The following is a 72089-nucleotide window of genomic DNA, read 5'->3' on the forward strand; positions in this document are numbered from 1 at the left end:
GACTAGAGCTTTCCATGCAAATTTAAATGTTGTCTTCAAAATTAATTCACACCTTTCATTTGAAAAACAATTGCCATGGTAACACCCTTCCCCCTGCACACCTCTGTTAAAATGTTGATTTTAGTCCTTATAATTTGTGTGCCCCATTGGTTCGGGTGTGTTTGATTATTAATTATATCTTCTGTTGTCATATTTTGATGCCCCATTGCCTTATTGTGTTTTAAATAATTGCAATTAAATAAAAGTGTTTTTTGTATTGTATTTAGGGCATTATGTCCCTCTTTTGTGTCCACACATAGCGCGGCCTTATTCAGCTTGCTTAAAATTGTTTTTTGGGTTCCTGGGGTTCTTTCCCTGGGTGGCGTTGTTGACCTCCTGTCTCTTATATTTTTTTGTATTAAAAACTATATCCACGTGCCACACATGGCTAAGGATTCACTTTGTGAAAAAAGTTGATTTTTTACTTACATCTGCTACCATGGAAATCACCAATTGCTGGCATACATACACAAGAACGGGGAAAATATGCAAACTCCACAGAGAAAGGCCCGGAATCTACTAAGCCATTGTGCTGCCCCCTGTGTAATTATATTGTTATATATATTTTTATCTAGCATGTTGATTCTGTAGTCTATTCAGTTATTCAGTAGGACCTCTGCCTGCAGACTTTAAAAAAAAGGTGGAAACAATCATTTTCTGTGGAGCCTAAAGATTTCACTAACATTTAAACACCTTTACCGAAATGTGCACAGGCGATTTTGATTTTTGTTTTTACTCTTATAACTTCAGTAGTGGAAAGTCGGTCAGTGGAAAGTCAGTCAGTCAGGAGAAACATATTTAATGTCAGGCTCTGCTGTGAATCATGTTTCCACCACAGACTGTGTGTGGTCTACTGAACTTTTACAGAGAATTCATTTTTTAAATGATTCTTTATTATAGCAAAGTCAGAATAAAGACTGTGCTGTGCATCTATACTGGAGTTTAAACACTGTTTTCTGCTATCTAACAGGGCACTATTTCATTACACACCACCTAAGAGAGGGCCCTGACAGTTTGGCAACCCCACATTAGCTTTAAACATTTAAAATCTCTGTTTTGTCATATAAAAACCCAAACCTGCAAAAACTAAAATATGTCCCAAACTGTTAAAAGCTAAAATTAAAGACTCTGCATGTCACATTATGTAGAAATATTTTAGTTTGCAGACAAGAGACAAAGCAGGATAATGTTGATGATAGAACAAGGATTTCTCAATCTTTAGGAGACACAGTAATTCAGATGAGGAAAGAACCAGGTAAATATTGATCTTTTTTTGCTATATAGTATGTGAAAACCAGGCGAGAAATACTCGGATATCTTACTACTTCTGTAGTATGCACAAGATGGACACTTTGCTATCACATGAGGCCACTGGAGAGGAGTCGTCATATCTGAAAATGGCAGAAAGCGCCGACACGGCTCTTTTCAAGTATACAGTGGGTACGGAAAGTATTCAGACCCCTTTAAATTTTTCACTCTTTGTGCCAAAATCAAAAAAGTTCATTTTATTTCTCATTAATGTACACTCAGCACCCCATCTTGACAGAAAAAAACTGAAACGTAGAAATTTTTGCAAATTTATTAAAAAAGAAAAACTGAAATATCACATGGTCATAAGTATTCAGACCCTTTGCAGTGACACTCATATTTAACTCACATGCTGTCCATTTCTTCTGATCCTCCTTGAGATGGTTCTGCTCCTTCATTGGAGTCCAGCTGTGTTTAATTAAACTGATTGGACTTGATTAGGAAAGGCACACACCTGTCTATATAAGACCTTACAGCTCACAGTGCATGTCAGAGCAAATGAGAATCACAAGGTCGAAGGAACCACCCAAGGAGCTCAGAGACAGAATTGTGGCAAGGCACAGATCTGGCCAAGGTTACAAAAGAATTTCTGCAGCACTCAAGGTTCCTAAGAGCACAGTGGCCTCCATAATCCTCAAATGAAAAAAGTTTGGGACGACCAGAACTCTTCATAGACCTGGCCGTCCAGCCAAACTGAGCAATCGTGGGAGAAGAGCCTTGGTGAGAGAGGTAAAGAAGAACCCAAAGATCACTGTGGCTGAGCTCCAGAGATGCAGTAGGGAGATGGGAGAAAGTTCCACAAAGTCAACTATCACTGCAGCCCTCCACCAGTCGGGGCTTTATGGCAGAGTGGCCCGACGGAAGCCTCTACTCAGTGCAAGACACATGAAAGACCGCATAGAGTTTGCCAAAAAACACATGAAGGACTCCCAGACTATGAGAAATAAGATTCTCTGGTCTGATGAGACCAAGATTGAACTTTTTGGCGTTAATTGTAAGCGGTATGTGTGGAGAAAACCAGGCACTGCTCATCGCCTGCCTAGTACAATCCCTACAGTGAAACATGGTGGTGGGAGCATCATGTTGTGGGGGTGTTTTTCAGCTGCAGGGACAGGACAACTGGTTGCAATTGAAGGAAAGATAAATGTGGCCAAGTACAGAGATATCCTGGAAGAAAACCTCTTCCAGAGTGCTCAGGACCTCAGACTGGGCCGAAGGTTCACCTTTCAACAGGACAATGACCCTAAGCACACAGCTAAAATAACAAAGGAGTGGCTTCGGAACAACTCTGTGACCGTTCTCTTCTGTGACCTGAAAATGGCTGTCCACCAACGTTCACCATCCAACCTGACAGAACTGGAGAGGGTCTGCAAGGAAGAATGGCAGAGGATCCCCAAATCCAGGTGTGAAAAACTTCATGGCTGTACTAGCTCAAAAGGGTGCTTCTACTCAATACTGAGCATAGGGTCTGAATACTTATGACCATGTGATATTTCAGTTTTTCTTTTTTAATAAATTTGCAAAAACTTCTACGTTTCAGTTTTTTTCTGTCAAGATGGGGTGCTGAGTGTACATTAATGAGAAATAAAATGAACTTTTTTGATTTTGGCAAATGGCTGCAAAGAGTGAACAATTTAAAGGGGTCTGAATACTTTCCGTACCCACTGTACTTCAGGGAAAAAATGTTGTTTGTCGTGAATAAATTACACTTGTTTAACATAATCTAAATAAATGACTGACTAATTGAAAGTTTAAACAGCGTAAATTGATGAGATAATTTTGTGAATCGACTGTAAAAAGATGTTTCATCATTATATTTGAGCAGATCAAGCCAACGTCAATGCTAGACATCAGCTTGTTAGCACTGCTTGTTTAATGGAGACGTTCATTGTTAAGCAATTTAATGAGATTAGAACATTTAATGGAATTAAAACATTGCAGCTATACGTGCAGTAGAGTGAACTCTTTAAATATTTGTACTGGACTGACTGCTGAGACTGAGCTAATTAGCCAAATGAGGGAACTACACCGGAAAACAACAGAAGATAAACTAGAAAATTGCATTTCCTGTGTGTGAATGCTGAAAGTGGAATGAAGCTGCCCAACAATGCTGAAAATGGCTGAGAATTTAAATATAAGCTGAAGGCTGAAATACAATGCTGAAGAATCCTGGAAGCTGAAATGTAAAACTGGAGATGGAAGCTTAACTTGTTTAGCTAAAAAAACTATTCAACATGAATAGGTTGGAAAGAGAATCATATGATGTAGAAATTTCTAAAGAAAGAATTGTTAAACTAATATAAAAGAAGATAGTGTAGTCAAGGAAGGAAAAGGAGGATTTAAATATAATACGAGTTAAAGAAAAAAAAAGAAGAATGAAACAGCAAAAAAGGGAACTTGTAGAAAGACTGTCTAGACAGAAAGAATGTATAGTTTAAAAACCGATAAATATTGCTGAAAAATACAGAAGGTAAAGGCTGCGTAGGCAAATGAGGAATATTTGAAGGACAGTTTTCTTAGAGAAAGAAAATAAGATGGAAGGAAAGACTGAAAAAAGGGAAGAAATGAAGCAATGAAGCAGTATGAATAAAGAATAAACAGATGTGCAGTGAGAAAAAGGCTGAAAGGGAAAAATGTGCTGGAAAAGAGCAAATATTAGCATTTCTTAGCTTCTATTTTGAAACCATGAAATAAAAATGCTTTTATTTTCAAAAGGCAGCCTACTGCAGGAGACCCATGTAACCATGAGTTAAGATCTGAAGTTAAGAACTTAAATTTTGTTAATATGTTATTCTTTGTAACACTTACATTAACTTCCTGTAAATAACTGTAGACTTTTATTGTGGAAGTCCAACCATGTCCTCCTGAAGAAGACCCCATGCCTGACATTTAAAATGGCCTCAGTTGGTGCCTAAAGTTGTATGCCAATTACAAAAGTCTATTTTAATGTCACATTACTGTTTCAGGGCTTTTATATTGAACGAATGCTATAAAACAGCTTTTATTTTGAAAGGACAAATTGCTGCAGCAGACTACTGGGACCTTATATTAGAATCTGGACTTTATTTTGAATATTCCTTATGCTTTACAAAACTATAATATCTTCCTACAAATAACTGTAGACTTTTATTGTGAAAGTCTGAACATGGTCTGTTGGGAGAAGACACCAAGGCTGACATTTAAAATGGCCTCAATTGGTGCCTGAAGCTGTATGCCAATTCCAAAAGTCCATTTTAAGGTTATGTTGCTGTTTCGGGGCTTTTATTTTGAAAGAATGCTATACAAATGCTTTTATTTTGAAAGGAGAGAGTGTTGCAGGAGACTCACATCATCACAGATTACAATCCAATTTCATTTTCAATATTCATTATACTTTACAAAGATGTAATAACTTCTTACAAATAACTGTAGTCTTTTATTGTGAAATGTCAGACATGGCCTCCTGGGAGAATACACCATGGCTGATATTAAAAACACCCTAAGTCAGTGCCTAAAGCTGTAGGCCAATAGCCAAAGTCTATTTTAAGCTCATATTAGTGTTTGTTGGTTTTTATTTTTAGTTCTAATATACACTTATGTGCAACTTAGACACATCATCAGTGATGTATCCTGGGGTCACTGGGTGTTTCAGGTCTTGCAACATCAGACACCCTCACCCAGGTGACCCAGATGGGGTTGCATTGGGTCCTCCATCCCCTGCTTTGACATTCACCTGCCAGCTCCTCATACTTGGACCTCTTCCTCTCGAAGGCCTCCTCCATCCGGTCTTCCCAGGGAACAGTCAGCTCCAGCAGGACCACTTGTTGTTTATGACACCAGGACCATGTCTGGCCTGAGAGAGGTCACTGGGATGTTCTCCGGGAATTTGAGCTGCCAGTCCTGAGCTGTGTGCCAGCAGCCCCCCTGCTTTACTCAGGCACTTCTGTGGCTTCTCCCCAGCCCTAACAAAGGCGATGGACTGCCTTGTTGGTTGTTGGTATTTACTGGTGGAGATCCCTGTGCTGATGGTCTCCGCAATGACCCACAGCACTTGGTCATGGCACCAGCAGTAACGCCGGTCTCCTAGTGCCCTTGGGCAGCAGCTCAAGATGTGCTCCAGCGATCCTCGTCCCTGGCAAAGAGGGTCACAGTGGAGTCTCAGCCAAGCCCCAGCGGAAGAGGTTGGATGGGCTTGATAGGACATCGTACACCGACTGAATGACTTAATCTGGTGTGGCTCAGATCTCCATAGCTCTCTCCGGTCAGCTACCGTTTCCTATCGGGTCCACGCCCACTGCTGCCGCATCCCTACTGTCCTACCTACCTACTTCCTCCACCTTTGCTCGGACCTCCTCCTGGATCAGCTGACGCCTTTCCTTTTCCTGTGACTTGTAGTGGGGTCTTGTGTTGCTCCCAAGACCTGCCTGTCCGGATGCCGCTGTTCCCACCAGCTCTCTATGTCGTGACCGTGACTCAGCCTCAACTGCCCCATGAGCCTTCCACTTCCTGCCGGTTCTTACTTCTATGCCAGTTGAGGAGACCTTGATGTCACTGGAGTCCCTATACAGCAGCACCTCTCTTGCTCGGGTAACCATAAACTCCTCTGTCAGACCATTGAAGGGCAGCTTCAGCTTGTTGTTCCTCCCGTACAAGGCGGTGCTGCTGAGGCTTCACGGTAGGCCCAACCACTTCTGCAGGAAACAGCTGACCTTCCTCTCGAAGCACTCGACGGTGGTCATTGGCACGTCATAGACCAGCAGTGGCCAGAGGAGTTGTGGCAAAATGCCATGTTGGTAGATCCAGGGTTTAAACTTGCCTGGTAGCCCTGACTTATCCACTGCTGTCCAGGCTCTTAACTGGTTTCTCTCCCACAGATAGAATCTGGATGCCTCCTAGTGAGAAACGAAACTGGTCTGTCACCTTCCCCTTCTTCACAACCAGGGACCTGGACTTGGCTGTCTTGAAGTTCATCCGGGCCCAGTTAATGAGATGAGATGCAGGATCTATCAACAGCCCGGGACTGATGTTGTAGTCACTGTCAGATCATCCATAAATGCTCTGATAGGGGGCTGCCGCATACCTGAGTTGGTGAGTGGGCCTCTACACTCCACCTCTGCTGACTTCACCAGCATATTCATGGCCAAGGTGAACAATATCACAGAAATAGTGCATCCAGTGATAATGCCCTTCTCAAGCTGATGAAAATTGGATGTTCCTGTTCCGGATGTGACTCTCAAACTGAAGCAGCTATAATAGTCCAGTATGAGGTCCTTAATCTTGCCTGGAACGTGGTACCAGTCAAGCGAGGTTTCCATCAACTTGTGTGGAATGGACCTGTAGGCATTGGCCAGATCCAGCCAAAGGACTGCCAGGACTCCTTTGCCTTCACGTGCCTCCCAGATCAGCTGGGTGATGACTCCTGTATGCTCGAGCGGTTGTGGCCTAATGGATGGGGAGTTGGACTTGTAACCTGAAAATTGCAGGTTTGAGTCTCAGGTCCGGCGGGGCAATTGTCGGTGGCACGTAGTGAAAAGCCAGCGCCCCGTCCCCCTTCAATACCACGACTGAGGTGAGACCCTTGAGCAAGGCACTGGACCCCCAACTGTGCCAACTGCATTGGCCGCCCACTGCCCCCGGGTGTGTGTGTTCACTTGCTGTGGGATTGGGTTAAAAAGCAGAGCACAAATTCTGAGTATCGGTCACCATGCTTGGCCAGTTAAGTCACTGTCACTTTCATTTTCGATACATCCTGGAACCTTTGCAACTCCCCACTTCTGCACGGAGGTGTCTATGTAGGTGATCCTCAGGAGGAACTCCGTCATGCACCGGGCAAAGATACTAAAAAAATATCTTGCCCTCGACACTGAGGAGTGAGATGATCCTAAACTGCTCGATGGTGCTTGGCCTCTCCTCCTTTGGAATCCAGACACCCTCTGCGTGTCTCCACTGCTGTGACACCTTCCCCCTTCTCCAGATGACTCTCAGGACCGACCATAGCCACTTCAAGAGTCTGGGGCATCTCTTGTAGACAACATATGGCACTCTACTGGGGCCTGGTACTGAGCTGGTTCTAGCAGCTTTCACAACCTCCTCAACTTCTTTCAAAATTGGCTCCTTGGTGTTAAATGCCGAGGTGGGTTCTGGCGGAGTTATCAAGGTCCTACATGGCCCAAGATCTTCCGCTCTTGCACTATCACTGTAGGTGGCACTGAGGTACTTATTAACCTCATCTTTGGTGCAGGCAAGGTGGCCACTTATTTTCTGCCTGAGGATCTTCTTGGTAAAAAAGTGGCAAGGAAGCAAAGAAGTTGACAAAGTTGAAGGAAAAGGAAGGAAAGTGAAGTTGAAAGTAAAGAAAAAAGGCAAAAAGTAGCATGTAAGATCCCATGATAGGACCTACGGTTTTTCCACCAGGTGGCCAAAACCACAGAGAGTGACTGCTCAATCTCTCATTCACTCCCATTATAAAGGAGGTCCAGGAATCCTGGTAAAAAACACAAATGAAGGCTGTTTCTAACTCACCAGCAATCCTTCATTTTTTGGAATATCGTCACAAAAAATGGATCAGTGTCTTTGTTGAAGACTCCTGGCCCTGTGAGTGAACAAATTATTTTGATAGGTCTTATAGTTTTTCTGTATTCCTCCATTTTGTGAGATGAAGTTTTCTCAGCTTCTGCATTCTGCGTGTGTAAAGTGCTGTGTCACTGTCACTCCCCCTCAGACTCTCGGCTTAGGTCACCATAGCAACAGCTCACAAAGTGTTGAGTTCGCATATAACTTATCCAGGTCCGTTTGATGAGGAAGTACACAAAGACGTGTGGAGTGGTTCAGCTGATTATAGGTTTTATTTAAAACTATACAGTGCGCTCTGGAGATCAACCCTCATGGGACACACGAAGAGATCTGAACTATAGGGGAAAACTATAGGATAGATATAGCTGATGGCCACCGCCCCACATACCAGTACTTTTCCACAAAAGGAATTCGGACCATTACCTTATATGGTGTTGTTATTCCCTTTTGTCTCCCCTCATAGTAAAGACATAGTGAAGAGCGGTGACCCTGTCACGTGTCTAAACATATAGGATTACACTACACTGCAATACTAGTCACAGAGTGTGTCTGCATTCCCACAACAGACATAAAATCTGGAGGGAAGGTGTTGTAAAGTGCCATCTTAAATACAAGTCCCTGTGATGGCAAATGATTTTCAGGTGTGCCTCATTACCTTGTTGCCTCAGCAGAACACATACACACACAAGGAGTGAGACATGGGAGGGGTAACAAATCTCTAGAACTGCATTCTTTCACCTGCGCAACATTTCCAAAATTAGGAACATCCTGTCTCAAAATGATGCAGAAAAACTAGTCCATGCATTTGTTACCTCAAGGCTAGATTACTGTAACTCATTACTATCTGGATGTCCCAATATCTCCATAAAAAGCCTCCAATTAATCCAGAATGCCGCAGCCAGAGTCCTGACAGGAACTAGCAGGAGAGATCATATTTCTTCTATATTGGCTTCTCTTCATTGGCTCCCTGTAAAATATAGAATAGAATTTAAAATCCTTCTTCTCACATACAAATCCCTTCATAATCAAGCTCCTTCATACCTCAAAGACCTCATAGTACCATATTATCCCAATAGACCACTTCGCTCTCAGGGTGAAGGTCTACTTGTGGTTCCCAGAGTTTCCAAAAGCAGAATGGGAGGCAGAGCCTTTAGTTATCAAGCTCCTCTCCTATGGAACCAGCTCCCAGCCTGGGTTCAGGAGGCAGATACTCTCTATACTTTTAAGGCTAGACTTAAAACCTTCTTCTTTGACAAAGCATATAGTTAGGGCTGGCTTCAGGCAACCCTGAACCATCCCTTAGTTATGCTGCTATAGGCCTAGACTGCCCGATTGCCCGAGGACCATCGGTGCACTGAGCTCCCCTACCCTTCTTCTACCGCTTATCCGGGGCCGGGTCGCGGGGGCAATAGCCGAAGCAGGAATACCCAGACTTCCTTCTCCCTGGACACTTCCTCCAGCTCTTCCGGGTGGACACCGAGGCGTTCCCAGGCCAGCCGGGAGACATAGTCCCTCCAGCGTGTCCTGGGTCTTCCCAAGGGCCTCCTCTCGGTGGGACATGCCCGGAACACCTCCCCAGGAAGGCGCCCAGGAGGCATCCGAAACAGATGCCCGAGCCACCTCAACTGACTCCTCTCGATGTGGAGGAGCAGCGGCTCTACTCCGAACTCCTCCCGGGTGACCGAGCTCCTCACCCTATCTCTAAGGGAGCGCCCGGCCACCCTGCGGAGGAAGCTCATTTCAGCCGCTTGTATCCGCGATCTTGTTCTTTCGGTCATGACCCAAAGCTCATGACCATAGGTGAGAGTAGGAACGTAGATTGACCGGTAAATCGAGAGCTTCGCCTTCCGGCTCAGCTCCTTCTTCACCACAACGGACCGGTACACCGACCGCATTACTGCTGCCGATGCCCCGATCCGTCTGTCAATCTCGTGAACAAGACCCCGAGATACTTAAACCCCTCCGCCTGAGGCAGGATCTCTCCCCTGGCCTGGAGATGGCAAGCCACCTTTTTCCGGTTGAGTACCATGGCCTCAGACTTGGAGGTGCTGATTCTCATCCCAGCCACTTTACACTCGGTTGCAAAGATCCTGGCTCGATGGAGCCAACAGGACAACATCATCTGCAAAAAGCAGAGATGAAATCCTGTGGTCCCCGAACTTGACTCCCTCCGACCCATGGCTGCGCCTAGAAATTCTGTCCATAAAAGTAATGAACAGAACCGGTGACAAAGGGCAGCCCTGCCGGAGTCCAACGTGCACTGGGAACAGGTCTGAATTACTACCGGCAATGCGAACCAAGCTCCTGCTCCGTTTGTACAGAGACCGGATAGCCCTCAGCAAAGGGCCCCGGACCCCATACTCCTGGAGCACCTCCCACAGGATGTCACAAGGGACCCGGTCGAATGCCTTCTCCAAGTCCACAAAACACTTGTGGACTGGTTGGGCAAACTCCCATGAACCCTCGAGCACCCTCGAGAGTGTGTAGAGCTGGTCCAGTGTTCCACGCCCAGGACGGAAACCGCATTGTTCCTCCTGGATCCGAGGTTCGACCACCAGCCACATCCTCCTCTCCAGCACCCTGGCATAGACCTTCCCCGGGAGGCTGAGGAGTGTGATCCCTCTGTAGTTGAAACACACCCTCCGGTTCCCCTTCTTAAAAAGAGGAACCACCCGAACGCCACGCGATGTTGCGTGTCAGCCATGACAGCCTAACAACATCCAGAGACTTGAGGTACTCGGGACGGACCTCATCCACCCCCGGTGCTTTGCCACCGAGGAGCTACCGAACTACCTCAGTGACTTCGGCTTGGGTGATGGATGGATCAGCCTCCGAATCCCCAGCCCCTGCTTCCCTTATGGAAGACGTGTTGACGGGATTGAGGAGATCCTCGAAGTATTCCTTCCACTGTCCGACAATATCCCCCAGTCGAGGTCAGCAGCTCACCACTTCCACTGTAAACAGCGTTGGTAGAGCACTGCTTCCCCCTCCTGAGGCGCGGACGGTTTGCCAGAATTTCTTCGGGGCTGACAGGTAGTCCTTCTCCATGGCCTCACCGAACTCCTCCCATACCCGAGTTTTTGCCGCCGTCACCGCCTGGGCTGCAACACGCTTGGCCCTGCGGTACCTGTCAGCTGCTTCAGAAGTCCCACAAGCCAACCAAGCTCGGTAGGACTCCTTCTTCAGCTTGACGGCATCCCTTACTTCCGGTGTCTACCACCGGGTTCGGGGATTGCTGCCACGACAGGCACCCGAAACCTTACGGCCAGAGCTCCTAGCCGCCGCGTCGACAATGGAGGTGGAAAACATGGTCCATTCGGACACAATGTCCCCAGCCTCCCCCGGGATCTGGTAGAAGCTCTCTCGGAGGTGTGAGTTAAAGACCCCTCTGACAGTGGGTTCGGCCAGACATTCCCAACAGACCCTCATAGTATGTTTGGGCCTGCCAAGTCTGTCCCGCTTCCTCCTCCGCCAGCGGCTCCAACTCACCACCAGGTGGTGATCAGTTAACAGCTCTGTCCCTCTCTTCACCCGAGTGTCCAAGACATACGGCCGAAGGTCAGATGACACGACTACAAAGTCGATCATTGACCTCCGGCCTAGGGTGTCCTGGTGCCATGTGCACTGATGGACACCCTTATGCTTGAACATGGTGTTCGTTATGGACAAACTGTGACAAGCACAGAAGACCAGCAACAGAACACCACTCGGGTTCGTATCAGGGAGGCCGTTCCTCCCAATCACGCCCCTCCAGGTTTCACTGTCGCTGCCCACGTGAGCGTTGAAGTCCCCCAACAGAATTATGGAGTCCCCGGTAGGAGCACCTTTCAGCACCCCCCCGAGGGTCTCGAAAAAGGCCGGGTACTCTGCACTGTTGTTCGGCTCCAACACGTGGTGGGTGAGCTGGGGAGCTATGAGCAAGCCCACAGCAGCTCGCCGCCGCTCACCGCGAGCAACTCCAGAGTAGAAGAGAGTCCAGCCCCTCTCAAGGAGCTGGGTTCCAGAGCCCAGGCTGTGCATGGAGGTGAGCCCAACTATCTCTAGTCGGTACCGCTCGACCTCCTGCACATGCTCAGGCTCTTTCCCCCCCAGAGAGGTGACATTCCATGTCCCTAGAGCCAGTTTCAGTATCCAGGGATCGGGTTGCTGAGGTCCCCGTCCTCGACCACTGCCCGATCCACTATGCACCGGCCCATTACGGATCCTCCTGCGGGTGGTGGGTCCACAGAAGGTCGGCCCCACGTTGCTCTTTCGGGCTTTGCACGGCTGGGCCCCATGGGGGGAGACCCAGCCACCAGGCGCTTGCCTACGAGCCGAACCTGAGGCCTGGCTCCAGGGTGGGGTCCCGGCTTCGCCATGCCGGGTGACTTCACGGTCCTCAATTGTCGCACCATAAGGGGTCACTGAACCGCTCTTAGTCTGGTCCGTCACCTAGGACCTGTTTGCCTTGGGAGACCCTGCCAGGGGCATATAGCCCCGGACAACATAGTTCCTAGGATCATAGGGGCACTCAAACCCCTCCACCACGATAAGGTGGTGGTTCAAGGCTTTCTTAATACAGTTTCTCCTTTGTTGCTGTACATACACTGCCACATCCACAGAGTCACTCACTTTAAAGCCTCCAGCTGTTCGTAGCAGCAACCAGGTAAGAAGTTAACCAACCCAGGTGCTTTCTGGACATTGAACTTTCACTACCTCTTTGACAAAGTCAATGCTACAGGCAATTACAAGCCATGCTTAGAATCAGTTATGTGTCATGAATGTTTAACGTAATGACTATAATGGTGCGTGTTTAGCTTTCTGTTTTCAATAGTATTGTAGTTGAGAAAACTCTATATCTTAATGGCTTGGTCTCTGATTCTCACATGTTGTTACATGTCTGTCTAAATTCTGTCCTGAGGTATGTATTCACTGTATAATCCATTTTCCCTGAGGATATACCCCCGTTTCATGCCGATGCTGTCATGCTATCATGCTGTCATATTTTTGTGTGCAAAAATACTCTGAAGATCATTTGTCAGCTAAAATGTTCCTCTAGATGCTTACTAAGGTTGTAGTGAGAAGGTCACTAGCTATTTAATTTAATTTAGGATTTTCACCCAGAATTGAAATTCGAGTGTGAATATCGCTCCACGTCATTATCTACCAGCAAACAAGAGACTTGAAACTTTTCTGGGAGAGGACTGTACAATTTTAAATTTACAGTGAACCCTGGGTAAAACCCCAGGTTGGATGAGTAAGTCTATTTTAGTGTGTGCATATCAGTAGTAAATAAAGAAAAAAAACATCTTTTTTGGCAGTGTTGTTTTTTATTTATTTCCCTTTGTCCACTTTTATGTTGCAGATATTTAATAACAATAACTAATGAAGTTATGCCATTACATGTGATATGTGCACTGCTGCCATTTGTCCATCTACTGGACTGTTTCTGTTCTGCTGTCTCTAAAAATAATGAAGTTAAGAGTGAGCCTTATTACCAGAGCAGGACTCATGCTGAAATCAAACTTACACTGTCAATGTTAGAGCGCTACACTTTGTACCTTCACCATCTGTCATGATCAGCAGTTTGACTTCCAGCTCCATGCTTTTTACGTTGAAGGGTCAAACAGGATCCACCTCCTTTCCACCATCTATGCTTGATATAATTACATGATTGAATTCACCTGTGCTCTTTTCCCCAGTTTTCAGATAAATACCATCTGCCATAGACAAACCGCCAGGTTGTCTGCCACTTTCTGTTGCCTTCTCGCTGCCAAGGCCCAAGCTACTTCTGGTTTTTCACTACCACGATCTACGCCGCGTTATGGAACTCATTCAGAAAACCACGGATCACTGACGAAGATTTCTCATCACGCCAAGTTAAGTATTTCTCACTTTGTTTCTTGAATGACACTTTTCCCAGTTTTTGCTCAAGAGGGGATTACAGAGAAGCTAACTCTGACCTAGTTTTATTTAATGAACCGACAAAGGAGTTAAGTGAATCCAGGAGGGTTTTAGAAGTTTTGATTCGTGGCGTTTAAGACTGTGAGCTGGTTACCGATCCCCACTGTGGCCAACCCTCAGCTAAGAACCCTTTTCTTTGTCACTCATGTTTTTTTTTCCCGGAGGAATGAGGGAGTTCCTGTTTTAGAGGAAGAAATTTTTTCATTGTAATGTTTTCGAGTGTCTGATCCCTGTCTCCTCTGAGTATTAACCTAGATTATCCGGACCTCTGACCAGGGAATTCAGTATCGTCAGATTCAGCTCTGTGAAAACCATTTCCCCTACCTTCCATCAAGGCTCCACATCGACTCCAACATAAAAAAGGCCCAGCAGAGGTTGTACTTCCTGGGCCAGCTGAAGAAGTTCAACCTTCCACAGACGCTGCTGACCCAGTTCTACTCGAGTCTGCCCTATGCTCCTCCATCACTGTCTGGTTTAGCTCCTCCTCTAAATCAGACATCCAAAGGCTCCAGAGGACAGTTTGGACCGCTGAGAAGGTCATCGGTGTTACCCTACCGACCCTCCAAGACCTGTTCACCTCCAGAGTGAGAAAAAGAGCTCAGAAAATCACTCTGGATTCCACCCACCCGAGCCACCACCTCTTCCAGCTCTTACCCTCTGGCCGGCACTTCAGAGCTTCAAACATCAAGACAGCCTGGCACAAAGGAAGCTTCTTCCCTCAGGCCATCCAACTCTTAAACCCATAGCTCTCCACCATTCCTTTCCACCACCTGTACTATGACACTGGCACCTTTTTGCTCTTTGCACACCAATTAGTTCCCCTTTCATCCTGTTTTTCAGGTTATCTGTGCATTTTTCTTTTAGTTTTTTGTAGCATTTCTGTAGCATTTATGTTTACTGTTTGACCCTTTGTAGCATTTGTATTTATGTCTGTTTGCACTGGAGTACCCCCCCCCCCCCCGTACCTAAACAAATTCCTTGTGTGTGTGCACACACACTTGGCAATAAAGCTCATTCTGATTCTGATTCTGATTTCATTAATAAAATTATTTTGCTACATGAGTTACCAGAGTGGGCGAGTTATTGGTCCTCTGTTTCCTCAGCACATGACACCATCCTTTTCTGATTGCCGGAGAGAATAGCTGCTGTTTTTTACAAATGACACAGGATGATTGAAAAGGTAGGCTATAAAATAGTAATTCATGAGAGTCGATTTAAAATAGTGCAGTGTTACACTGTTAAACCTCCTTTCTCCCCTCTCTGTGGTCAGCTATATTGTTTTGATGCAGCCCAGTTGACAATATTTTTGCTGATAAAATGAAAGACAACATATGGTTGTGACAGCAGCTGTGATATTTCAGATTTGAAATGAGTGTGTAGTGACTGTCAAAGAAACAAACGAACTCAAATGTGACTAAACTAAGCTCATAATATAATAAATAAACAATCACTATACTACAGCCAAATAATCACTACAATCTGCACCATCTGGTTGTGGTTTACACAGTCGAACAAATTCATTGTCCATACAAAGAAGTGCAGTTCTGGTGTTTTATTCCATTTTTGTCAGGCAAATAACAAAAAATCCAGCTTTAAGTCTACTTGCTGCCACTCCTGCTCTGACACAAGACTGTAGGCCCACCCAGGTTCATGCTGGTCTACCTGTGCTTCCCGTTTTTATAAACAGGTGCCAGTGGTCTTACCCAACCCAAATGGTATGAAAAGAAATATTACAGAACTAATCTAAAGTGATAAACTCTAAACAAACAAACATAAACCAAAAAAATTACTATGAAAAGTTGTTAGAGAAATTAAAAATGTTTACCTTCTTGTGACCTAATCCACCTTTCTTTAGTATAACTGAAACACTTCTGAATAGGGCCTATTGTGTATTGTGGAAATATAATTTTTGCTCTTTGTGAGCACAGTTTGCTCTAACCTTGACTATTTGATAAGGGCACAGATGTCTCTCTGTGGGAAATTACAAGCAAGCAGCCAGTGACTCTCATGCTGTACCAAGGTGCTGTGTGACTGTTATTACTTGCAAGTAAAAACTTCTATGTTCTCTGAGTCTGTTTGTTAAAGAGTTTACCTAACAAACTTGGGGGCTCATCTGCGATCGCAATATCTCCTCTTCCTTCCAGGTTTGGACTACAAACCGTGCACGGGGGAGTCTAAGACTCGTGACTGAAAGTCCTCAAGAACAGTTTGGAGCATTGTGAGGCTGGGATCTGCTAGAAAGGAGAGGAGGGACGCAATTGAATTTTGAAAAGAGAGACCAGAGACTGAGTGGAGTCTCAGTGGGTCTAATTTAAACAAAACCATCACCTCAGTAGAGTCTCAGGGAATTAGGGCCCAAATAAAGCTGTGACTGGTCTATGGGAGACCCAAAGTAAATTAACCCTGCGGTCTGTGGGAGACCTGAAACAAAAAGAACCCCAGTGCAGCATCAAAAGTGCTTTTGAGCATGAGGCCAAGAGAGAGTATTGGTACCAAGGATAAAAAAACATAAAAACAAAAAAAATCGAAAAAAATTAAATTAATTACAAAAAAAGGAGATGGAGCCTATTAAAACAATAAGTGTATGATGATATAATAATAATAAATAAATAGCAGTGAGAAAAACAATAGTAACTGAATATAAAGAAATAAAATGGGTAATAAGAATAATAAATTAGAAGAACTAGTCACCGGTGACCCAAAATTGATGCATGAAAAGGATCTTAAAAACATAGAAAAATTAGAAAAATGAGCACAAGAATGGTTAAAGGAGGCAGAGAGTAGATGGAGAGGGAGAGAGAGAAAGGAAGGAGAAGAGAGACAGACGCAAATGGAAATTTACACATGATCAAACAATGTCATGCTGTAGACCACCTCCTCATCCTAACAATCCACCACCGGCTCGGCCTCCTCCATACGCCCAGGGAGAAGAGGGTGCTGTTGGTGGAGCAATATTACCTCCCACAACACCTTCTGATCTTGTGCCTCAGCCTCAATCCCCTTATGCAAAAGATAGTGAGGAAGTGCTGGTTTATTTTAGCAGAGTGAAGTGGAGGAGGTCTCGCCATAATTTACCGCAAGAAGTGGATTCAATTCAATTCAATTTTATTTCTATAGCGCCAAATCACAATACAAATCATCTCAAGGCACTTTACAAAAACTAAAACTAAAAACCCAACAATTCCCTTATGAGCAAGTACTTGGCGACAGTGGAGAGGAAAAAACTCCCTTTAACAGAAGAAAAAAAAACCTCCAGCAGAACCGGGCTCAGTTTGGGTGGCCATCTGCCTCGACCGGTTGGGGTGAGTGGATAGAGCAGAGAGAAAAGAACAGCAACAATAAACAACAAATAGACACTGCAAGTTGGTGGGGCCAGTAACTGCACATCAGCGATAAACAGCTCCAGGACCAGGGACACCTGCAGAAGGTACAGAGAGAACAGAGAGAGAGGGAGAGAGCACAAACTAGGGGAGAGAGAGAGCACAAGGTTAGTAACATTCAATGGTGGAATATACATGAGGTGGGAGAGAAGGGGGGGGGTTAGGGTAGGGGAGCTCAGTGCACCGATGGTCCTCGGGCAGTCTAGGCCTAAAGCAGCATAACTAACTAAGGGATGGTTCAGGGTTGCCTGAAGCCAGCCCTAACTATATGCTTTGTCAAAGAGGAAGGTTTTAAGTCTAGCCTTAAAAGTACAGAGAGTGTCTGCCTCCTGAACCCAGGCTGAGAGCTGGTTCCACAGGAGAGGAGCTTGATAGCTAAAGGCTCTGCCTCCCATTCTGCTTTTGAGAACTCTGGGAACCACAAGTAGGCCTGCACTCTGAGAGCGAAGTGGTCTATTGGGATAATATGGTACTATGAGGTCTTTAAGGTATGAAGGAGCTTGATTATGAAGGGATTTGTATGTGAGAAGAAGGATTTTAAATTCTATTCTATATTTTACAGGGAGCCAATGAAGAGAAGCCAATATGAAATATGATCTCTCTTGCTAGTTCCTGTCAGGACTCTGGCTGCGGCATTCTGGATTAATTGGAGGCTTTTTATTAAGATATTAGGACATCCAGATAGTAATGAGTTACAGTAATCTAGCCTTGAGGAAACAAATGCATGGACTAGTTTTTCTGCATCATTTTGAGACAGGATGTTCCTAATTTTGGAAATGTTGCGCAGGTGAAAGAATGCAGTTCTAGAAATTTGTTTTATGTGTGAGTTAAAGGACATGTCCTGGTCAAAAATAACTCCAAGGTTTTTTACAGTAGTGCTGGAGGCCAGGGCTATGCCATCTAGAGTAGCTATAATTTTAGAAAAGTTATTTCTGAGATTTTTAGGCCCAAATATAATGACTTCTGTTTTCTCCGAGTTTAAAAGTAAAAAGTTACTGGTCATCCAGGCCTTTATGTCAGTTAGACAGGCTTGAAGTCTGGTTAACTGGTTTGTGTTAACAGGTTTAATAGATAGATATAACTGAGTGTCATCCGCATAGCAGTGGTAATTAATAGAGTGCTTCCTAATGATATATCCTAAAGGAAGCATGTACAGGGTGAACAGAATCGGTCCTAGCACAGAACCTTGTGGAACTCCATAACTAACTTTTGTTCGTGTGGAAGGTTCATCATGGACATGAACAAACTGGAGTCTGTCCGATGAATAGGATTGGAACCACTTTAACGCTGTTCCTCTGATACCAATCAAATGCTCCAGTCTCTGTAATAAGATGTTGTGGTCAATGGTGTCGAATGCTGCACTAAGGTCTAGGAGGACAAGTATAGAAACAAGTCCATTATCTGAGGCTAAGAGAAGATCGTTGGTAACTTTCAACAGTGCTGTTTCTGTACTATGATGTGCTCTAAATCCTGATTGGAAATCTTCAAATAGTTCATTCCTGTGTAAGTGGTCTGATAGCTGCTTAGCAACAGCTTTTTCTAGGATTTTAGAAATAAATGGCAGGTTGGATATTGGTCTATAATTAGCCAAGACTCCTGGATCAAGACTAGGCTTTTTGAGTAAAGGTTTGATTACTGCAGTCTTAAAGGCCTGTGGTACGTAGCCTGATACTAGAGATAAATTTACCAAGTCCAATAAAGATGAGTTCATTAATGGCAGGGTGCCTTTAAGCAGTCTAGTCGGGATGGGGTCCAAGAGACACGTTGATGATTTCGATGAAGCAACTACTGATGTAAATTCAGAGAGATCTATAGGAGAGAAGCAGTCTAAACATAACTGAGGTCCTACAGATGATTCAAGAGCTACTGTAGTAAAAGATTCATTTATTGCAGGTATAGGAAGCATCTGCTGAATTTTATCTCTAATTGTTGTGATTTTATTTGTAAAGAAACTCATAAATTCATCACTGCTGAGAGCTAAGGGAACACTGGGCTCAACGGAGCTGTGATTTTTTGTCAGCCTGGCTACAGTGCTGATAAGAAACCTGGGATTGTTCTTATTTCACTCTATTAGTGATGAATAGTATGCAGTTCTGGCTTTACGGAGGGCTTTTTTATATGTTAGTAGACTGTTTTTCCAGGCTAGAAAAATTTCCTCTAAGTTTGTGGAACGCCACTTCCTTTCCAGCCTTCGTGATGCCTGCTTTAAGGTACGAACATGTAAATTATACCATGGGGCTAGTCTTCTCTGAATCACTAACTTCTTTTTCAGAGGGGCTACAGAATCAAGCGTTTCACGCAGTGAGGTTACAGCGCTGTCAACAACATGATCAATTTGGTAGGGAGTAGGATTAAGGCAGCTGCCCTCCACTATGTTTATACTTGGCATAGATGCAAATAAAGATGGAATCATTTTCTTAAATTTATTAACAGCGTTGTCGGATAAACATCTGCTGTAGTGGAATTTTCTTCCAGACGCTGCATGATCCATCATTTTAAATTCGAAAGTTATTAAAGAATGATCTGACAAAACAGGATTTGGGGGAAAAATTATTAGATGTTCAATTTCGATGCCATAGGTCAGAACAAGATCAAGGGTGTGATTAAAACAGTGGGTGGGTTTATTAACGTTTTGAATGAAACCAATTGAATCTAATATAGAATTAAATGCAATGCTGATGCTGTTATTTTCAACATCTACATGAATGTTAAAATCTCCCACTATAATGACTTTATCTGATCTAAGCACTAAATCAGACAGGAAGTCAGGGAATTCAGTTAAAAACTCTGAGTAAGGAACAGGTGGACGGTACAAAATGACAAGTAGAACTGGTTTTTGTGTTTTCCAGTTTGTATGTGAGAGACTAAGAGTGAGGCTCTCAAATGAGTTATAACTGTTCTGAGGATGAAAGTTTAATAATAAGTTTGACTGGAAGATTGCAGCTACTCCTCCACCTCGACCTGTGCTTCGAGGAACATGATAATTTTTATGACTGAGGGGGGTTGATTCATTCAGACTGACATATTCATCCTGCTGTAACCAGGTTTCAGTAAGATAAAGTAGGTAAATTTGGTGATCAGTTATCAAATCATTTACTAACAGAGATTTAGAAGAAAGGGACCTAATATTTAATAATCCACATTTGACAGTTCTGTTTTTCTGTTCAATAAGAGGAGTGGTCTTAATTTTTATTAAGTTTTTATGAATAACTCCTCTTCTGTTAACTTCTGATTTATTTGATTTATATGTTCGAGGGGCAGACACAGTCTCTATGTGGTTTGAAGGGGGCGGCGGCTCTAAGGAAACTGCATAGAAGCGTTTTAGACTGAGTCTCTGCATCCCGGTCCCCACCCTGGATTGTCAGGCTTTAGGTCGGCTAATAAACTCGGCCAAATTCCTAGAGATGAGAGCTGCACCATTCAAAGTGGGATGGATGCCATCTCTCGCTATCAGACCGGGTTTTCCCCCAGAAAGTGGAAAGTCCTGCCAGTGTCCGTTCCTGTAGGCAGGAACGGACACTGGCAGCCACTCCCACCATCATTGCAACAGTTTACCGTCCCCCTAAACCACACAATGACTTCTTAAATGACTTTACTGCCTTACTCGCTCATCTCTCCACTCTCTCACATAATGTAATATTGCTGGGGGACTTCAACATACACATTGCTGGGGGACTTCAACATACACATGGACAATACTAATCTTCCTCTCACTAGAGTCTTTTCTTCATGCCTCAAAAGCTTTGGATTCCATCAATACTGTGATCTCCCCACTCATATTAAAGGACATATTCTCAACTTAATCTGCTGCTCTGGTCTAACCCCCTCCACCTGCACAGCTGATGAACTCTACCTGACAGATCATTTCCTTGTCTCATTCAATGCAACACTCTCTGTCTCCATAACCAAGCTACCTCGCCTCATCTCATTTCAAAATATTAAGGACATTAACATTGATACCCTTGTTTCCTGTATTGACAATATTGTGATCCCTGACAACTTATCCTCCCCAGATCATTTGGTTTCTCTATATAATAATGATTTACGCAATATTCTCAATTCTCTTGCTCCTGTGAAAACTCAGTCTGTCAACTTCTCTCATTCTGCTCCCTGGTATACCCCCGATACCAGTTGTCACTGAAGGCAAAAGGTCAACAACTTGAGCTACTCTGTCGGTCCAAATCTGGTCTCACTATTCATAAGGAAGTGTACAAATTTCACATACTTCACTATAAGGACTCCATTAATCAAACCAAATCCACTTACTACTCTGGTTTAATTTGCTCCAACGAAGGTAACTCCAAGGCACTGTTTTCACTGTTCAACAAAATTCTTCAACCCCCTGACTCCTGAAATCCTGCATCTCCTCTCTGCTCCCACTCATATCTGCCATCAACCATTCCTCTCTCACCACTGGAATTGTTCCCTCACATTTCAAATCTGCAGCTGTCACTCCAATTCTGAAAAAACCCATCTCTAATCTACCTTTCATTTCCAAAATACTAGAAAAAATAGTCGCCACTCAACTCCACTCCCATTTAACTCAAAACAACCTCAATGAACAATTTCAGTCCGGTTTCCAGCCCCATCACAGTACAGAAACAGCTCTCAATCACAAACGACCTCCTCATGGCAGCTGATTCTGGTTTAGTCCACTATCCTCATTCTCCTTGATCTGAGTGCAGCCTTCGATACTATTTCTCACTCCATCCTTCTCAACAGATTATCTTCTATCGGCATCACGCACACCCTCCTCGACTGGTTTCACTCATATCTTTCAGGTCGCACTCAGTTCATTTAACTCATAACTTTCAGATCCCAGCCCTCCCCCATCACCACAGGTGTTCCCCGGTGCTCAGTCCTGGGGCCCGTTCTCTTCATCATCTACCTCCTCCCACTTAGTAATATTCTCCGCAAATTCAAAATCCATTTCCACTGCTTCGCGGATGACACCCATCTCTACCTATCCAACTGCCTATCTGAAATAAAATGCTGGTTCGCTTCAAACTTCCTAAAATTAAATAGTGATAAGACTGTTCTTGTTGGTACTAAATCTACACTTTCTAAAGTTGACAGCTTTTCCCTCAATATCGACAGGTCCTCAGTTTCCCCCTGGTCAGATGCAAAACCTTGAGTCAAAAAGGTCAGATGCAAAACACACACTGAACAGCAGAAAAAGCTGCAATATTAACATCTGACTGAAGCTAACATTTTGAGCCATGAAGGAGTAACTTAAATTATGCTTTAAGAAAAAAAAAGCTAAAGTAACATTGCTGGTGCAAGGCCTGAAAATAAAATTCCTTTGTGGTGCAAAAGCTTGTAAATGAATTCTTAGCTAAGTTTTCACCTCCTGCAGTAAGTCAAATACTTTTGTACGTAGATAATATTTTGATATGCTCTGAAACACAAGAACAATGTAAAACAGACACCATAGTTCTGCTTAGGTTTCTAGCAGTATAGGGACACAAAGTGAGTAAGAACAAACTATAGCTGTGGAAAAAGGAAGTTAAATATCTTGGTAAATATCTAATACGTAGGTTTCTGTCTGGGTCTGACTCTACTTCTGTCACGTCCTGGCTCAAAGGACACGACAAAAGAATCAATGAAACCAAGATTCTTCTAAAAGTTTAATGAAACGTGAGCAACCAATGTCCAGGGGTATGCCAAAGGCATCAAATAACAGATCAAAAATACAAGTAGCTTGCTAATCGAAACACAATCCAGTCCAAGCTCAAAACAAAAGTCTCACCTACATCAATAATCATGTTCTATCAGATTCGTTCTGGAAGGTGTATCCCCAAACAATGAAGGAAAGCTTTTAATTAGTTCTACCAACTCAACTTGCTTGTCGTCAGACAAATGAGACAGCAACACATTTAGATTTTTCAGCGATTCAGAATTATTCAGCGGACCACGCAATACAGAATCATCTACCACTACTACTTCCTCCCCCCCAGAAAACTGTTGCTGCACTCCTCCACTCACGGCACAAACAGCACAAGCCACAGAGCTGGATTACAACTGCTGCAAAGACCCCACCGAACCAGATCGTGAATAATACGGTTTTAATAAATTAACATGGCACAGTTGATTGGTTTTCCTACGGTCAGGAGTAGCAATAAGATAATTCTGATCCGGAAGCTGACAAACTACCGTGTATGGACCAACAAATTTAGCCTGGAAGGGTGACCTTTCAGTTGGCAACAAAGCTAAAACCTGGTCACCTTCACAGAACTGCCGCAATTCAGACTCACGGTCATTTTGGCCTGACTTTTCTGAAGCTTCCGCTTTGCAAGCTGACTAGCCAAATAAAGTCATTTAAAACCTTTTACCCCCATCTCGATTTCAGAGTGGGGGTAAAAGGTCAGGTTCCTTCTCGAACAATTTACAACATCTTCCTCATCTAAATCCACTGACATAGTCAATTAAATTTTGTGGAGGATCTTCACCTTTCCATTTGTCACACAAAAGTGTAAGTGGCCCACGCACTTTGTAACCAAATACCAACTCATTTGGGCTGAAACCAAGACTTTCCTGACAAACCTCCCTTGCCGACAACAATAGCCATGGCAAACCCTCTTCCCAGTCTTCATCCATCTCATTACAAAATGAACGTAACAGTGACTTCAGAGTCTGATGAAATCTCTCCAAAGCCCCTTGGCTCTGAGGATGGTAAGCAGACGACCTAACATGTCGAATGTTCAATTGCTTAAGCACCTGTGCAAACACACGCGAAGAAAAGTTGGATCCTTGATCACTTTGAATTATCTTAGGAATTCCAAACACAGAGATAAACTGAGATAAGGATTTCATCACTGCTCTGGCTGTAATAGAACGCAAAGGATAGGCAGCAGGATACCGAGTAACCCGACACATCACCGTCAACAGATAGTTGGAACCCGATTTGGACTTCGGTAACGGATCGACACAATCTATTATCAGATGTTCAAATGGGTTAGTAATTGCAGGAATCGGATAAAGTGGAGCAGGCTTAATGGCCTGATTCGGTTTACCCGTCATCTGGCATGTATGACACATTTTAGTAAATGCAGCCACATCACGCTTCAAACGCGGCCAAAAAAAATGACGTAAAATATGAGTGTATGTTTTCTTAACGCCAAAATGCCCCGTTTAACAGTACCGCCAGGAAGAGAGACAAAACCATCTGAAATAAATGCTTCAAAACCAGCAAGCGCAGTACTGCAAGAATTATCCTTATGAGAAATTGGTAATAAATTTCTAGCAGGAGTGATCAAAGCAAGCAACGTAATTACTGCGGTTACCTTTGTTTTTTTAATAAAGGACAGTCAGCTTTCCAATGGCCTACGTTATGACAATAATTACAAGTGAGGTTAGGACTCATAAAATGAGAGCTGCGACCCCGCGAAGTCACCGCACCGAGAGCTGTAACTGCATGAGTATCTGGTTTAACCTTAGCATTCCTTGAATATTGGTTTTTAAAGGTATATCTATGAGCCAATACATACTCATCTGCTAATATCGCAGCCTCAGAGGCCGTCTTTACCCCACGCTCTGTCACATGAGTAGCAATAACAGGAGGGAGAGAATTCTTAAATTGTTCCAGCACCATTAAGTCAAAAAGACCTGAAAATGAACTCACATCCAAAGACAAACACCACCTGCTGAAATGCTTCAACAAATCCCTTGCAAACTCAACATGAGACTGATTATCGGTTTTATGCCACGATCGAAAGCGCTGCCGGTAGGCCTCAGGCACCAACTCATCTTTAACAACAGAATACTTTTGACTTGTCTTGTGTACTAAGAGATGAAAAAGCTTCCTGAGCTTTACCGGTAAATACAGCTTGTAACATGACAATACGATCAGACTCCGGCCAATTTCGAGAGTTTGCTACCCGCTCAAACAAAGAAAAGAAAGTATCTGGATCTCTTTCATCAAACTGAGGAACCAATCGTAAATTACTTACCACATCAAATATTTTAGAGTTACTGGGCCTGTCACCCGGTGGCACTTCTATGTCCCCATGTTCTAACAATTTTCCTGTTTTTATTAGATCCAGATGATACTGTTCCAATTCCAGCTTATTCTTTTCCAGTGAATATTTCAATCTTTCACGCTCCATGTTTAATTTGTCTCTTTCCATTTCACGCTCCATATTTAATTTGTCTCTTTCCATTTCTTTCCATTGCATTTTCACTGCAAAGGGTCTGAATACTTATGACCATGTGATATTTCAGTTTTTCTTTTTTAATAAATTTGCAAAAATTTCTACATTTCTGTTTTTTTCTGTCAAGATGGGGTGCTGAGTGTACATTAATGAGAAATAAAATGAACTTTTTTGATTTTGGCAAATGGCTGCAATGACACAAAGAGTGAAAAATTTAAAAGGGGTCTGAATACTTTCCGTACCCACTGTAAAGACATGCAGAACAGTGTACCTTAGAAATGAAAAGACTCATGAGTAACAACAAAAACAAAGAGACGAGTGTAAATTAAATGACAATAATGTTTGAAGATGTAGTGTGTTACCTAAAAGTTTATTTAGATATGCAGCTGTACTGACGCATGCTAATGTGCATACGTCAGCAGGAGGGATGGTAGGATTAGTAAACAAAGTGTTTACAACATACAGCTTTACAAACTACTCTAAAAAAAATTGTCAACAATGTGAAGTATGTGCAAAAAGTAATCCACAGGGACAGATTGTGACAAGAAATAGTGGAAAGTTTCCACAACCTGAATATCCTTTCAACACATTTGCATAGATTTTATTGAACTGAATAACTGTGAGGGAAAGAAATACTGTTTAGTGATCATTGATACATTAACCAAATGGACTGAAGTGTTTCCAGCAAAGCATCCTGATCCACTAACAATAGCTTAAACACCGACTACTATTATTATTCCCAGATTTGGAATTCCAGAGAAAATCTATTGTAATAATAGAAAAATACATATTTTGTAAATCAAGTAATTAAACATCTTACTGCAGTGTTATCATCTTCCTGAGTTAAAACAATTCATTGAGGAGGATGCTCACATGACTGAGACCATTGCTGATTACATGGCAAAAATGTTGACTACTAAAAATGCACAGCAGGAGGGACCTGAGACTGAACCTGAAATCAGGAGTCTAGGTCTTTGTAAAAATCATCAAGATGGTAGTATTGGTATTCTCTGTGCTGGGAAGGACCTTACCAAGTACTGCTGGGAAGGACCTTACCAAGTACTGCTGGGAAGGACCTTACCAAGTACTGCTGTCCACATCCATGGTTGTGAGAATTGCTGAAAGACCTTCCTGGATTTATTTAACACACTGTAAAGAGGTAAAGTACTGTTGGAGTAATTCTGTCAAAACCACTCACTCTAAACTCCAACTAAACCTGTGGTGAAGTCTGGCTACAAAAGGTGGTTGTCATGAACCGGGGTTATAATAAAAGTTTTGCACCAATAATGCCCCCACTCTGGTACTCACAATGCAAACAAGGGCTTCATTCAAACAAAAGGCAAAAACAGGGAAAGGTCCAGGCAGGAAACTCAAAGACATGAAACGTGAACACAGGACACAGCATGAACATGAGCACAGAGGATAAGAACATGGACACAGGGGACAAGGCATGAGGGTCTGGGTCACACACACATGGGGAGACTCACCAGACCACAGAGAAACAGGAACAAGAGTTACAGGGACAAGACACGTCCACATAGACAAAAAAAAAAACAAGAACGCAAGACAAGGGCAAGGGGTTCAGGAAAACAAACGCAGGGGAAAATGACTACTTAACTTGACTTACAGAGAAGGCAGACCATGAACAAAAATCCAAAAGGAAATCCAGGTATGGGAAAAACAAAAGACAAAAAACAAAACTGGAAAAACTTGGTGATCAAAAGACAGTTCTTGGCAGTACTGAGCAGAAATGAGAGCAGATAACCTGGCAGCGACTGTGGCAGAGAAGGGAGTATATAAACCAAGGGAGCAGATTAAAACAATTGACTAATTGGGGCAAAGTAAAGAGAAACAGAACAAAACACATCAGATCCTAAAAGGTCCTTCAAAATAAAAGTCCAAAACAGGAAGTGAAAACACGGAGCATGACAGGGGTAGGACCAATAGGGACCACTCATCCCAAACCAGTGAAGAAATCAACCACACCCAGGAGAATTAGGTGAGTGAGAAGTAGTAACCTGGGGAGAAGACTGTTCAGAAGTACATTTTGCCATGGAGAGTCCAATATATCGACCCTGGCAGCCCTTTAGACTATTTTGTGGGGTGAGACTGACAATAAGCATATTGACTGTCATATCGCTGACCACAGATATGTCGATTTTGTTTCTCTTGAGAAGGGTTTGCAACAGCCGGAGAATGCTACGAACTCCACTGAGATAAGACCTGGTATCGTTTCCTCCCTTGAGAAGGAATTGCGACAGCTAGGTAATATCATGAACAACACCAAAACAGAACCTAGGACAAAGAGAGCTAATGATGTGCCCACTTTTATCTTTTGGGCCAATGAGACTCAAACTGTCCAGTTTGATTTTTGTAAAGTAGTTAACTGTGGTAATGTGTGACAGAAAGAGTTAACAGGGGCAGACAAGTATATTTGTGATACTGAAGTATGTAGAAACACTGATAAGACTTATTTCACACAATGATCCAACGGGTTTGAAGTACACAGCACATCTGTTTGCTTCCACCTGCCCTCCAGCCAGTAAACAATGTCTTTGCATTATTTGATGCCACTTATTCCTGCTTTTACGCTTACCTTTCTTTACACCTTATACCTACTCTACTCTACTTCAGGGAGAAAGATCGGGGATCTCCACCGGTGCAATTCTACTACAAATGTAACCACTCCTGGGGCAGGCTATGATCCTTCACTGGCCATGTTACTGCACGAGCTGACCTGTGGTGGTATTGTAGGGGAAACAAATTGAGACCAGTGCTCCCACCTGATTGGCAGGGAACCTGTGTTCTTATACAATTGGTGATGACATTTTATGTGTTACCTCTGTCAGGTTCTTCCCTAAACAGCCCACACCATGTGAAAAGAGACACTGCAGCAGCCGGCAGTTTTGATAACAGAGTGTACACTGATGTCATCGGACTGCCCAGGGGAGTTCCTGATAAGTACAAAGCTAGAAACCAAGTTGCAGCAGGGTTTGAATCGTTCCTGTTTTGGTGGTAAACCATTTATAAAAATGTTGATTGGATAAATTATTTTTATTACAACCAGCAGAGATTCATTAACTACACTAGAAATGCTGTCAGAGGCTTAGCAGAGCAGTTAGGTACAACTAGTCTTATGACCTGACAGAACCGGATGGCATTAGACATGTTGGCTAAGGAGGGAGGTGTTTGTAAAATGTTTGGATCTGCCTGTTGTACCTTTATTCCTAACAGCACTTCCCCAGATGGATCTGTCACTCAAGTTTTACAAGGACTGCAAGCTTTATCTGAGGAGCTCGCTGAGAATGCTGGTATTGACAACCCCTTCACTTCTTGGCTGGAGGGAGTGTTTGGTAAATGGAGCATTCTGTTTCAGTCCATACTCATCGCAATGGCTGTGATGACTGCTATTTTGGTTACCTGTGGTTGCCGTTTCATTCCATGTATTACAGGCCTTTGTCAATGCCTTATTGATACAGCAATTAACAAACAAATGTATCAGTCCATTTCACAAGCTGACCAGGACCCTGAAACTCCTCCAGAGCAATTGAAAGAAAACATGACAGTGACCTTCACCGACTGATAAATTTGTCTCAACTTCTGGACTGTAAGGCACAATGTCGCCAACACTGAAAATTCTTACAGAAAGTGATGTTGTAATGATGACTGTTGCCCATAAAGACCATTTATTTTTCCATGTTATATTTCAGTATGTTAATCAGCTTAGATTTGTGATTGTGATCTTGTTTGTTTAATCATATTTGTTATGATAGTACATGACCTGTTTTTTTCCCATAATAGTAGTAATTCTGATCTTACTGTGTTTTACCAGAATAATTATCATTAGTGATGTTCTAAACATTTTCATATAGTAGCTGTAGAAAATGAAAGAAAATGAGTACAGAAAGATACAGAAAATGAGTAGAAAATGCATAGCATTTTCATATGCTAAGCATAAACAGGAGGGATGTGTTAGAGAAATTAAAATGTTTACCCTCAAGTGACCTGATCCACCTTACTTTAGTATAACTGAGACATTTTCTGAATAGGACCTGTTGTGTATTGTGGAAATATAATTTTCGCTCTCAGTGAGAACAGTTTGCGCTAACCTTGACTATTTGATAAGGGCCCAGATGTCTTTCTGTGGGAAATTACCTCCCTTATGTGTTACCATGAAAACTGATGTGTTGGGCTGCAAGCAGCCAGTGACCCTCATACTGTACCAAGGTGTTGTGTGAGTGCTACTTCTTGCAAGTAAAAATTCTAAAATACTGAAGTTCGTCCTCCGAGTCTATTTGTTAAAGAATTTACCAAAAAAAAGTAAACATTAGTAAATATAGTCTAAACAACAGAAAATAAGAAAATTTCTAATTGGAAATAAGAAAATTAGTGCCAGAAATGGTATCTGCGATCAAGACAATATCTCCAGGAGAGATGTTTCTTCTTGGCTTCATCCATTTTTGTTGCTGTTGCATAAGGGTTAAGTACTCAGAAATCCATCTTTTCCAAAATAGCTCAGCCATTAATTGTACTTGTCTCCACCTTTTCTTCTGGTTCAAATCTTGTTTTTCAAAGAATCCTGGTGGCACGACAGGCTTGCCCTTTGAGATTAGGTGTGTGATCACTTGGATCATCTGAGACTTGTGTGATGAGTCTGTCATTCAAAATAGCTTCAACTGGCCCACTATCATCCACAGTCTGCTGTTTAAGAACTGAGGGGAGAACACTTCTGAATGAACAAACATGGTCAACAGATGTTGCCATACACCACCTTGATGGGTTGCAGGTGAAAACGCCAATTTATGCCATCCTGGACCAAAACTCTTCGAATTTTGTCCTTGTTCTAAGTAATCAAGCTTTCTCTTAATTCTCTGTTGACTCCAACAAAATTTGTGCCATTATCTGACCTGATGGATTCAATACATTGAATTTTCTAATTTCATTAAACTGTTTAACAATGAAGGTCTCCGTTAAAAAAGCTGTTAGCAAGCTGGTGTACAGCATTGACGTTAGCTTGATCTGCTCAAAAATAATTAAACATCTTTTTACAGCAGATTCACAAAATCATCTCATTGATTTACATTGTTTAAACTTTCAATTAGTCAGCCGTTTATTTACATTATTTTAAACAAGTGCAATTTAACCATGACGAACATTTTTCCCTGGGGTACACTTGTAAACAACCACGTCGATGCTCTCCGCCATTTTCCAGCATATGCCGTCTCCTCTCCCGTGGCCTCATGGTATAGCAAAGTGTCCATCATATACAGTGGGGCAAAAAGTATTTACTCAGCCACCAATTGTGCAAGTTCTCCCACTTAAAAAGATGAGAGAGGCCTATAATTTTCATCATAGGTATACCTCAACTATGAGAGACAAAATGAGAAAAAAATCCAGAAAATCACAGTCTGATTTTGAAAGAATTTATTTGCAAATTATGGTGGAAAATAAGCATTTGGTCAATGACAAAAGTTCATCTCAATACTTTGTTATATACCCTTTGTTGGCAATGACAGAGATCAAACGTTTTCTGTAAGTCTTCACAAGGTTTTCACACACTGTTGCTGGTATTTTGGCCCATTCCTCCATGCAGATCTCCTCTAGAGCAGTCATGTTTTGGGGCTGTCGCTGGGCAACATGGACTTTCAACTCCCTCCAAAGATTTTCTATGGGGTTGAGATCTGGAGACTGGCTAGGCCACTCCAGGACCTTGAAATGCTTCTTACAAAGCCACTCCTTCGTTACCCGGGCGGTGTGTTTGGGATCATTGTCATGCTGAAAGACCCAGCCACATTTCATCTTCAATGTCCTTGCTGATGGAAGGAGGTTTTCACTCAGAATCTGACGATACATGGCCCCATTCATTCTTTCCTTTACATGAGTCAGTCGTCCTGGTCCCTTTGCAGAAAAACAGCCCCAAAGCATGATGTTTCCACCCCCATGCTTCACAGTAGGTATGGTGTTCTTTGGATGCAACTAAGCATTCTTTCTCCTCCAAACACTACGAGTAGAGTTTTTACTAAAAAGTTCTATTTTGGTTTCATCTGACCATATGACATTCTCCCAATCCTCTTCTGGATCATCCAAATACTCTCTAGCAAACTTCAGACGGGCCTGGACATGTACTGGCTTAAGCAGGGGGACACGTCTGGCACTGCAGGATTTGAGTCCCTGGCAGCGTAGTGTGTTACTGATGGTAGCCTTTGTTACTTTGGTCCCAGTTCTCTGCAGGTCATTCACTAGGTCCCCCCGTGTGGTTCTGGGATTTTTGCTCACCGTTCTTGTGATCATTTTGATCCCATGGGGTGAGATCTTGCATGGAGCCCCAGATCGAGGGAGATTATCAGTGGTCTTGTATGTCTTCCATTTTCTAATAATTGCTCCCACAGTTGATTTCTTCACACCAAGCTGCTTACCTATTGCAGATTCAGTCTTCCCAACCTGGTGCAGGTCTACAATTTTGTTTCTGGTGTCCTTTGACAGCTCTCTGGTTTTGGCCATAGTGGAGTTTGGAGTGTGACTGTTTGAGGTTGTGGACAGGTGTCTTTTACACTGATAACGAGTTCAAACAGGTGCCATTAATACAGGTAATGAGTGGAGGACAGAGGAGCCTCTTACAGAAGAAGTTACAGGTCTGTGAGAGCCAGAAATCTTGCTTGTTTGATGGTGACCAAATACTTATTTTCCACCATAATTTGCAAATAAATTCTTTAAAAATCAGACAATGTGATTTTCTGGATTTTTTTTCTCATTTTGTCTCTCATAGTTGAGGTATACCTGTGATGAAAATTACAGGCCTCTCTCATCTTTTTAAGTGGGAGAACTTGCACAATTGGTGGCTGACTAAATACTTTTTTGCCCCACTGTACATACAATAGAATTCGGGCGGAAGTAGTAAGTCATCTGGATACTTCTCGCATACTGTTTTTCGCATACTACCAATTGGAACACACTACTCGCCTCGCATACTAGTTTTTGCATACTATACTGTATAGTAGGCAAGTATGTGATTTCAGACACAACCTGGGACACGCTTGTAAACTAAACCTGCACTGATACGAACCTGCATCCAACGTGTATGCCAACTGCACGGTTGGTCAGGCAAGTGAAAATACCTCCATATCTCTCAAGGAGTCTCCCGCTTCTTTTGACATCTATGGGCCCAAAATAATCTACTCCAACGTCTGTACATGGACCTGTATCTGTCATAACTCTTTCCTGAGATAAATCAGCCATTTTCTGTTCCACAAGCTTTCCTTTGTTTCATGTGAAAACAACACATTTAGATAGGATTCTTCTGCCAAATGAATTAGTGTTTATTATCCAGTAATTTTGACCCAGTTTGGACAACATATGATTCATTCCTGCATGCCCTAGTTGCCCCAGGCACGGAATTAATGTAGCCACAAGCATGTCCTTATGTAAGATAACCGGGTGCTTGCTTTCAGTTGGTAATGCTGCTTTTTTCAGATAACTACCCACTCTGAGGACTGTTGTCTGGATCCAATCTGTAGAAGCAACTCTTGTTGGGGATGTTCTTAGTAATGCTGATTTTAGATTCGGTCTTCTCATGTTGTACAAACTGAATAATAGACTGCTCTGGTTTAGCCAGATGTTAAATGTTGTCCTTTTAACTTGCTTTTAAAATGCTGCACTTTTCGAGCCACTTCTTTTTGGTCTTCACCTAATCCTCTGACCGGTGGTAATATGTCAAAAAAATTTTCTGAAACAGCAATATAAGAAGCTCTTTTACTTTAACCCTCTGGGGTTGACGAACGCGCCGGCGCGTTTTGACGCATCTTTTTCTGATAAGGCCGAAACAAACTTAAATTACTCCGTCAATTCTGATTGTACAGATAAAAGAAGTATATCATTCAAATCTGTAAAGGGTCTAGTTTTAGTGGTATACCATCATAATAACAACAAAACGTTGTGCTTTTTTTAAATAAAGAAAGCCGACAGGGTGCGCTCTCGGACTTTTCTGTCTCTGCCATTTCTCTTCACAGACGCGTAAATAAAACAACCAGAATCTCAGTGAATACTTGCCTCATAAAAATAAGAATTATATGGCTAGAAAGCTTGAAATGTTTTCTTTTGAGTGAAACAATTCAAGTCGAAAACAAATCATCACTTTTGATTTAATCCGTATGAACGTAAGGAGAAGTCTGTTTTTTCCTGTCTCACCTCATTACAGGTAATGCGGTCCCGCCTTGTACACTGTCCACTGTTCACATGTAAATAATCTCAGGTGAACCAGGTAAATATGTGCACGCCCCCGAGAAATGACACAAAATATCAAACTTCATCATAGAATTTACTCACTTTTTCGGCGCGTTTGGATGATGGCACATTACGCACGTGATGAAGCGCTTCTTGTATTGCACACAGAGACAAATAGTTTAGCTTGTCCTCAGAGTAAAAACACTGATTTTAACTCAAATGAGGATCGTTTGGCTCCTCATTGTTTTGTATTGTGCTGCACTAATCCGTCCCATCTACATTGATTGAAAGGCTCATTATGCACGTCTTTGTCTGGTCATTCAGTGCGTCTTTTGTGTTCTCAGGTAAATCACATGACTATTCATCCTCAGACACGCCCTCTTGCATATGGCCTTTCTGGACAAAAAGTGTCTTAGAAAATTTAAATCAGTGTATTGTTTACTGTGAATGTGTGAACAAGATGACATTCACAGCACTCTGAAGTAAACACTTTAGCCTACAACATGCTGGTCTCCAAAGTCTTGTGAACCAATGTTCTGTTTGTGTTTTATGGTCTTATTTCACTGAGTAAAAAATTGTAGTTTTTCACTAACCATGCATAACCACTTTTTTCTCAAAAACACAATACTGTATAAACTTGCTGCTCACATATTATTGTAGCCAATTTTGTGCTGATTACAGTGTTATTAGACTTTAGACATTAATATGTTTAAAAAACACTGAAAAAAGCACAAATGTCAGGACATGTCAAAATTTGTCCAGGCCCCAAAAACCCCCTCAGACCCCAGAGGGTTAAAAGTCAGGCCACAGATGTTTTCAGCTTCACCCAGGAAGAAAAGTAGGAGATGAGGGTTTTTCACTTCCTTGACAATGACACTCTCTGTCACATCCCTGTTTACTTCAGGGTCACAAACAGAAATTGGACCACCTCAGACCCCAGAGGGTTAAGTAAGATCCGTGCGTGTTCGATCGGCGGAGTATTTAACTCTCGGGTCGTGGTGGACCCCACCAGTCTTCGACGGGGGGCTGGATAAAACTGCGTTGAAAGACCCGGGAGCTGGGGAGACCCCGAAACAGGAATTAATAAAAGTCTGTGCGTGTTCGATCGGCAGACACAGTGTGAGTGTAAATCTCAGCTGTGTACGATCGGGAGATATTCGTATGAATGTGAAATTGTGTGAAAGGCAATTAATATTGCATTATTCGATGTAGTTATTGTTATTAGACAAAGGGTCTGAAAGTGTGTCGAACGATATGAATATTATGTGATTTGTGGGGGAATAAGATGTATAAATTTTTATAAGGTGTATAAGTATAATATCTGTTATAACATAGTTGATATTTAGTATCATACTTACGTCTATATTCCTGAGTGAGGAGGTAAGTATGAACAGGAAGTGTCTCTGAGAGGGACCCTGATAAACTGAGCAGAGAACCAGGAAGTAGAGGTGAAGTGATTCAGAGGCTGCTCCTCCCACTATTTGGCTCCCTCTAGTGGGGCCAAGCAGAATTACAGGAGAAGCTGCTGACACCCGCAGGAGGCGGGAGGTACTGCAACAGGAATTGGAGAATTGCTCCATCATGGTGGAGGAAACACCGAATTACAACTAAATACAAATAAATAAAGAAAAGATCAAAATGGATGGAGAATTTGATCATGAGATGAATAATGACAGATGGGGCCCACCAGAAAAATGGGTCAATCTGGGGATTCAAGTTGAATCTATTTTAAAGGCAGGAAGACTAACATGTAGGAAAAAGGATCCCTAGGCAGAGATGGACAAGTATAAGGAGATGCTGATGCAGCTCATAAAGGATAAAGGTAAGACACCAATGGATCATACTGCCCTCATCCCATGGTTATGGGCGAGGGCAGAACAGCACAGGCGTTGTGCCGAGGAGGCTAAGAAGGATGCTGACAAGGCCTCTACTTTTAACCAGAGTAAATTGAGACAGAGAGCAACAGAAGAGGAAACTGAAGCACACCGATGGACCAATCTAGCCCTCTGGTGGCAGGGGAGTTAACACATGCAGTGGAAACAGAAGTGAAGCAGTCACCACTGCCTTATTCTGCGAGTAGGCAGACTGCACCCCCTCCAGCAGGACTATATCCGGTGATGGACATCTCCAAGGGAGAATTACAGGTGTCGGATATGCCTCCTGTGCCCAGAACCTCCTCCCCGGATCACCGGGATGGGGACTGCAGAGGAGGGGAACAGCCCCCTCGTGACAAGAAGTCTGCCTATGATAGCGGAAAGGTCACCCATTCCAGGATCGGGCCAGACGTGAACAGCACTCCACACAACCTATACCGCAGCTACAGGTAGAGAAGCCTGCACGAAGAGAGAGAGACAGAGGCGAGCGAGAAGTGCAGTTAAGGTTCACACCACAGGAGGGTTCTCGACCCCATGGGTCTATACTATTATGGGCGGAAGGAAAATGGAGACCTGAGGAGGAACCTCTGGATACAGATGAACATGACACGCTGTCTTGGTCTCCATACAGGGAGTGTGAGTCTCCAGGACAAGAGAACAGAAGAAACCGGTAAGGACAGGCAAGGAATGGCGACCACAGCGCTCTCCTCCGCCGAGCCAGACACTAACAGTAAGATCTGAGGAAGAGGAAGACTGGGATGTGGAGAACGGAGGACCGAGCTGTGCGGGAACGAGGTCCCAAAATGATGTGTTGATGTTCCCCTTGATGGCCACCGGAGGTGGGTTTAAATACCGGCCCTACGGTTTGGGGGATGTGCAGGCTTTGGTGGACCAACTTCTCCCAGTAGCAGAGGGGGGAGGCCTGTGGCTCGCTAAATTGGACTCGCTGACCGCAGGACAGAGACTAGCTATTGGGGATTTTAGAGCCGTGATTCAGAGATGCCTGACCAGCATGGATGCAAGAGATATAGAGAATGCTGCGGGCACCCTCCGCAGACCAGATGAGGAGCCGTTCGCCCGGTGGGCTGGTGACCTGAGCAAGGCAATCCGCAAGAAATATCCGCTGCCAAATTCAGCAGCGGTCCCAAAGGTGACTTGGAACATTAAAGACAACCCCAGAGACTTCTTAGACCAGAGTAAAGAGTTGTGGATCTGACAGACAGGGTGTCATCCAGGTAAACCGGGTCCCCAAAGGGAGTGGTACCGACAGGCGGTATTGGAGGGGGTCCCAGAAAAGGTCAAAACGGCCATGATTGATAATCCAGATTTGCAGGGGGCTGATTCAGTGGTGTGGGAGAGACATTTGGTGCATCATCTCACCCGTGTCCAGCAGCAGATGCTGAAGGAAGGAGAGCAAAATCAGGAGCTCCAGACCCAGCTGCTGAAGCTCCAGTTGGCGGAAGCAAGGCAGAAAGTCAATGCCGAAAACAACAAAAATAAAAAAGAGGAGGCCAAGAAGGTTATGTGGCAGTGGGGCGTGGATGCTCCGGATACTCCTGATCTACCTCCTTTGGAGCCGCAACATCACCCTCCAGGCAATAGGGGAGGATACAGGGGAGCTCCGAGGGGGGGCCGTGGGTGGAGAGGACGCGGTGGTCGTGGGGGCCCACTCAGTAGGGACTCAGCCCTATGTTTCCTCTGCAACGGAAACGATCATTGGATCAAGGACTGTCCATACAGGGGCTGTATGGCTCGAGGCCAAGCTCAAGGAGGGCAGGGAGTGCACCTGCAACATGGTAGGGGTGGCCCCACACCGGCTTACAATATGCCTGTGATGGATTGGGGTCCTCCATCCAGTTGGGAGGACTCCTACCAAGAATGACACATCCCACCGAGAGGTCTGGACAGCGGAATGAATACGGCAGAACCACTGCTGTCCATGAAGGTGAACCATACAAATCTGTCGTTTTTGGTCAACACAGGGGCTACGTGTTCCACTCTCAACACCACCCCTGCTTCCATCTTGTCGAACCATAAGACCACCGTCATGGCCTTCTCGGGGGAGAAACGGACTCTGCCAGTAACTCGACCTCTGCTCACTCAGGTGGGCAGTCAGCAGGTACGCCACCCCTACATTTATTCACCTGGCACTCCTGTCAACCTCCTCGGCCGGGACTTATTGATTAAGCTTGGGGCCACTATTTTGTGTGCCCCCGAGGGACTTACTGTCACTCTGCCAGATGGCCTGCAACTACCATGTTGGACACATTTAGACGGGACACGAAAACAATGCTTGTTGAAGCCGCTGGTGGACGAGGTAGCCAACATCTACTGGGCTAGGTTGTGCCCGGAGAGTCCGGGACACAAGGGAATATGGTCCGCGTATCAGTCTTGGCGCCCCTGGATCTCGCTCCTCGAGCCCTACATACCTCCCCCAGACCCTCTCCATGTTACCCTCTTCTATGATAAGCTCCAAACCGATTGGTACAAGGAGGCGTTTGAGCAGGTTGAGGGAGAGTCCTGGAGCATCGACACCAAGAATATCTGTGTCGACCCCGAGGGGGTGGTGGCGGGACTGCAGCTTCTCCCGGCCCAACAAGATTGGTTTTGCATGAGTGAGGATAGTGCACCACATGTGTCTCTCTCCCTACATCCTAACCATGAGGCTAAAGAACTGGGGGGTATCTTCAAGAGGGCATTGGCCCATAAAGACTGGCAGATCACCCCCATATCGCAGGTCTGGTATGCTCCCCAGATTAAAACTTTTTGCATTCAGCTGACAGCTACAGACCCTGCTATATTAGAACACAGGGAGGTGTCTAGGTACCATGACATGGCATGACATTGACCATCACCTAGCGGCAGACATGTTATCTCAGCTGCCGGACTTCTTATGGGCTCTTCCATGGACGTGGGCTTAACGGACTGTGCCCCGGTCACCTTCCAGGTCCAAGGGGGGCTTCCCCTTTGGATCCGCCAATATCCACATAAACCTCAGGCAGAGGAAGGGATTAGGGATACTATTGAAGGCTTAATACGAGCGGGGGTGCTAGAACCCTCCTCGTCATGGTGGAACACACCCATTCTACCGGTTGAGAAAAAGGGTACAGGTAAGTTCTGTATGGCACATGATCTTAGGGCCATCAATGACATATTAGTAACTTCCACCGTTCCGGTTCCCAACCCATATGTGGCTCTGGCTAACCTGGATCCTAGCCAGACTTGGTTTTCTTGTATTGATCTGACCAATGCCTTCTTCTGCCTCCTGGCAGAGAAATGTCGTGACATTTTCTCTTTCACTTATCGGGGACGCCAGCTCAGGTACACCAGACACCCTCAGGGCTTCGCTCTCTTGCCCGGTATTTTCAATCAGGTTTTGAAACAGGTGCTACATTCCTGCGCTTTGCCGGAAGGCACCACCTTAATCCAGTATGTTGATGACCTTCTGCTCGCCGCACCCTCCGTCGTGACCTGTCTCCAGGCCACGGAGTCCGTGTTGCGTCATCTAGCCGAGAGGGGCTTTAAGGTCAGCAAATCTAAACTACAAGTGTGCCGTAAACAAGTTGCCTTTTTGGGCCGACTGATTTCGCAAGCAGGGGCGGGATTACCACCTGCTCACAGGTCTACCATCCTGCACCACCCTCGGCCGGTACTGGTCAAAGATATGCTCTCCTTTCTGGGGCTCACGGGCTACAGCCGCTCTTACATTCCCGACTATGCCAACCTTACCACTCCACTTCGACAGCTAGTCAAGGAACAGGGCATGCGGAATCTTTCAGCACCGCTCGTTTGGACAACTGAGGCAGAACGGAACTTCATCTCCCTCAAGCAAGCTCTGGTAATGGCCGCAGATCTGGCCATTCCTGATTATACTCAGCCCTTCTTTTTGGATGTTTCTGTAAAGGACGCAGTTGCCAACGGTGTCCCGTTCCAGAAAAAAAGGGGGAGTCAGGAGAGTGCTGATGTACACAAGCACTGCATTGGACACCATGGAAAGAAGACATCACGCCTGCACACAGCATGTTGCAGCAGTGGCGAGGATCTTAAAGAAGACAGCCCACATTGTCATGGGACACCCACTCAGGGTGCTCACCACTCACAGTGTGGTGGCTTATATAAATTCCCAGACATTCACACTCTCCTCCCTCAGACAACAAAGGCTAAGTAGGATTCTGGAGGAACCACATATTTTATATACACATGAAGGTATTAACATGGCAGACAGAATTGGGATGGGACAGGCCCACAGGTGAGAGGAAAAAGTCCTGAAAGAGGAAAAAGTGCACCCAGATCTGCAGGCCACGCCACTGCAGGACGCACGTGACCTCTACACGGATGGCTGCTGCTTCAGAGATGAGAAAGAGGGGTTGAAGGCTGCTTATGCGGTGGTGGAAGACACAGGAGGGGAGTTGCAGGTAAGGGTGGCAGAAAGGCTTGGAAGGACAACAGTCAGCACAGAGGGCAGAAGTGATGGCCGTGCTGGCAGCGCTGAAATTGGGCAAGGGCCAAAAAGTGAATATCTACACAGACTCAGCATATGTGACAGGAGCTGTACATGTTGAATTAGCACAATGGCTTAGAGCGGGGTTCCTAACAGCATCTAATCAGCCCATCAAACATGAGAAAGAGATGAGAGAACTAGCAGATGCCCTCTTGGAACCGCTAGCTGTGGCAGTGATCAAGTGTAAGGGACACAATCAGTCCAACAGCCCTACGGCAAAAGTAAATCAGGCTGCAGACCATGCAGCCAAGGAAGCAGGGGGATACCAAGTTAAATTAATGCTGCTGGATGTGACGCAAGAGATTAAAGAAAGACCTAACTTGGAGGATCTCAAGAGACTGCAAAAGGGGGCATCCCCCCAAGAGAGAAATCTTTGGAAAGAGAGAGGGGCTACTGAGGTAGAAGGATTGTGGAGAGGGCCGGATGGTCGTCCTATACTTCCTCCCGGAATCAGGAGGACAGCCCTCTTGGAAGCTCACGGGGTGGGGCATGTTGGTACAGCCCAAATGTTGAAGAACTTAGAGCAATGGTGGCATCCATATCTCAAAGATATGGCTAAAGAGCTGGTCAGGGAATGTGACATTTGTACTAAGTACAACACCAGACCCACAGTGAAACCAGAGATCAGTAGGTATCCACTCGTTACCAGGCCTGGACGAGAGATTGTAATTGATTTCACAGATATGGGCATCACCGTTTGAGGGTACAGGTATGTACTGATGTGTGTGGATGCGTATTCAGAGTGGCCAGAAGCGTGGCCCGCCAAAAGGGAAGACGGTAAAATGGTTATTAAATGTTTGATAAATTATTACATCCCCAACCATGGTTTCCCAGAGAAAATTAGGTCAGATAATGGGACACATTTCAAGAATCAGGATTTGCAGAAGGTGGAGGCCATGATGGGGTTGAAACATGGGTTTGGAATGGTGTATCATCCACAGTCTCAAGGAAACGTGGAAAGGATGAATCAAACTATAAAAACCAAATTGGCAAAATCTGTGCGCAGACTATATTGAAGTGGGTTGATGCATTGCCATTGGCATTCATGTCCATACGCTGTTCTGTTAACCAATCCACTGGGTTTACCCCTTTCGAACTCCAAATAGGGAGACCTTTTCCAGGGCCCCACACCACTACCCCAGTAACCATTGTAGAGAATGAGGGTCTGTCAGCCAAAGCATATTTTAACTTTCTGCAAGCTCTCGTTTCAGCTTTCTCACATCGGGTGGCGGACCAGCACGGCGACGGAACACAAACTTCATCTGACGCCGACTGGGTGCTGTTGAAGGTGATCAAAAGGAAGTGGGCAGAGCCACGGTGGACAGGACCCTACCAGGTAACAGAAAGAACATCCCACACAGTGAGGTTAAAGGGAAAAGGAGACACCTGGTACCACTGGTCGCATTGTGCACCAGGAGAACCGCCATCCAGATCTTTGACCGAGGTCCAGGAGGACCTGCTACAACATACCTCTGTCTCAGCTGAGGTAGAGAAGGACCCTCCTCAGAAAGGGGCAGAATAATCCCCGGGGAGCAAGTCAGGTACTGAGGTAGTCCACCCTCAGTCCGAAGAGAGAAGAAGCCGTCCGAGAGGGAGGGGGTGAAAAAGAGCGCCCCTCTCCAACAAGAGGTGTGCCAAGCCTCCAGCCGATGAATCAGAGCGCAGAGGGAGGCAACGTCGAGGGATTGTTGGTTGTGATTTTGTGCGGTAGTTTTAGTTGTTTATTTATTTAGTTTATTGTGTATGTTTAGCCATTATTAGATAGTTTAGTTAACAATTAGGGAGTTAAAGCGAAGATGTCTGGATTTGGGGGGGACCCTGTGATTGGGGACAGATGACTAAGTACACAGGACTTTGGGACCCCACTACAGTGGCATTCTCCTATTTGGATTCGACCCGCAGGCAGTGGTGGTCCAAAGTCAACATTCAAAGAGATTTTAGTCCTAGTAGTAACCCTCTGTCCCTTTCTTTTGGTTTTGAAAATCTCCCGATTATTTCAGCTCTCTTTTCTATTACCCCGAGTAAAAACGTCGACCTTATCAATTACGTACATTACAACGTACTTCGATTGGCTAATCTGACCAAGGATGCGGTAGAGGGGTTGGCGGAGCAAGCCAGTCCTACCTCCCTGATGTCAGTGCAGAATCGTATGGCGTTAGATATGCTGTTGGCCGAGAAGGGAGGTGTGCCATGTTTGGTGATATGTGTTGCACTCTCATTCCCAACAACATGGCACCAGATGGGTCGGTTTCCAAAGCTCTGGAAGGGTTGCGCACGCTCTCACAAACTATGCATGAACACTCTGGTATTAATAATCCCCTGGAAGACTGGATGGTGGGTATGTTTGGTCAGTGGAAAAATCTCATTATGTCTGTATTAGTTTCTATTGCTGTGTTTGTGGGGATCCTGGTCACCTGTGGGTGCTGCTTCATTCCATGCCTGCGTTCCCTCGCAGTTAGACTCATATCGTCTACTTTAGAGAAACACGACCCGAAAGTTCTGATGCCCTTATTGGCTCAGGGCTCAGATGACAACGGTGATGACTTAGACGGGGTACAACTCAGAGAGATGTGATCTCCTAAGGGAGATCAAGAGAGGGATAGCAAAATTCCAATTTGTTTAGATGGGCTCTTAGGAGAGCCCAAAAGGGGGACTTGTGGAATGCAGATGCACCCATGGGGCCTTCATATAAGATAAAGGAAGTAACTGGCCTTGGTTTGCTCAAGCGACACCCACCCAGAACACATAGAAGACAGTTGGTAATAACAACTCCATATAAGGTAATATCATAAATTCCTTTTGGTGGAAAAGTACTGGTTTGGTAGGGCGGTGGTCAACTGCTATAATAGTGTATAGTTTTCACCTATAGAGTCAGATCTCTCTGCCTGCGTGTGTGAGTGGATCTCCGGAGACGTCTCTGTACTTTACAATAAACCGGTGTGTCGATTCCTAACTTCCATTCCATCTTCTGTTAACTCTCCATTAATGAACTCGGGTGAAGGTCACAAAGTCTGATTTTCAACACTATCAAGGAGGACAAGGTCAGCAAAGATTTTGAGAATGTTAGGAGACGTGTTTTATGATAACATGGAAAATTATGGGAACATGTGTCTGTCACAAAACCTGTGAGGCTGGATGGTAGGTTTCTGCATCCTAATGCTGTGTGCTTGTGCAATGTATTTTAGTTAGTTAGGCGTATGTATCTTAACTGTGTTTTTATATTTTTTTAAATAGAGATTGACAGGCCCGTGTCTCTGTCAGAGTTGTGTTGCGGAGTTACCCCTTCAACATCATCAGTACAACCCGTCCATATGCTGCGAGGACCTGAAGAGCAGTCAGCTGTGGAATTGGCTGTGGAACACCTGCGGTGCCAGGCGTTGGCTCAGTGTTGGATGGACAGAGAGAAATGGTGTTTTGCTTGTTCAGTGGACTGTCCGTCCCAGGAAGGTCATGAATGTCTTTGGGGATTCCCGGTATACTTCCTGGCACATAATTTTGACCTTGTTCTGCAGAAACTTTGGACAGGCCATTTCGTCCCGGCTCTCTCAGCATACCTGTGCCAGAGCAGCATTGATGCTGACGATTCACGAATCACAGGGGCTACCGAAGTTATTCTACAAATGCTGAAGACTTCAGAAAAATCGAGCCGGCCTGGGGTTTCAACAATTCTGCAGAAATTGAACGCCTGGAAGTTCTGGTGGACACGTGGACAACGGGGATGGAGTGATAACGGCATGTTGTTTCATGCATGTATTCATTAAAATTTTCCTGTGTTCATTAGTCCCTAGGTGTTTTATGTATTTTGCATTCTTTACAGTTTCTGTATTCATTAAAATGTTATGTTTGCATGCATTATCTATTTCTGTTTTCTGTATTCATTATAAGACCCATGGTAATCATTAAAGTATTATTATGTCTCATTGTTTTCTGACATGGAAAGGGAAATGAACAGAATTTATCATGACCCAACCAATCCTGGTGGTCTAGCAAGCATTAATAAGCAGCACACTGCAGTTAGAGTAGCCACAGGGGTAAATCCTACATTATCTGATATCAAAAGTGGGTTTTCATTAGTGGGTTTGTCACCCCCTGTTGGTGTTGCTCTCCGGGTAAGCAAATCACTTCTGTCTTGCAAGCGTATTGTGTTGTGTGTGTTGTGTAGTTCGTCTACAGACTAGCAACAGACTAGCTATAGTTTAACACGCCTAAAAACCAACTAAACTAAATAATTCATTAACTGCTACATTCCGGTACTAGTCAAGTACCTTTCTATTTTGACCAGTATTTATTGATATTTCCTGACTTAGCGCTCGTTAGCCTACCGGTTAGCTTAGCTAGCTAGTTAGCTTAGCTAACATGGCCTCTCCCTCTCTCTCTCTTTCTTGCTCGGTGTGCCACATGTTTAGTTATTCCTCTGCCTCTGTAATGGAAAAATGAATTTTAATGATTGATCATTCTTACTAATTATGATTTTTATTGTTTCTTACTGTATTCTGTATTCAGGTTTGGGTTTTCAGGTTTCACAGGTTTTCATTTACAGGTTGATTCACAGAGTTCATTAACACTTGTGTTTTTCATAATCATGTCTGATGTTTATGTTCTTCCTGACCTAGTATAGTCTGACACTAAGGGACACAGTGTTCTCAAGGATGTTGGTGAAGAGTATCTGGGAGAAAGGTTCCTTAGGACACTAGGTATGAGGAAGGGACAAGTACAACAGAGCACGCCCAGGATGAAGGGTTAACTGTCGAATGAGAATATAGAGTTTTAGAATATAGCCTTATTAGGAATCACTTTGTAGAACAATAGGGAAGTACAGACTTAATTATCTGATTAAGCGAACGATTATTTGCATTTACTTTGCATATCTGTATAAGTAGCGGCCTCAGCCTAGTAGGGGCTGAGCAACTGGGGAACAACATGGGAAGACTCTGATCAATTGTGTTCTATGTTTGCTCCTTTCTTGCAAGAAATATATTCATAAAAGACAGTCAGTCTGCACTCTCTTTATTGCTAATCCTACAACGATTGTTTTGCCACAACAATTTTGGAGGTTCCACCGAGATCTGTCAAGTGGTCGTCGGGGAAGACGGGTACAGGGGATAGTCGACACCCTGAAGCATCAATCTTCAGCCTCAACCTCCGCTGATGAACAGCGTAGAGACGGAGGACTGTGTGCGTCTGCCCTGATCGCCACTGCCAGATCTTCGAGCTCAAAAATTTATCTTACCGGGTGAGTCGTAAAGAGACATAAATTGGTAAAACGGGATCCATAATTAGACTGAAATATTATTCAATGTGAAAAAAAAAAAACGTTTTGTCACTACGTTTGTCCAGTTGGGGAAGACAATCGGAGTCACGGTCAGTACTCTAAGTTGATTAGGTTGGGAACCTTCGATCTAAAGCTGATTGGGTCAGGGACTCAGGGGTTAGGAACTCAGGCTTTAGTGTTATCCTTAGTACGGGTCTAAACAGCCGTAGACTTAAATAAGGGGTTCGGAACCTCCGGCTGGTGTCTACTCGATCCTAGACGTAAGAGTCCGGGACTCAGGATCGTCTCCGCAGATAGTCTGTGTTGAGGTACTTTTAGTCCATCAGGGATGGGACAAACTGAAAGTAGGAGACCCACAAATATGGGTCAGCGTGGTCCGATAGTCGACATCATGAGGGGCAAATATGGTGACAAAGCGGTGGCATGCCTACAAACATGGATAAATGATTATGGGTTCCCTGAGGGAGATTCTTTGAGTAAAAACCAATTGGAGAAGTTGGAGGAAAGGTTAAAGGAAGCAGAAGCAAAACTGGTGAAGAAAAAGACAATATCAACTAAAATTTTCCAAGACTATAAAATGCATGAAGAGTGTTTGAGACTGTGGAAGAATGAGGTAGAGTACAGGGAAAGAAAACAACTGCAAAAAGTAATGCCTAAATCTAATACTTCGGAGGATGAGGTTGATAAAAAGCAGGGAAAAGGCTCAAAATCCTCAGATGTGTTGTAGGACCTCAGTTATGTTTAGACTGCTTCTCTCCTATAGATCTCTCTGAATTTACATCAGTAGTTGCTTCATCGAAATCATCAACGTGTCTCTTGGACCCCATCCCGACTAGACTGCTTAAAGGCACCCTGCCATTAATGAACTCATCTTTATTGGACTTGGTAAATTTATCTCTAGTATCAGGCTACGTACCACAAGCCTTTAAGACTGCAGTAATCAAACCTTTACTCAAAAAGCCTAGTCTTGATCCAGGAGTCTTGGCTAATTATAGACCAATATCCAACCTGCCATTTATTTCTAAAATCCTAGAAAAAGCTGTTGCTAAGCAGCTATCAGACCACTTACACAGGAATGAACTATTTGAAGATTTCCAATCAGGATTTAGAGCACATCATAGTACAGAAACAGCACTGTTGAAAGTTACCAACGATCTTCTCTTAGCCTCAGATAATGGACTTGTTTCGATACTTGTCCTCCTAGACCTTAGTGCAGCATTCGACACCATTGACCACAACATCTTATTACAGAGACTGGAGCATGTGATTGGTATCAGAGGAACAGCGTTAAAGTGGTTCCAATCCTATTTATCGGACAGATTCCAGTTTGTTCATGTCCATGATGAACCTTCCACACGAACAAAAGTTAGTTATGGAGTTCCACAAGGCTCTGTGCTAGGACCGATTCTGTTCACCCTGTACATGCTTCCTTTAGGATATATCATTAGGAAGCACTCTATTAATTACCACTGCTATGCGGATGACACTCAGTTATATCTATCTATTAAACCTGTTAACACAAACCAGTTAACCAGACTTCAAGCCTGTCTAACTGACATAAAGGCCTGGATGACCAGTAACTTTTTACTTTTAAACTCGGAGAAAACAGAAGTCATTATATTTGGGCCTAAAAATCTCAGAAATAACTTTTCTAAAATTATAGCTACTCTAGATGGCATAGCCCTGGCCTCCAGCACTACTGTAAAAAACCTTGGAGTTATTTTTGACCAGGACATGTCCTTTAACTCACACATAAAACAAATTTCTAGAACTGCATTCTTTCACCTGCGCAACATTTCCAAAATTAGGAACATCCTGTCTCAAAATGATGCAGAAAAACTAGTCCATGCATTTGTTTCCTCAAGGCTAGATTACTGTAACTCATTACTATCTGGATGTCCTAATATCTTAATAAAAAGCCTCCAATTAATCCAGAATGCCGCAGCCAGAGTCCTGACAGGAACTAGCAAGAGAGATCATATTTCTCCTATATTGGCTTCTCTTCATTGGCTCCCTGTAAAATATAGAATAGAATTTAAAATCCTTCTTCTCACATACAAATCCCTTCATAATCAAGCTCCTTCATACCTTAAAGACCTCATAGTACCATATTATCCCAATAGACCACTTCGCTCTCAGAGTGCAGGCCTACTTGTGGTTCCCAGAGTTCTCAAAAGCAGAATGGGAGGCAGAGCCTTTAGCTATCAAGCTCCTCTCCTGTGGAACCAGCTCTCAGCCTGGGTTCAGGAGGCAGACACTCTCTGTACTTTTAAGGCTAGACTTAAAACCTTCCTCTTTGACAAAGCATATAGTTAGGGCTGGCTTCAGGCAACCCTGAACCATCCCTTAGTTAGTTATGCTGCTATAGGCCTAGACTGCCCGAGGACCATCGGTGCACTGAGCTCCCCTACCCTACCCCCCCCCCCCCCCCCTTCTCTCCCACCTCATGTATATTCCACCATTGAATGTTACTAACCTTGTGCTCTCTCTCTCCCCTAGTTTGTGCTCTCTCCCTCCCTCTCTCTCTCTCTCTCTCTGTACCTTCTGCAGGTGTCCCTGGTCCTGGAGCTGTTTATCGCTGATGTGCAGTTACTGGCCCCACCAACTTGCAGTGTCTATTTGTTGTTTATTGTTGCTGTTCTTTTCTCTCTGCTCTATCCACTCACCCCAACCGGTCGAGGCAGATGGCCGCCCAAACTGAGCCCGGTTCTGCTGGAGGTTTTTTTTCTTCCGTTAAAGGGAGTTTTTTCCTCTCCACTGTCGCCAAGTGCTTGCTCATAAGGGAATTGTTGGGTTTTTAGTTTTAGTTTTTGTAAAGTGCCTTGAGATGATTTGTATTGTGATTTGGCGCTATATAAATAAAATTGAATTGAATTGAATGTGTCTTTCACTTCAGATGTTAAAGATGGAAGGAGGGAGAATATATCACAGCAGATTACACAACTCCCAAATACTCCCGGTGTCTCTTGTCTCTATCCTCAGATTCACACGGCGCTGAAACTGGACTCTGACCTGGACTCCTGTCTGTCAGGCCCTGCACCACCACCATCTCCACCACCACCACCTCCACCACCACCATCTCCACCTCTTCCGCCACCCCCTCCACCTCTATCATTCCAGGAAGGGGGAACACAGCAGTACAGCCCTCAGACAGTCAGTGCATCAGCTCCACCTCCACAGGCCACTCCGTCTCCACCTACTCTCACACCACAGCAGCTGCCTGTGCTTTCCCAACAACAACCTGTATTCTCACCACAACAGCAATATATGCTCTCACCGCAATCGCAGCCTGTGGGTTGGCCCCCAGTATCACCAGCACCAACTTCTGTGCCTCAGCCCTCATTTGGGTTGATGCTAAAGTCTGATCCATCACCCAACGGACAGGCGCGGACATACACGATGCCTATGGTTGAGGTGGGGGGCCCACAGGGTCCACAACTGGTTTTCAGAGCATGGACTGAGGATGATGTCCAGGCATCAGCAAGTCACCTTCCTTCTCCAACGGATTCAGGTGAAAAGTTTTCATATCACCTAGGAGTATTCTGTCAGGAGTTCCGGCCCACAGGAGCGGAGCTGAGATGTGTTTTGGCAGCAAAGTTGTCAGCGGCAGACCTACAGAAACTCTCACCTGATCTGCCACCTCCTGAACTGCGCTGTAAACATGTCACCTGGGAACACGATGACAACACCACATATCGAGAGACAATCACTCGACTAAAGACAAAGGTGAAAATTGTATTTCCTCGCCTGATAGATATGGGAAAAGTCACAGCATGCACACAGAAAGAGGGTGAAACAGTAGAGGATTATCTGCACCGTCTCATTGACATTTTTGACACATATGGAGGCATGGACCATCCAGCACAGCTTGGACAGGACCCAAGCTCATGGGAGACTCATGTAAAGAGTCACTTCCTCAACGGGCTCCGTCCTGAAATTGCAGACGTTGTGCGTCTAACCTGCATTGGATTGAACAAGGGAGCACGTCTGGACGAGGTGCGCAGACATGCAGTTCATGCTGAAGAACATGGTCAGAGAAAGAGAAAAGAGCTTCATTTGCCTTCAATGACAATGTTGCATTCTGCAACTAACCAAACATACTACAGGCGAGAGGGGGGTCGTAGAGGTCGTGGACAACGCAGAGGCAACTTCAAGAATGCAAATACAGATAACAGAAGGAGCAAGGATGTCTGTTTCCGATGTGGAAAAGAGGGACACTGGGCTAGAGACTGCAACTCCACATTGGGAAGATGCCCACACTGCCAAAGAACTGGACATCGTGCAGCTGAATGTCCAGTTGCACCTCAGGGTAACTGACGGCAGGACAACAGGCTGGAGGACCAGCCACAGCGACTGGGTACAGAGGAGGGAGGTAAGGGCACTGACACACACTGCAATGAAGACACGCTTACACTCACATACACTGATATGCCACTAAAAGCTAACTGCAATGAAGAATGCTTGCCTGCAATTGATTCAGAAAAGTTGTCACAGTGTATACAGGCACTGGAGGAAAAGATTAAGCCTGAGCAAGGAACTTATGTGCATTATGAAAATGAGAGTCTACACAGACTTCCAGAGCTTGTGTTAAAGGTTAATGGGGAAGATTTAAGTTTTCTTGTTGATAGTGGAGCTACAAGATCAATCATAAGAGCTTCTGCATTGTCAGTCCCTCCGACAATGACAGGAAATTACATTTACAGTATTGGTTCTTCTGGCCAGACGGTAAAAGAGTATTTAACTAAACCGTTAACATGTGTACACACTTTGGGTCACATTTTCAAGCATGCTTTTATGTTATCACCATTGTGCCCTATAAATTTGCTAGGGAGAGATTTGATGATTAAATTGGGCATTTCTTTAATTTCAACACCAGAAGGTGTCCAAGTTGCAGCCAACGAGGACCTACTGACCACACACATGGTCAAACACAGTTCAGATTCTCTGATGTATGCATACGAGTGGAAGTTACAGCAATCTACATTGTCTGCAGACTTGATTGACATAACTCATAATCTTGTGTCTCCTGAGAACACAGAGTTTATGACTGTCGGAGACTTACATTGTACAGCACATGTGTCATTTGGTTCTGATGTAACATTTGAAAAATTGTGGGACAGGAAATCAGCTGATAAATTGGCTACCACTTTCCTATTCTGGTCGACCAATCGATGTGCACTCTCAGTCTCTCTATTAGATGAGCAGGAGAGACTCTTTTCTGTTTCTAATTCAGTTCCACACATCTCTCTATCCAAATCTAAACTTGAAGAGTGGAGAGATTTGGGCCCTTTTGTTAGACGTTGTTTATCTGTACATGACTGGAGAACTGTTGATACAGATCCAGATGTGATGTATTCATTTTCAATGAAAGCTTACAGAAAATCTTATACTTCTGTTGTGCACGCCACACGCACAGTTGCTTTGGTACCTGAATCTCACAGACACACATCTTGTCACACACTAATGTCTGATGCTGAGTTTGCCTTGACTCCAGCGCTGCAGACAGTGCCAGACACACTCTGGGCAAAACATAAATATGATGTAGGCCTTATCAAGAACTGTGAACCAGTCATGATAACACCAAAGTCTACATACATACCCCGCAGACGACAATATCCTCTGAAAAAGGAGGCCATTGATGGTATTACACCTGTCTTTGAGTCACTCAAGCAAGCGGGTATTATTGTGCCATGTGATAACAGTCCTTGCTGCACTCCCATTTTTCCAGTGAAGAAGATCAGAGATGCAGACAAACCTACTGAATGGCGTTTTGTACAGGATTTACAAGCAGTGAATGATGCTGTGCAACCTCATGTAAATAATATGCCTAACCCTTACACTATTCTTTCACAGGTGCCTTCATCTGCTCAGTGGTTTTCAGTTGTTGACTTGGCTAATGCTTTCTTTAGTGTGCCTGTTCATTCAGACAGTCAATTTTGGTTTGCTTTTCAGTTTCAAGGGAAAACATGGACATGGACTCGTCTGTGTCAGGGTTATTGTGAAAGTCCAACTATCTTCAATGAGGCGCTGAAACGCAGCCTGGAATCTCTTGTTTTGTCTCCTGACAGTGCCTTGCTGCAGTATGTTGATGATGTTATGATATGTGCACCCACTCGAGAACAGTGTGAGACAGACACAGTTGTTCTGTTGAAACATTTAGCTACAGAAGGCCACAAGGTCAGTTTGTCTAAACTTCAGTTTGTACAGCGTGAAGTGATTTTCCTTGGTCATGTGATTACTGCAGAGGGGAAGTCTCTGTCCCCCAAAAGAGTGACAGCAATTCAAACCCTTCCTAAACCTCAAACAAGGAAGCAGACGATGTCATTTTTGGGCATGTGCTCTTATTGCAGGAATTTTATTCCTAATTATGCTGTTTTGGAAGCTCCATTGAGCTCTCTAATCCATGGCAAATCACTTCAGCCACATGACACTGTCATCTGGACACCTGAAGCAGAAAAGGCGTTTGTTAACATGAAGTTGGCGTTGCAAACTGCTCCAACACTTGGACTTCCTGATCCCACACAGCCTTTTGTGCAGACTGTTGACGAGAAAAACTGTTGTATGACATCTGTACTTTTACAGCAGCATGGTGGGAAACTTAGACCCGTGGCGTACTTCTCATCTAAACTGGATCCTGTTGCTGCTGGTCTTCCTCGCTGTCTTCGTGCTGTAGCGGCAGCAGAAAAGGCAGTGGTAGCATCACGTGACATTGTGGGATATTCTGACCTGACTCTATTGGTGCCACATGCCGTTTCATTAATCCTGTTAGAACAGAAAACCTCTCACCTATCTACGGCCAGGTGGCTACGATACAACACGGTTCTTCTCGACATGCCTAACATCACAGTGAAACGTTGTACTGTTCTGATGGAGAACCTCATAACTGTGTTGCTTCCCTCCAACAGGTCTGCTCGCCACGACCCGACTTGAAAGAGACCCCACTAACAAATCCTGACCTCATTCTATTTTACGGATGGTTCAGCTTTCAGAAATTCTGACACTGGTACTGCTCATGTGGGATATGCTGTCTGCTCTGAACATGCTGTTTTAATGTCTGGTCCATTACCACCACACTACTCAGCTCAGGTGGCTGAGTTAGTGGCTCTCACAGAAGCATGTAAATTAGCGGAGGACAAATCTGTGACAATTTGGGTAGATTCTAGATATGTGTTTGGCATAACACATGACTATGGTGCCCTTTGGCGTCACAGACATTTTTTAAAATCGGATGGGAAACCTATTCTTCATCATGATAAAGTTGCAGATCTTCTTGATGCATTGCTGTTGCCTAAACAAATAGCTGTCTGCAAATGTGCAGCTCACACTAAGGGGAACGACTGTCTCCAGGGGCAACCGCAAAGCTGATGCAGCTGCAAAGGCCGCAGCTCTGAGACCACTCCCACTTGACACTATCTGTTTGTCTGCTGACTCTCCACCTCTCTCCCTCTCAGCTCTGCAAAGTTTCTCCTCACCACAGGAGAGAAAGACCTGGAGAGCGGCTGATGCTGAGTACAGAGATGAAGTTTGGTGGGGACCTAATGGGAAACCTTGCCTTCCGAAACACTTTTTCCCTCATTATGCAAAGTTGAGTCATGGCCTGGATCATGAGTCAAAAGGGGGGATGGTAGCTGCAATGAGAAAACATTGGTTTGTGAAAGGTTTTACGTCCTATGCACAGAAATTTTGTCAGTCCTGTATGATTTGTGCTACATATAACAGCAGCCGCACACACACACAGGCTCAAGCAGCACATGTACCGCCTACAAGACCTTTTGAACACTTGATGATGGACTTCATTGAGCTCACACCGGCTGAAGGGAAGAAATACTGTTTGGTTATAATTGACATGTGGTCTAAATGGATTGAAGTGTCTCCTTCCAAACATGCCAGCAGCCAGGTTGTAGCCAAAGCGTTGCTCACTGAAATCATTCCCAGGTGGGGAATTCCCACTAGGATAAGCAGCGACAACGGCACACACTTTGTAAATGAAGCAATTAATCAAGTGGGTTCTTTCTTAGGTATTGATCTCAAAAGACACTGCGCATATCATCCAGCCAGTGGGGGAGCTGTTGAGAGAGAAAATGGCACCCTCAAGCAGAAACTGGCAAAGTGCTGTGAGGAAACAGGTCTGGCTTGGCCAAAAGCCCTACCATTGGTGGTGATGTATATGAGAATGAGACATAGACACAGGGGAAATCTCAGTCCCTTTGAAATCCTGTTTGGAAGTCCACCACAGTTAGGTATAAATCCTGAAACCAGACCTGTTCCCTCTACCACTTGGTGTGAAAATGATGTGTTGCAGTATTGTAAATCCTTGTCTGGCACTCTGTCTAAGATCTCACAACAAGTGAAAGCAGTGCTCCCTCATCCAAGCTGATGGTCCCCTGCACCCCTTCAAACCAGGGGATTGGATCATCATAAAGGAGCTCAGACCCAAACACTGGAGATCCAGAAAGTGGAATGGGCCTTTCCAGGTGCTGTTAACAACTCACACAGCAGTGAAAGTTGCAGAAAGAGCCACCTGGATTCACGCCAGCCATTGCAGAAAAGTCCCAGAACCAGCAGAAGAGGACACCCTGCAGGTCGAACCGCCGGGACACCATCGGACAAAACCGGAAAGTGGACAGCAAGACTAAACCACTCACCATACACACACTGATATAAGGTGAGGCTGCGCTGACCAACACAGCTTAGGGTGTGAGCCGAGCGCCGCCCTAGCTGCACCGGTGATTGACACATATTACACGTACACGTTCCAGAGAAAACCCATACATGAGTTGCCTTGAGCAACCTGCGATGGACACCGAGGGACTCCTACCTCTTCTGAACGAACTACGACTACTGGACACTCAGCTGAAACACCAGCTCACACGCAAAAAGACAATAGATATAATGTTGTTATCTGTATTGATTACATTTTTGGTAAGTCCCGTGATATGGGTTTTGCTTACTGAATCGACACTTCATAGATCTAATCGTTCTGTTTATTCCTCAGACACACCAATGAACTCATGGGTAGCAGCAGTTCGTATGGAGGCAAGAAAGTTCACTAACACCTCTTGTTATGTTTGTGCAGCAGTTCCTCATGCACGCGGGCATGCAGTTCCAACAGTCCCCGTGCCATTGAACATTACAGAAGTAATATCAGTCTTGGTGACGTTCACAATTGGCCATTTCACTAATGACACTGTGGTTGTTGATAACTCTGTCTTACAGACAACAGACGTAGCTGTTATTAACTATTCTGACATGCGATGGAGATGGATAAACACCTCTCAGCTGAGGACCAGTTTTCAGCCATTTATGCACAAACCAGTGTTGACAACCTCAGGTCATGATCATGTTGCACCGCCACTGTGTTTTTCGTTACTCTGTGCTGACAGCAAGGTAAATCTAGGTAACTCTGGCAACTGCAATTACACCTTCAATGCTACATGTGGTTTGTATTCTTCTTGGCCATGTTCCCATCCTGATAACATACCTTACTTCTCTTGGTTTAATGTGTCTCTTCCATGCAAAAAGAAATCTTCTTGTTCATCACCTCAGGTCTATTGGCCCTCGGAAGATGGTTATCCCAGTTTAACACAACATGCCTGGCAATGTGGTAACAAAGTATACCAAGTTCTTCCTCCTGACTGGTGTGGTACCTGCCATATGGTAAAACTGCTGTCCGGTATCCACCTTGTACAAAATCTGACCCACCACCACACGTACTATTCGCACTATTATGTCCCAGGGGGCAGGAACAAAAGGGGAACTCTTCGTTCTTCACCATCACAGAAATATGTAATGGGTTTATTACCTTGGTATGGTTCGGTAGCCAATGCACATAACATTGACGCTTTAGGCCAGGATTTGGAAAATCTAACTGGTCTAGTCACAGATGGCATGCTCCAGTTAACCCACCTGATGCGTATGGTGGCTAATTCTGAATTACAGGACAGGATGGGCTTAGACTACCTATTGGCAGCTCAGGGGGGGTTATGTCATGTAATTGGCCAAGAGTGTTGTACATTAGTCCCATCTGATTTTGATAACATTACTGATGTGGTTTCTCATCTGAATAGTCTTCTTCACACTCAGCAGTCCAGAGATGTTAAGTACGATGATCGGGGTTGGGATCTGTGGTCATGGATGAGTTCATTAAGTTGGTTTGGTAAATTAAGATCTGTGGGAATGGCTGTAGTCACTTTCATCATAGGGTTATTCCTTCTCACGTGTATTGTGATCCCTGTTGTGAAGTGTATGCTCGTGCGGGCATTTTCCAACTTTTCAGCTCAATATGTGCGAATCGATCAACCACACATCTCTCCGCCTGAGATGCTTGAGCTCGACATGTATGATTCTGATTCTGATTGGGACGTTGCCTCTACTGAGTGAGTCTGCAGTGTGTCTGACGTGTAAACACCGATGGATAACATATATACGTAATCAGTTATTAGTCACTTTGATTTTTATTGTTTCTCCATATTAGTACAATTTTTAATTCATTTTACAGGTGTATGTGTATAAATCCCTCTGACTTTGCTTAGCTTTACATTCAGGGATGTCTGTGTCCCGCAAAAACAGCACTGCTATTTTTCTATGACCTTTTGTGACGAGGTGCATTGAAACGTTTCAGTATTTGTACTTCTGATGTTATGGTCAGTCTGTGGATCAATATATGATCCAGAGGAGGGAAATGTAATGGAAAAATGAATTTTAATGATTGATCATTCTTACTAATTATGATTTTTATTGTTTCTTACTGTATTCTGTATTCAGGTTTGGGTTTTCAGGTTTCACAGGTTTTCATTTACAGGTTGATTCACAGAGTTCATTAACACTTGTGTTTTTCATAATCATGTCTGATGTTTATGTTCTTCCTGACCTAGTATAGTCTGACACTAAGGGACACAGTGTTCTCAAGGATGTTGGTGAAGAGTATCTGGGAGAAAGGTTCCTTAGGACACTAGGTATGAGGAAGGGACAAGTACAACAGAGCACGCCCAGGATGAAGGGTTAACTGTCGAATGAGAATATAGAGTTTTAGAATATAGCCTTATTAGGAATCACTTTGTAGAACAATAGGGGAGTACAGACTTAATTATCTGATTAAGCGAATGATTATTTGCATTTACTTTGCATATCTGTATAAGTAGCGGCCTCAGCCTAGTAGGGGCTGAGCAACTGGGGAACAACATGGGAAGACTCTGATCAATTGTGTTCTATGATTGCTCCTTTCTTGCAAGAAATATATTCATAAAAGACAATCAGTCTGCTCTCTCTTTATTGCTCATCCTACAACGATTGTTTTGCCACGACAGCCTCCTTTAGCGATAATGATACCTGTAATAAGTGTAAGGTTCTGGTAGCCTTGGAGGCGAGGATCACTGATTTGGAAGCGCGGCTCCGCACCTTCGAACAAAAGCCAGCTAGCCCAGCCCCGTAAGCTAGTGTGGAGCCACCGAACTCAGGGTCTGTTAGCGGTCCAAGGGCAGCTCCGGAGCAGCCCGGAGAATTAGCCTGGGCGAAGGTCCGACGGAAACGTACTCCTAAGCAGAAGCCCACGGCTCATCACCTGCCTGTTCACGTTTCTAATAGATTTTCCCCGCTCAGCGGCACACCCGCTGAGAAACCGACTCTGATAATTGGTGATTCCATAGTGAGGAACGTGAAAATAGAGACACCAGCGACCATAATCAAATGTATTGCTGGGGCCAGAGCGGGCGACATTGAGTCAAATCTGAAGCTGCTGGCTAAGGCTAATCGTAAATATGGAAAAATTGTTATTCACGTCGGCAGCAATGACACCTGATTACGCCAATCGGAGGTCACTAAAATTAATGTTGAGTCGGTGGGTAATTTTGCTAAATTAATGTCGGACTCCGTAGTTTTCTCTGGACCCCTCCCCAATCTGACCACCGATGACATGTTTAGCCGCATGTCGTTGTTCCGTCGCTGGCTGTCTAGGTGGTGTCCAGCAAACGATGTGGGCTTCATAGACAATTGGGCCACTTTCTGGGAAAAACCTGGTCTGGTAGCGAGAGACGGCATCCATCCCACTTTGAATGATGCAGCTCTCATCTCTAGAAATTTGGCCGAGTTTATTAGCCAACCTAAAGCCTGACAATCCAGAGTGGGGACCGGGACGCAGAGACTCAGTCTAAAACGCCTCTCTGCAGTTTCCTTAGAGCCGCCGCCCCCCCTCAAACCACATAGAGACTGTGTCTGCCCCTCGAACATCTAAATCAAATAAATCAGAAGTTAACAGAAGAGGAGTTATTTATAAAAACTTAATAAAAATTAAGACCACTCCTCTTATTGAACAGAAAAACAGAACTGTCAAATGTGGATTAATAAACATCAGGTCTCGTTCATCTAAATCTCTGTTAGTAAATGATTTGATAACTGATCACCAAATTGACCTACTTTATCTTACTGAAACCTGGCTACAGCAGGATGAATATGTCAGTCTGAATGAATCAACCCCCCTCAGTCATAAAAATTATCATGTTCCTCGAAGCACAGGTCGAGGTGGAGGAGTAGCTGCAATCTTCCACTCAAACTTATTATTAAACTTTCATCCTCAGAACAGTTATAACTCATTTGAGAGCCTCACTCTTAGTCTCTCGCATCCAAACTGGAAAACACAAAAACCAGTTCTACTTGTCATTGTGTACCGTCCACCTGTCCCTTACTCAGAGTTTTTAACTGAATTCCCTGACTTTCTGTCTGATTTAGTGCTTAGATCAGATGAAGTTATTATAGTGGGAGATTTTAACATTCATGTAGATGTTGAAGATAACAGCCTCAGCATTGCATTTAATTTTATATTAGATTCAATTGGTTTCATTCAAAATGTTAATAAACCCACCCACTTTCAATCACACCCTTGATCTTGTTCTGACCTATGGCATCGAAAAAAAGCTTCCATGTTTCGTAAAGGTAAGTTCAGACAGAAAAAACAGAAAGAGGAGGCAGAGGCCAGTACCTGGATTAATATAGCCCTGCTGTGGCAGAGTACCCAGCATCTACACAAGGATAAGACATGGAAGGCCAAAGAGGGAACTGACGAGAAATTGCCGCCACCTTATTTCGTAAGTAGTCCATCGGCACCCTCGGTTCCTACTCTATATCCAGTAATAGAGATCAATAAAGGAGAACTGCAAGTGCCTGATCTGCCTCAGCCTAGTCCACAGGCCCACCCACAGAAATCAGGCTATAAAGAGTATATCGATTGGGAAACTTTGAAGTTAACTCCCTCTGGAAGTGGACGAAGTTCCCCGGATCACGCGGTAGAACCTGTTCCTTTTGCAGACAGAGCACATAGAAGAGGGAGGCCCCAGGAACGTTCATATTCAAACACCTCCTGAGACAAAGGTAAGTACTGATAGGTGGATCGGACCCACAAACATTAGACCGGGAAGTGTTGCTGAAGTTCACCCCACAAAGACAACCAAAGACAGGACAGATAGTCCTCTGGGCGGAAGGAACATGGCGTCCAGAGATAAAGGAGGCTGATGAAGAAGAAATGAACGGCTCAGCTGGAAAGGTGACTGATAAACTAGAGGATCCAGGTCCTAGTGAGAACTACTGCCAAAAGCTCAGATCATGGGGACCCCCCAAGGGTCCCACACCTCCCCCCAATCGGTCCACCCAATCCATTGAGGGCAGTGAGGATGAAAAGGACTGACTGGAGGACGGGGAGGTAAACCAGCATCATTCTTTTCAAGCACCCTTGTTGGCTTCGGGAGGAAGAGTGAAGTATCGGCCGTACGGGCTCGGGGATGTGCAGGCGTTGGTGGATCAATTTCCCCCAGTGGCAGAGGGAGGAGGTTTGTGGCTTGGCAAATTGGACAAGCTGACCGCAGGGCAGAGATTGGCATTGGGAGACTTTAGGATGGTTATTCAGAGGTGCCTGACCAGTATAGATGCACAAGACCTTGAGAGGGCAGCATGGACTTTGCGCCGGCAGGATGAGGAGCAGCCGTTTGTGCAATGGGCCGGTGACCTGAGCAGGGTGATTAGAGAAAAATATCCATTACCCACTTCATCCGCCGTGCCCAAACTGGCATGGAATTCGAAAGAAAATCCAAGGACCTTCTTGGATCAGACTAAGGAACTGTGGGTGCATCATACTGGGTGTCATCCTGGCAAACCAGGGCCCCAGAGGGAGTGGTATAGACAGGCGGTGTTTGAGGGAGTACCGGAGAAGGTAAAAACTGCTATGTGTGACAATCCTGATTTACAGGGGGCCAACTCTGTAGTGTGGGAGAGACATCTGGTGCACCATCTGACTCGGGTTCAGCAACAATTGCAAAAGGAAGACGAGCAGAATCAGGGCCTCCAAACTCAGCTTTTAAAAATACAGCTGTCAGAGGCCCGGCAAATGGTTAATTCAGAAAAAAAGAAGGAGAAAAACGAGGAACCAAAGAAATTGATGTGGTAATGGGGAATGGATGCTCCGGAATCCCCGGACCCGTTTCCCATACCGCCCTGGGAGACGAATCGCCGTCTACCGGTGAATAGGGGGGGCTACAGGGGAGCTCCGAGGGGGGGGGAATGGATGGAGAGGACGCGGGGGCCCACCTCGAGGCACTTCAAATGTATGCTTCCTATGTGGGGACACAGAACATTGGGTAAAAGACTGTCCTCACAGAGGTTACTTCGCCCGAGGAAGAGCCCGGGGGGGACAGGGTGCCGGTTCGTAACGTGGACGAGGTGGCCGTCCATCCTATAACATTCCAGTGATGGATTGGGGATCTCCCGTGACCTGGGATGATCCCTACCAAGAATGATACACCCCATCGAGAGGCCCGGACAGCAGTAAAACTATGGCAGATCCGCTGCTGCCCGTGACTGTCAATTACATGAAGTTGTCATTTTTGGTCGACACTGGGGCAACATGCTCCACTTTGAACACCACCTCAGAATCTACGCTGTCGACGCAGACTACCACAGTTATGGGTTTCTCGGGGAAGAAACAGACTCTGCCGGTGACACTGCCACTACTCACACAAGTGGGCCACCAGTGCGTCCGCCACACCTACATCTACTCTCCGGGCACTCCTGTCAACGTCCTGGGCAGGGATTTACTGATCAAACTGGGGGCTACTATTCTCTGCTCCCTTGAAGGACTGAGTGTGACTCTACCAGATGGCACATGCTTGCCTTGTACCCGGTATTCTACCGGGGAATGTGTGCAGTTCCTCCTTAGACCCTCTGAGGGAGCAGATATTTACTGGGCTAAACTTTGCCCTGAACCACCAGACCAGGGAGGCATCTGGTCAGCATATCAAAGGTAGCGCCCCTGGATCTCGCTCCTTGACCCCTACGTCCCTCCCCCGGACCCTCTCCATGTTACCCTCTTCTATGACAGGCTCCAAACCAATTGGTACAGGGAGGAGTTTGATCAGGTCGTAGGAGATTCTTGGAGCATCGATACGGAAAATATTTATGTGGCACCAGAAGGTGTGGCGGCAGCGGTGAAGCTGCTTCCGGAACAACAACAGTGGTATCAAATGGAGGAGGACTCTGCACCCCATGTGTCTCTCGCACTACACCCGAGTCATGAGGCCAAAGAATTGGGAAGTATCGTTAAGAGGGCATTGGCTCACTCTGACTGGAAGTCCACCTCAATACCGCAGGTCTCGTACGCTCCCACTATACAGACTTTTTGCATCCAGCTTTCCGCTACACACACGGCGATATTAGAGCATTGTGAGGTTTCTAGGTATCACGGGAGAGAAAAAACAGACCATCATTTGGCTGCCAGCATGCTTGCCACTCTGCCGGACTCACTCTGGGCGCACTCGCCCACGGATGTGGGATTGACAGATTGTGCACCAGTCACTTTCCAGATACGGGAAGGGCCCCCTGTGTGGGTCCGCCAGTACCCCCATAAACAGCAGGCAGCAGAGGTGATCCGGGACACCATTGAAGGCCTCTTACAGGCAGGCGTCTTGGAACCCTCCTATTCCAATTGGAATACTCCCATTCTCCCGGTTGAGAAGAAAGGTACCGGTAAATATCGCATGGCCCACGACTTGAGAGCAATAAATGATATTCTGCTCATGCCTACAGTGCCAGTGCCTTGCCCCTACGTTGCTCTGGCTAATCTTGACCCAGCACAGAATTGGTTTACCTGTATTGACCTGGCCAATGCTTTTTTCTGTCTGCCATTGGCAGAGAGTTGTAGGGATATCTTTTCCTTCACGTATCAGGGAGTTCAGTTGCGGTATACTAGATTACCTCAGGATTTTGCTCTTTCACCCGGCATATTTAACCAGGTATTGAAGCAGGCGCTCTCTCCACTTGTCAATTGCCGGACCAGACCACCCTTATTCAGTATGTAGACGATCTCTTGTTGGCGGCACCATCTGCGACTGCCTGTATACAGGCCACTAAGACAGTCTTGATGCATCTCGCAGAGAGGGGTTTTAAGGTTAGTAAACAGAAACTCCAAACTTGCAGAAGACAAGTCTCCTTCCTGGGGCGTTTCCCAGAAGGGGGCAGGATTGTCCCCTGCCCACAGATCCACCATACTGCACCACCCCAAGCCCCTGCTGGTAAAGGACATGCTCTCCTTCCTTGGCCTTACCAGGGTACAGCTGCTCCTACGTCCCGGATTACACCAACCTCACGAGCCCCCTCCGACGGATGGTGAAAGACCAAGGTCTGAGGAACCTCTCTGCCTACCTTGTTTGGACGACGGAGGCAGAGCAGAACTTCATCCACCTTAAACAAGAACTGGCTACAGCAGCTGATTTGGCCATTCCGGACTATTCACTCCCATTCTTTTTGGATGTTTCTGTCACAGACGCTGTGGCCAATGGCATCTTGTTCCAGAAAAAAGGGGGGGAGAGGAGAATTCTAATGTATACCAGTGTAATGCTGGATACAATGGAGAAAAGACATCACGTCTGTACACAACATGCAGCAGCCGTGGCAAAGATTATCAAAAAAAAACGCTCATATCCTGATGGGACACGCACATCGAGTCCTCACGACACACAGTGTTGTGGCATATGTGAATTCTCAAACATTCACTGTTGCCACTTAGGCAACAAAGGTTGCGCAAGGTTCTGGAGGAACCACATATTTCGTACACCCATGAGGGAATTAATATGGCAGATAGAATTGCAACAGGGCAAACACATCATTGTGTGGAAAAGGTCTTGAAGGAGGAGAGGGTGCGACCAGACCTACAAGCGACCCCCCTGTTGGAGGCCCGAGATCTCTATACGGATGGCTGCTGTTATAGAGACGAGAAGGAAGGACTGAAGGCAGCATACTCGGTGGTGGAGGATACAGGGGACGGCTGGGAAATAAGAGTGGCCGAGAGATTGGAGGGACAACAGTCGGCCCAGAGAGCTGAGGTGATGGCAGTAATAGCAGCCTTGAAACTAGGGAAGGGACAAAGAGTTAACATTTGCACTGACTCAGCATATGCGGCAGGAGCCATACATGTTGAATTAGGACAATGGCTTAGAGCAGCGTTCCTAACAGCGTCCAATCGGCCCATTAAACATGAGAAAGAGATGAGAGAACTAGCAGATGCCCTGTTGGAACCGTTAGCTGTGGCAGTGATCAAGTGTAAGGGACACGATCAGTCCAACAGCCCTAAAGCAAATGGAAATCGGGTTGCAGACCAAGCAGCCAAGGAAGCAGCGGGATATCAAGTTAAATTAATGCTCCTGGATGTGACACAAGAGATTAAAGAAAGACCTAATTTGGAGGAACTCAAGAGACTGCAAAAGGGGGCATCCCCCCAGGAGAGAAGTCTTTGGAAAGAGAGAGGGGCTACGGACGTAGAAGGGTTATGAAGGGGGCCGGATGGTCGTCCCATACTTCAGGGTGGCCAGACGCGTGGCCTGCCAAGAGGGAAGACAGTAACACGGTAATTAAATGCCTGGTAAATTATTATATCCCCAACCATGGCTTCCCAGAGAAAATTAGGTCAGATAATGGGATGCCTTTCAAGAATCAGGATTTGCAGAAGGTGGAGGCCATGATGGGGATGAAACATGGGTTTGGAACGGTGTATCATCCACAGTCTCAAGGAAACGTGGAAAGGATGTATCAAACTGTAAAAACCAAATTGGCAAAAATCTGTGCACAGACCAAATTGAACTGGATTGATGCACTGCCATTGGCACTTATGTCCATCTGCTGTTCTGTTAACCAATCCACTGGGTTTACACCTTTCGAACTCCAAACAGGGAGACCTTTTCCAGGGCCCCATACCATTAGCCCAGTAACCACAGTAGAGAATGAGGGTCTGTCAGCCAAAGCATATTTTAACTTTCTGAAAGCTCTCGTTTCAGCTTTCTCCCATCAGGTGGCGGACCAGCAGGGCGACGGAACACAAACTTCACCCGACGCCGACTGGGTGCTGCTGAAGGTGATAAAAAGGAAGTGGTCAGAGCCACGGTGGACAGGACCCTATCAGGTGACAGAGAGAACATCTCACGCAGTGAGGTTAAAGGGGAAAGGAGATACCTGGTACCACTGGTCACAGTGTGCACCAGGAGAACCGCCATCCAGATCGTTGACCAAGGTCCAGGAGGACCTGCAACAACATACCTCTGTCTCGGCTGAGGCAGAGAAGGACCCTCCTCAGAAAGGGGCAGAATAATCCCCGGGGAGCGAGTCAGGTACTGAGGTAGTCCACCCTCAGTCCGAAGAAAGAAGAAACCGTACGAAAAGGGAGGGGGTGAGAAAGAGCGCCCCTCTCCGACAAGGGGCGTGCCAAGCCTCCAGCCGACGAATAAGAGCGCCGAGGGAGGCAGTGTTGTTGGTTGTGTTTTTGTGTGGTAGTTTTAGTTGTTGAATTATTTACTTTATTGTGGATGTTTAGCCATTATTAGATAGTTTAGTTAACAATTGGGGTGTTAAAGCGAAGATGTTTGGATTTGGGAAGGTATTGGGGGTCGTTATGACCCTGACTGTAATGATTGTTGTTTTGTGTTTGGTCTGTATTTGTAGGCATACTGGTCACATGTGGGTGTTGTTGCATTCCCTGTATGAGATCCCTGGCGCTTCGGGTAATTTCATCCGCAATAGAGAGGCAGGACCCGAAGGTCCTCATGCCTTTATTGGCTACTGATTCTGATGATGTAAATAGTGGTGTTGCCATACTGAGGCCTATTGATATGTGATCTCCTAGGGGAGATCAAAAGGGGGATATCAAATTTTGACATTTACATAGTGGGGCTGGGCTCTTAGGAGAGCCCAAAAGGGGGAATTGTGGGAATGCAGACTCACTTTGTGTGACTAGTATGCAGCATAGTGTGTAAAGTGTACTCCTGTATGTTTTAGACACGTGACAGGGTCACCGCTCTTCACTATGTCTTCACTATGAGGGGAGACAAAAGGGAATAACACCATATATGGTAATGGTCCGAATTCCTTTTGTGTACTGCCATGTAGGGCGGTGACCAAGTTACAAGGTATATACATTCTATAGATTTCGCCTAGAGCTCAGATCTCTCCGTGTGTCCCATGAGGGTTGATCTCCAGAGCGCTCTGTATAGTTTGAATAAAACCTATAATCAGCTGAACCACCCCAGCCGCCTCTGTGTACTTCCTCATCAACGGACCTGTGTAAAACGTGAGTATTCAACAATTCCCAGATCACAACCACGCTGATGCCATGACGGAGCCGTAGAGCCTCAACCTTGTTGTTAAACTGAGCGTAAAGGCCTACATTATTAGTAGGATTCTGCGTAACACTTGATACAGCGGTGATAGTAGCAGTCTGCAAATTCAAAACGTGTTTGAGGCAGCATCAAACCCATCAACACAGTAGAAGCCCACCTTGTGTTCACCGCCTCTCAGGGTGTACCTGATCACCCTCTTTTCAGAATAGGCCACATGTTCTAACCACTGCACAGACACATCTGAGAATGCTTTATTACACTCCAGGTACATCCCATCATATGTGAGAGTGTCCTGAGGCAGGAAGAGCTTCTTAAAAATACAGCTCGATGCTAGAGTTGTGAAAGCAAAAGGGTCAGTCTGTGTACACTGCATGAACGCTGAGCGATAAATCCTGCATGCCTTTCGCAGTACTTCCACATCATTGCGGCAATAATGAGCTAGCTCAGCCTGCATTTTAAACAGCTTGTCTTTAACCTCATTATACCACCTGCTCACTATGGGGCTCTTGTCATACCCATAGTCTGGGGAGGGGTAGGGCCCCATATAAATTTCGTTTTCAACAGTGTTGAATTTGTGGGGAAAGTACCCTTTGGTCATACCATCAAAGCCTAAGGTGGCTGGTGTTTTAACCAGACTCATAGGCAGAAAGCTGTACAAATCGATCCAGCGCTGGCTGTAGTCATTGTCGTACATCAGAATTACACGACTCCCCTTCATAATGATGAGGGGTGTGATGCATTGTCTCACAAAGTATTCAAGCATGATATAACAAAACCTGAAGCATTATGAGCAATGAATGTGTAGCCCCTATACTTTTTACTTCTAAACCATCTGACAAACGCAGCCACACAATCAATACCAGTGTAACAAAATGGGTAGGGGTCCCCTTTCTCGCTCATTTCCATGGCACAGACATAATTGGCCTCATTCTTCCCATCACGGTACCTGGTTTCAAAGTCATACAGAATGAAATTATCACGGGGTTCATCCTCTGCCTCTTTAAGGGGCGGAGACTGAATATAGCACTGATGCAACATGCCCCCTCTGAGCGCCCCGCAGTGCCTGCACCAGGGGGCTGAACATCTGTGTTTAGGGCTCTGTTTACAAGTCCTGTAAATTTCCTGCTACCACCCCCATGATGAAAAATTATAATTTTTACCCCTAATTCCCTCTCGAATCTAGTAACATCACTAAAAGCCACCTGCTGTGTGAGGCAAAGCCCTACAGATTCATGTAGTTCTTTAACCCTGTGTAATATTTCCAGAGCCCCCAGTGAGGGGTTTTCTGACCTGATAACACACATGCTGAAACATAAATTACTGTCTGAGGTGTCATTCTTAGGATTGTACAAATGCTTTCCCTTTCTAGACAAAATTTCACAATAAGGCACACTGCCAAGCTTCAGCCGTGTACCACCACCCTGGCCCTCTTGCGCTACACTAACCACAAACTCAAGGTCCCCATCTGACAACGAGTCATCATTACTCTGGATCACTTGAGAAACTTCATTTGTGAAGGCATCCACAACATACCCATTATTTGACCTTAAAACTACTTGCACATTGCTACCCAAAGAGGGGCCTCTCAAGACAACATTCAACACGCTCCCCGGACGTGACACCGAAATAGCTCTATTTATAACCTCGGTCAACCGTTCCCTAACAAGCATAGGAATCTGTTCAGGATTGGTATCAATGTTGACATCTCTGAAATGAATAGGCTGACTCAGCTCTATACCATCAAATGTGGGAATATCCCTGACAGTAATTTCACCTGCACCCTGCTGGACAGCACCGGTGCTGGCGGGATTGTCATCTGTAGAGCTAGTAGACGGAGGGCTATGCATCTGCAGAGGAGGAGGCTCTGAAGTCACTGAATCAGCATCAACAACATCACATAGCATGCGCTGATTATCTGGCTCCTCAGCAGGCACAGGGGCCTACCCAACAGATGCTAAAGCAGCACATGTAGCTGCACCACCCTGTGGGAGAAGGTTAATTCTTCTCTTGAGCTGTTCAAACTTTTGTCGTGCGTTTTCAGACCATCTGTGAAAATCAGCAGTACTTAATGGCACATTGAGATATTCAGAGTTTGGTGGAGGATGAGTGTTCAACATATTCATGAAATGAGCATTTTTTGCATGCATCTCAGCAGCCCAGCGTGAGAATTCAGCATGTGACATTGCATTCCTGAATGTACCATTATCAACAGAGCCATTATTTTGATTATCATACCCTGCCATTTTTGTCAAAAATGGTGGAAAGCAGATTTTGTGTTTTTGTTATGTACCCGGTAAACTCTGCAGCTGTGTGTGAAACATACGCTTCTAGCTATGTGTGTGATGTAAGAATCTGGTCTACCCTGCTGCTCAACCCTTTCACAGTGTCACAGATATTTGATAACAGTTCAACAACATCCTGATGTACAAAGAATGTGTTATCACCACTAGTCTGTGTAGCAACAGCTACTGAAACAACATCTCTGGCTAACACAACACTAGTCTCTGAAGCTACAGTCACATACTCTCTCAGAAACAGACTCATTATCTCCGTGTGAGGACGATGATGATACAAGCTGATGAATTAATTCTGCACAGACCTGGGCTTGTCACCCTCCCTAATCAGATCAACAGGAGGAGGAGGTGCAGTAACACAGGGAGTTAAAGTGACCTCTCACACAATTCCTCAGCCGGTAGTGGTCACCTCTCACTTGTACAGGATTGACTGGATAACAAATCGCCAAAGTCTACTGTAGGGAATAATGTAGCCACATTACCTTGAGATGAAACAGCTGCAGCGGAATCCTCCTGATCACACTGTGGTAAATTCAGCTGCTCCAGGAAGCTTGTTGCTGCGGCGGTCTCTGCGGCCCACAGGGCCTCATCAACCCTAGCTGTCGCTTCAGCACCAGCAGTGATATTCTCTTGCTCCTCCTCTTCCTTCTTCCTCACAGTTGTTTGGGTCCTGTACAATGGGGACCGTCTCAGTCTCTTAGCAGGCTGAAAATCATCTAAATGCAAACACAGATATACCAATTAAAAATAGTATTTATATGTGGATATTATCAACCAATTTATTTAAAATGTGATGAGGTGCATTTTTCCCTCTCTCTCTCGTACCCTCGCTATCGTAATCACAGGATTGTATGCTGGGAGTTGTCACGCGCTCCTGACCGATATTTGCTGGTCTGGGGCTCTCTTCCTCCCTCAGTGATCCGCTGGGGAGCACCGACCCGCTGGCGCCTCCTTCTCCTGACCGAGCTCTCGCTGAGGATTCAGCATAGGTGACTGGGTTGGTCCCGTCTGCATCACCAGATGTACAAAGATAATCAGCTACACCCCCGATAAAACAATACTTCATCTTTTAATATGAACCTACCACAAATGAATACTCACCGTGACTGTTTATTTCGGCTAAAATTGTTCACTCTCTGCACCTCTTTAAAGACAACCGTCTTCTTCGCAGACCCGCAGTGTTTTCTGCAGTCAAACCACACCAACATTTTTTTAAAAAATCATGCGTTCCTGTTTAGCTTTAACCAATGTCCCTACTTTAAGCACAAATACATGCTAGAATAACGCATACCTTTATCACACAGGTATTCTGTGACCCGTTTTCCCCATTTTTTCATTAGCTCCCCACAGTATCAGCCCACAGAAGTAAAAATTCTGAATACAGAGGAATACATACCTCCAACAGCTGTCTGGTGCGGTGAATTCTTATCCAGCAATAAATTGGCTGCGCAACCTGTGTAATGATCCGCATCGCAACTTCCTGTTCCTGCTTTTATTTTGTAGAATCATGCAGGGTCTTGTTTTCTCTGTCCTGTTTCCCTTTACTTTGACCTGATTAGTTAATCGTTTTCACCTGTGTCTTGTTTTGTCCATTCAGTTTATATACCCTTTGTCAGCTACAGACTAATTGCCAGGTTGTCTGGCTAAATTCGCCTTGTTCTGTCACCTTCCGAGTTTTGTCTTTGTTTTTTCCCCATGCCACTGGATTTCTCTATCCGGATTTTTTTGATCATTTCATGTTCCTTAGTCTTCCTAGTAGACTCCATGCCTTGTTCCCCTTACTCATGTTTTCTTGTAGTCTGCTGAGTCCCCGAGTAGTGTGTGTGACCCAGACTTCCCTGCCTAGTCCCAGAGTTCTTGTTCCCCTTAGGTCTGGTGCGACCATAAGTGTGTGTGTGTCCCAGACCCCATGTCTTGTCCCCTTAGTTCATGTTCCCCACCTCTTAGTTTCCTGTTTAATCCACCCTTGCCAACCAAAAACCCCAGTATTTTAGCAAGTTGCCCTTTAAATTTCACTCATAATGCCCCACAGGTAGAGAGATCGTGATATCCTTTCTACTCTTAGGATCACGTATAATTACTTCCGCATCAGATTGAAAAAAACTGACCCACGTACGTGGATATTGAATTTCACTGACCCCCACTTTGGATGAGGAGGAGGAGGATCTAAGGGGAGCGGGAGGAGGTGGTGATATGGAGGAGGTCAGACAGATGGGGGGTGAGGTTATGGATGGCCTTGAATATATGGAGGAGGATTTTGAACTCAACTCTGAATTTGATCGGTAGCAGGTGTAGATCTTGTAGGATGGGGGTGATATGGTGAGAATAGGGTGTTTAGGTAATGATACGAGCGGATGAGTTCTGGACTAGTTGAAGCTTATGGAGGGAATTGTGACGGAGACCATAGAGGAGAAAAATATAATAATCTATACGGGAGGTGATGAGGCTGTGGACAAGGATAGAGGTGGAATGGACGGTGATGGAGGGGCGGAGATGATTAATGTTTCTAAAGTGGAAGTACGCCGACCGAGTTATATTATTGATATGTGACTGAAATGATAATGAGCTGTCAAGGATGACACCCAGACCCTTAACGTGAGGGGAGGGAGAAACTGAGGACCTGTCGATATTGAGGGAAAAGCTGTCAACTTTAGAAAGTGTAGATTTAGTACCAATAAGAAGAATTTCTGTCTTATCACTGTTTAATTTTAGGAAGTTTGAAGTGAACCAGGATTTCATTTCAGATAGGCAGTTCGTGAGAGAGGAGAGTGGAAGTGTGGAACTGGGTTTGCTGGATAGGTAGAGATGGGTGTCATCTGCGAAGCAGTGGAAATGGATGTTAAATTTGCAGAGAATATTACTAAGTGGGAGAGGCAGATGATGAAGAGAAGGGGCCCCAGGACTGAGCCCTGGGGAACACCTGTAGTGACGAGGGAGGGCTGGGATCTGAATGTTTTGAGTTGGATTAACTGAGTGCGAAAGACCTGAAAAATATGAGTGAAACCAGTCGAAGAGGGTGTGAATGATGCCGATGGAAGATAATCTGTTGAGGAGGTTGCACTCAGATCAAGGAGAATGAGGATAGTGACTAAACCAGAATCAGCTGCCATGAGGAGGTCGTTTGTGATTGAGAGCTGTTTCTGTACTGTGACAGGGCCAGAAACCGGACTGGAATTGTTCATAGACGTTGTTTTGAGTTAAACGGGAGTGGAGTTGAGTGGCGACTATTTTTCTAGTATTTTGGAAATGAAAGGTAGATTAGAGATGGGTTTTTTCAGAATTGGAGTGACAGCTGCAGATTTGAAATGTGAGGGAACAATTCCAGTGGTGAGAGAGGAATGAATGATGGCAGATATGAGTGGCAGCAGAGAGGAGATGCAGGATTTGACCAAGGCAGTGGGGAGGGGATTGAGGTGACATGTGGAGGGCTTGGATTGATAAATGAGGTCTGCAATCACTGAGGCATCAGGAAGTTGAAAACTGGAAAACGGCTGACAGTGCACAGGTAGATCAGAGTGGGGGAGAGGTGAGGAAACAGGTCTTAGGTGGATATTGTGAATTTTCACAATGAAAAACCACATTAGGGAATTGCAAGTGTCAGTGGAGTACAGGTGAAGGGGTAAGGAGTCAGGGGGTTGAAGAATTTTGTTGAACAGTGAAAACAGTGCCTTGGAGTTACCTTCGTTGGAGCAAATTAAACCAGAGTAGTAAGTGGATTTGGTTTGATTAATGGAGTCCTTATAGTGAAGTATGTGAAATTTGTACACTTCCTTATGAATAGTGAAACCAGATTTGGACCGACAGAGTAGCTCAAGTTGTTGACCTTTTGCCTTCAGTGACAACTGGTATCGGGGGTATACCAGGGAGCAGAATGAGAGAAGTTGACAGACCGAGTTTTCACAGGAGCAAGAGAATTGAGAATATTGCGTAGATCATTATTATATAGAGAAACCAAATGATCTGGGGAGGATAAGTTGTCAGGGATCACAATATTGTCAATACAGGAAACAAGGGTATCAATGTTAATGTCCTTAATATTTTGAAATGAGATGAGGCGAGGTAGCTTGGTTATGGAGACAGAGAGTGTTGTATTGAATGAGACAAGGAAATGATCTGTCAGGTAGAGTTCATCAGCTGTGCAGGTGGAGGGGGTGAGACCAGAGCAGCAGAATAGGTCCAGAGTATGTCTTTTCGTATGAGTGAGGAGATCACAGTATTGATGGAATCCAAAGCTTTCGAGGTATGAAGAGAAGTCTCTAGTGAGAGGAAGATTAGTATTGTCAATGTGTATGTTGAAGTCCCCCAGCAATATTACATTAGGTGAGAGAGAGGAGAGATGAGTGAGTAAGGCAGCAAAGTAATTTAAGAAGTCATTGTGTGGTTTAGGGGGATGGTAAACTGTAGCAATGATGGTGGGAGTGAGTCCAGACCTAGCTAGGCTGGCTAACACGCTGTGATCAACTGCCCCTTCAGTGCTCCTGGGGGTGCAATGAGTAGTGGAGTAGTGGACCAAAGAGTTAAGAGAGTTAAGACACTGCTTCTGTATTAAATAACACATGCACAAGCACACACATACACACACACACACACACACACACAAATGTTAAATCACCATTAACTACCATTTGGAATCACTGCTCTTGCGCCATGACTTGCGAGTCATTCAAGTCCCCATCATTCTTCACATTGTCAAATACAAGACGCTTCCTAATGCTTTCAAAAGCTCTGTTGATTTTATCTCTCTTGATAGCTCCATCAATCTCGCTAAACACACGCTGCAGAGCCCTCCAGTTGCACCACTGAATGAAAAACCAGTCTTTAAACCACAACTCACATTCACTATAGTATGGGTGCAAACTCCATTTCTCATGACTCCTGTTGGCTACTGTGCTCTCCCTGTGCCCACAAACAAC

The 72089-nt window shown here is 44.8% G+C and overlaps 1 long non-coding RNA gene across 1 annotated transcript; it reads left to right on the forward strand.

Moving 5' to 3' along the window:
* The first annotated feature begins 4724 nt into the window (after positions 1 to 4724).
* LOC113134844 (uncharacterized) lies at positions 4725 to 15037 on the forward strand. The gene is made up of 3 exons (XR_003296098.1): positions 4725 to 4906; positions 5468 to 5470; positions 15027 to 15037. It is a non-coding gene; the product is annotated as an uncharacterized LOC113134844 (long non-coding RNA).
* Positions 15038 to 72089: the final 57052 nt, after the last annotated feature.

The sequence above is a fragment of the Mastacembelus armatus genome, chromosome 17 (assembly GCF_900324485.2).
Source record: "Mastacembelus armatus chromosome 17, fMasArm1.2, whole genome shotgun sequence".
NCBI lineage: Eukaryota > Metazoa > Chordata > Actinopteri > Synbranchiformes > Mastacembelidae > Mastacembelus > Mastacembelus armatus.